General features: G+C 40.8%; 1 protein-coding gene across 1 annotated transcript; it reads left to right on the forward strand.

Annotated features, from left to right (window-relative positions):
* The first annotated feature begins 16,984 nt into the window (after nucleotides 1-16,984).
* On the forward strand, nucleotides 16,985-41,180 carry g3bp1 (GTPase activating protein (SH3 domain) binding protein 1). Its single transcript, XM_052014822.1, is given in 12 exon segments — nucleotides 16,985-17,181; nucleotides 20,453-20,569; nucleotides 21,415-21,496; nucleotides 22,976-23,149; nucleotides 23,861-23,951; nucleotides 30,984-31,092; nucleotides 33,462-33,642; nucleotides 34,098-34,199; nucleotides 34,827-34,929; nucleotides 37,945-38,073; nucleotides 39,466-39,584; nucleotides 39,992-41,180. Coding segments are annotated over 11 exon segments (1,452 nt in total). The 5' UTR covers nucleotides 16,985-17,181; nucleotides 20,453-20,474; the 3' UTR covers nucleotides 40,259-41,180.
* Nucleotides 41,181-60,948: the final 19,768 nt, after the last annotated feature.

The following is a 60,948-nucleotide window of genomic DNA, read 5'->3' on the forward strand; positions in this document are numbered from 1 at the left end:
CCTGATTTGGCTATCTTGAAATGCTCTCTTTTCTACAAAGGAAACAGATAATTGAATCGGCATTAGAAAGAGAGAAAGAAAACTCAGTGCTAATTGTCACATGGACAATTATTCATTTCTAAGTTCTCTTGAGAAGTTGGAGGTGAGCTACCTTTTCAACTGCTGCAAGTCTTCCTGAAGAAGGTACTTCTACAGTGCTATTGGCTGAGGAGTTCCAGGATTTAGAAGCAGTGATGAAGAACCTGGAATGCATTTCCAAATCAAGATGGTGTGTGACTTGAAGGAAAACCCGCAACTGGAGTTCCATGTGTATATGCCCGACTTCCAGGTGGTGTAGGCCATAGGTTTGGGAGGTGCTGTAGGAATGGCCTAGGTGATTAATTGCTGTGCATTTTGTAGACAGTACACAGTGCAGCCAGTGTGCGCCAGTGATGGAGGGAATAAATGTTTAGGATGGTGAATGAGGTACCAATCAAGTCGGCTGTTTTGTCATGAACGCTGTTGAGTTTCTTGAGAGTTGTTGGAGCTGCACTCTGCTATGTTTGGCCCAAGGCTGTGATGAGCACTGGAGCAGTGAAATCCTAACAAAATCAAAGCCGGGCATCAGTGAGCAAATTATTGGTGAGTTAGGTGCTGCTTGACAGCACTGTGTATGTGTCCCTTCATCACTTCCTTGATGACTGCAAGTAGACTGATGGGGTGACAATTAGCTGGATTGGAAATGTGCTGCTTTTTGTGAATCTGGGCAATTTTCCACACTGTTGGATAGATGCCCATGTTGTAACTGTACTGGAACAGCTCGATTAGAGGCCCTTGGACCAGACAACATCTTATGGATTATCTGCATGTGATTTGCTGCAAAAATTAATCAGGACAATATTTCAGTAGTAATTCCTCCGTGTAAATTAAACTCGTAACATGGGATGCCCATTCCAATCAAAAATTTACTCTATCCCGTGCGGATTTTGTGTTAAAGTGCCTACACGTAGTTATTACTCATTGCGTCCCATTTTTTACCAATAAGAATTTGGGTTTAGCAACAGGAAATAAGAGAGTAAATGGTTATATTACCCACGAGGACCATTGCTTTCCTTGCAATACACTTAGGTGTACAGCACATTATTTCAACATTTGGGATGGTAGCAAACAATAGCAGGATAGTGATAGACGAGTTGGTACAATGGAAGAACAAGCAGCAAGTGAAGTTTAACTTAGAGGAAATTTAACAGAGGAATATGAAGCAATACTTTTTGGTAAGACCAATTAGGATTAGCAATATAAAGGATATAATTCTGAAGAGGGTTAAGAACAGAGAGATCTGGGTATAGATGTACATAGGGGCAGAACAGAGGAAGATCTCTGTATTTATAAATAGAAACATAGAGTATAAAAATAAGGAGTTTACGCTGAACCTCTAAGGTCACTGGGTTGGCTGCAATGAACATATTACATTCAGTTCTGGTTACTATCTTGAAGGTAGGATGTGAAAGCCCAAAAATAAATTACAGAAAGCATCCAGTGAGGATGAGAGACTTCAGTTACATGGATAGATGGGAGAAGGTGGGATTGCCTCTCCTACAGTGGAAAAGGTTGAGTTGCATTGAAAATAATCAAGTTTCCGGACAAAATTAATAAAGAAAAACTATTTAGATTGATGAAAAGATTGAAGAACTGGAGGATACATATTTAACTTAATTGGCAAAAGAACCAATGCGAAAAGAGGAAAACCTTGGCGTGCAAGGACTTGTAACAATCTGGTGTTTCACTGCCCTGAAAGGATGATGGAGACAGACCAAATCTTTGGACTCAAAGAGGTATTGGATGGATACTTGAGGGAAAAGATGCAGAACTACAAGAGCTGGGGAATGGGGATTAACTAGGTTGCTCAATGGGCTGAATAGCATCCGTCGCTGCTATAACAAGTCTATGATTTTGTTATATTTTCCTCAGGCATTAGTGACTGTGACTTGAACAGGATCACTGACCTGCTAACACTATCTGAAACAGAATGCAACATTTTCACGTACTTATATTAACTCGTTCACTTCCAGATTTTTTTAAAAGCTTATTCTAATTCTCCTATGCCCCAGTAATATTTGGACTTACGTGATCCAGATTAATAATTTTGTAAAATAAAGAAAGACTTGCATTTTAAGATATCTTTATTAGCTGCATGTACATCAAAACACACAGTGAAATGCACCTTCTGTGTTGAGTGTTCTGGGGGCAGCCCGCAAGTGTCGCCATGCTTCTGGCGCCAACATAGCATGCCCACAATTTCCTAACCCATACGTCTTTGGAATGTGGGAGGAAACCCATGCAGACATGGGGAGAACGTACAAACTCCTTACAAACAGCAGCCAGATTGAACCCGGGTCACTGGCACTGTTATAGCGTTACACTAACCATTTTATATAGGACCTTTCAAAATCTCAGGATCTCCTCAAATGGTTTACATCCATGGTAGCACTTTTCAGTACAGTCACTGTTGTAATACAGGAAACATGGCAGTCAATTTATCCACAGCGAGATCTCATAAACTGTTATGAAATAATGACCTGATTATCCATTTATATAATGCTACGTCAGGGATAAGTAATGACTGGATAATTGAGGAAAATTGGCCTGTTTTTCATTAAATAGTAACATGCCTCTATATCCACATAAGAAGACAATGAGGCTTTCATTTAATGTCTTTTTTAAAAAACAGAACCTCCAACAATGAAGTATAGAACAATACAGCACAGTACAGGCCCTTCGGCCCACGATGTTGCGCCGACCTATATAAAAACCTACTCCCTGATCAATCTAACCCTTCCCTCCTACACAGCCCATAACCCTCCATTTTTCATACATCCATGTACCTATCTAAGAGTCTTTTAAATGTCCCTATTGTATCACCCTCTACCACCAACCCTGGCAGTGCATTCCAGGCACCCACCACTCTCTGTGTAAACAAAACCTACCTCTAGTATCTCCCCTAAACTTTCCTCCTGTGACCTTAAACTGATATCCTCTGGTATTGGCCATTGCTGCCCTGCGAAAAAGGTGCTGGCTGTCCACTCTATCTATGCCCCTCATAATCTTATACACCTCTATCAAGTCACCTCTCATTCTGCGTCACTCCAAAGAGAAAAGCCCTAGCTCGCTCAACCTTTCTTCATAAGACATGTTCTCTAATCCAGACAGCATCTTGGTAAATCTCCTTTGCATCCTCTCTAAAGCTTCCACATCCTTGTATAATGAGGTGACCAGAACTGAGTAAAATACTCTAAGTGTGTCTAACCAGAGTTTCATAGAGTTGTAACATTACCTTGCAGCTCTTGAATTTGATCCCCTGACTAATGAAGGCCAGCACACCATATACCTTCTTAACCACCCTATCAACACGTGTCAACTTTGAGGGATCTGTGGACTTGGACCCCAAGATCCCTCTATTCCTCAAACTGCTAAGAATCCTACCATTAACCTTGTACTCCGCCTTCAAGTTCATTCTTCATAAGTGTATCACTTCATACTTTTCCAGATTGAACTCCATCTGCCACTCCTCCGCCCATCCTGTCCATATCCCACTGTAACCTAAAACAACCTTCTACACTATCCACAACACCTTCAACCTTCATGTCATCTGCAAACTTACTAACCCATCCCTCCACTTCCTCATCCAAGTCATTTATAAAAATCACAAAGAGCAGGAGTCCCAGAACAGACCCCTGCAGAACACCACTGGTCACTGACCTCCAGGCAGAGAAGAAGCAACTGGGTTCTCATCCTAGATCTCACTAGAGTCAAGTGTGTTGTGTGACAGGATCCCAAAATTTCAGACTCAGAGGTAAGAGAGCTATTACTGAACCGAAACATAAACACTGTAGTGCTATAATCCTTTGTTGAGACTGCAGCAATATTTACTGATTATCAAGGCACAGTTAGAGCAGTGTGTGCATTCATCAAGTTTACTTTGTACACTTGATTACAACTCCCAATTGTTTATGATCATTTTTTTGCAACTGTCATTTGCATATGTTTGAATGTTACATAAATGTGAGTTTTTTCTAATATTTTTCAAATAAAACTGCATTTATTAATATTTTTCACACATATAATGTAGTTATTTATCTAATTACAATAACAATCTGAATCACTTGCATTTATTTTAGATTTTTACCATCCAAGTTATTGGTTTTGCATTAACCTTTCCTTTATAACAAAACCAATCTGTTATGGTATGCCATGACAGTCACTGTTATGTAATTCATCTGCAAAATATCTTATCAATATTGTCAACAATCATGAACTTTGATGAACTAACATCACAGCTCCCTTACTGATGTAAAAGTTGACAATATATCCAATTTGGAATTATCAATCCCTTTTTTTTAAATTAACAGGCATGCAATTGTCACAGTTTATAGTTCTCAGTTATTCATATGTGTCTTGTCTCTAATATTCTAAGACTTTAGGTGAAAAGCTGACCTTACTTTTTCTTCTCCAAGTTCCTGTTTTGCAGTCTTCCTGTCCAGGACTCGTTGTTTCCTTAAAGCCTCCATGTGGAATGCTGCCATGCTCAGACAATGCGTCAAATAGATCTGGTCATGAACAGAGACGAACTGAAACTTTAACTTCATATTTATTAGTTATTAACTGGTTGCCATTAAAGGTATTGTAATCCAAGCTCTGTTACCCTTGCTTATTTTCTGATTTATGTTGTCTCATGGCAACATCAGAATTATTATCACTGACATATGACATGAAATCTGTTGTTTTGCAGCAGCAGTACAATGCAAAGACATAAAAATCTATAAATTACAGAAATAAATAGTGCGAAAAAAAAGAACAATGAGGTAGTGTTCATGGATCGTTCAGAAATCTGGTGGAAGAGGAAAAGAAGCTGTTCCTGAATCATTGAGTGTGGATCTTCAGGCTCCTGTACCTCCTCCCTGATAGTAGTAACAAGAAGAGGGCATGTCCCAGATGGTGAGGGTCCTTAATGATGGATGCTGCCTTCTTGAGGCACCGCATCTTGAAGATGTCCTCAATGGTGGGGAGGGTTGTGCCCGTGATGGAGCTGGCTGTGTCTATAACCTCTGTAGCCTCTTGCGATCCCTGTGCATTGGAGGGTCCATACCAGGCTGTGATGCAACCAGTCGGAATGCTCTCCACCTTACATCTATAAAAATTTGCAAGAATCTTTGGTGACATAACAAATCTCCTCAAACTCATAACGAAGTAGATCCGCTGGCATGCCTTCTTCATGATTGCATCAATGTGTTGGGCCCAGAATAGATCCTCTGAGATGATGACGCCCAGGAACTTGAAGCTGCTCACCCTTTCCACCGCTGACCCCTCAACGAGGACTAGAGTCCCCTTCCTGAAGTCCACAATCAGTTTCCTTGGTCTTGCTGACTTATCAGTTTAAACAGTTCTCCAATGTCTATTTATTAATTCTTAGGCAGCAAAGTTGCAGAGAGTAGAGGACTCTGCCCAATACATCACTGCACATCCCTTTCCACCACTGGTAGTACACATCTGGGCCATGCCATCTTTTCGCAGCTATCATCGGGCAGGAGGTACAGAAGCCTGAAGTCCCACACCACCAGGTCAAGAACAACTACTTACCTTCAACCTTTTGGTTCTTGAATCAACCAGCAAAACCCTAATCACTACAGTTTAGCAACACTATGACCACTTTGATCAATTTGCACTAAAATGGACTTGGTTGTTTTTTGTTTTAATTGTGTCTTTCTTATAAAAATTGTGTTTAATTACATAGACACAAGAAATTCTGCAGATGCTGGATATGGAGCAATACACAAAAAGTACTGGAGGAACACAGCAGGTCAGGCAGCATCTATGGAGGGGAATATAAATGGTCAACATTTCGGGCCAAGACCCTTCATCAGACTGGAAAGGAAGAGGGCAGAAGCCAGAATAGGAAGGTTAGGAGAGGAGGAGGAGCACACGCAGGCAGGGGATAGGTGAGTTCAGGTGATAGGCGAGACCAGGTGAGAGGGGGAAGGTAGGTGGGTGGGGGAGAAGATGTAATAAGCTGAGAGGTGATAGGCAGAAGGGGCAAAGGGCTGAGAAGAAGGAATCCAGTAGGAGAGGGCAGTGGACATGGAATAAAAGATGGGGGAGGGGAGGAGAGGAGAGGAGACGGGCAGGTCATCAAGGCGGGGGAAGGGAGCCACAGGAATAAGGGAAGACAAAGGACTGGTGGGGGGGGGGGGGGGGAGAAAAAGAAAGGGTGGGGTTACCAGAAGTTAGAGAAATCGATGTTGAGGCCATCTGGTTGGAGACCTCCCAAGGCAGAATGTGAGTTGTTGTTCCTCCTGTTTATGTTTTTCTTGGGAATGCTGCTTATATGATGCTCTGTGCCTGTGATGCTGCTGCAAGTACAGTAAGCTTTTCATTGCACCTGCGCATGCATGTACTTGTGCATATGACAATAAACTCAACTTTGACTTTGTTCCTGAATGCCTGCAAAGGTTCCTAGAAAATACTGCACTAAACCAAGCCATTTCTGACCATTCTGCAAATGCCAACTCTTTGAAAGAGCTATCCAATCAGTAACTCTCACTTTAGTTTACACAAAGTTCTGCATTTTGTGTCACCATCAAAAATTGTGCATATAATGTGCCTGATGGAACCAGAAATGGTATGTGAAAATCAAAAAAACCCACAGATCCTGGAAATCTGTAATACAAACAGAAAATTCTGGAAATACTCAGCAGGTCAGGCCACTCACCATGACTCCCTGGTCAGTTCATCCTTCCCCACCCACACCTCCCCGTCTCCTGGCACTTTTCCCTGAAACCATAGGAAATGTAACACTTGTCCCTACACCATCTCCTCACCGTCATCTAGGGACCTACACAGCCCTTCCAGGTAAGGCAGAGATTCACGTGCACTTCCATCAATCTCCTCTATTGCTCTCAATCTGGTCTCTAGATTGGCTTGACCAAGAGTAGACTAGGTGATCATTCTGCAGAGCGCCTGTGCTCCAGCCACAACAGCCGTCTGAAGCTTCCAATTGCATGTCATTTCCATTCCCCTTCTCATTATCACACAGACCTGTGTGACCTCGGCCTTCTCCACTGCCACGGTGAGGCCAATGCAAACTAGCTGAACAACACCTCATATTCCACTTGGGTATCCTACAGCTCAATGGTATGTACACAGATTTTTCCAATTTCAGGTAACCCACACCCCGTGTTCCTTTCCCACACCTGCCGATCCACCTGGATTCTCTCTCCCTTTGTTCACCTTTTCCATTGCTCTGTGTTACCTGGATTACTCATCCTCCCCTACCTGGTACTTTCTGCCCATCACCCACACACCTGGCTGTCTCCCTTGGCTGAACCTTCCTATCCCCTGCCCCATCTAGTTCCATCTGCGCATCATCTCTCCCTTATCTGGTTCCACATCATCTTCTTCCCTCTGTCTCTACCTTCCCCCTCCCACCCAGCTCCATCTGCCCATCATCCCCCTCTTCACCTGTTTTCCAATGATCACTTACCAGCTCCTGCTCACCCCTCCCTCTCATCTCTTTATACTGGCTATCTCCCTCTACATTCTCAGTCCTAATGCAGGGTCCCAACCCAAAAACATCCACCATTTTTTTGCCTCCACAAATGCTGTTTTGACCCACTGAGTTCCTCCAACAGTTGTTTTTTTTTGTATGGCAAGTAGACTCTGCATTCAACAGATCAAGAACCAGGAGACATACAGAATGAAGACAATTGTCAAAAGAGCTAGAAGGGACAGAAGGAAAAGCTTATCTTAGGCAACAAGTGGTTAGGGCCTGGGAAAGCAATGTCAGGGGTAGTATAGAGAGTTTCAACTGCAGTGTTTCAAGAGGGAGCTGATTTAGAAAGGAATGTACAGGATAGTGTGGGGCAAGGAAATGGGACCAGCTGGATTGCTCTTTTTGCAGTGGTACAGACTTTACGGATGAATGGCCTCCTTCCATACTATGGTCTATTCTGTGATTCTGTGAATACATATCTCTGCTCAAAACTGCAGTACGCAAATTGGCAGGCATATTTCTTTCATTATGATACTAACTACACTTTAAAAGTATCGCATTCACTGTAAAGTACTTTGGGATCTGAAAGGTTCTAGAGTGAGGGACCTTCAGGAAAGACTGACAAAGATTATGGCAGAGGAGGAGGAGCTGGTCTACATGACATGCATGTAAACAACAAGATAACGAAAATGTAAATCTTCCAGAAAGAGTTCAGGACACTAGCAAACGGATTCAAGAATGGTGATCTTCACAGTCTCGTGTTGGAACAGGTAAAATCGCAAGTTTAGGCAGCTGAGAACATGGTTAAAAAGAGTGATGTCAGGAAGAAGGTTTCTGTTTTACAAAGCATTTGGCATCACACCAGGAAAATATGAGCTTTTCTGCTGAGTTGGGTTACATCTGAACAGGAACAAGATCAATCTACCAGAGAAATTGATGAACAGAAAAGTGCAGTCATTTAAACTCAGATAGAAGGAAAGTGGAATATGAAACCAATCAGAGAAGGTAGAAATGGATGAGGTTATTATATAAGTAATATGAATATAGCACAAAGGATTGCATGTAGAAGAACCATGTGAGATAGAGGAATAATATCACTGATAAATTAAAGGCACAGGCATGGGAAGCGGCATCAGTGGGAGAGCAGAGAGTCACCTGACATGGTGAGTTTTTGTTTCTATCTCCATTTGCTGGAGTTTTTTAACCATAAAAGGGAGGCAGTGTCTCGCGGAGCAGCCATCATTAGAGCAGCTACCGTTGAAGTGGTCTAGAGTCAGAGTGGGAATTTAGAGGCTTGACTCAAGAGGCTTTGACAAGAAGAGGCTGAGGCAAAGAACAGGTAAGGAGGGTAATTTGTCCCTTTTATTGCTGCTGCTGTGGTCTTAGATTCCCTTAATACAGTGTTGGCAGGATGGCAGATTGGCAATGGAATGCTCCTCCTGTAGGATGTGGGAATTTAGGGCGATTGATGGTCTCCGTGATGACCACACCTGTGGGAAGTGCAGCCAACTTCAGCTCCTGGAAGACCAGATTGAGGAGCTGGAGCATCAGGGAGGCTGAGCGAATCATAGACAGGACTTTTGAGCAGGTGGTTACACCCAGAGGGCAGGATTCAGGTAGTGGATGGGTGAGCACTGAGAGAGGTAGGGGGAAAAAGTCAGTGCAGGGTCCTCCTGTGGCCATACCTCTCAGCAACCATATACCCCTTTGGATCTTGCTGAGGGGGATGACCTATCTGGGCAAGGCAGCAGCAGCCAGGCCAGTAGCAACATGGTCAGCTCTGAGTCTCACAAGGGAAGGGTGAAGTCAGGCAGAGCAATAGTCATAAGGGGTTCGATAGTTAGGGGGACAGACAGCAGATTCTGCAGCCGCTGAAGAGACGCCAGGATGGTGTGTTGCCTCCCAGGTGCTAGGGTCCTGGATGTCTCGGAATGGTTGCAGAATATTCTTAAGGGAGAGGCTGAGCAGCCAGAAGTCATGGTGCATATTGGTACCAATGACACAGGCAAGAGAGGGGTAGAGGTCCTGCGAAATGAGTATCGGGAGTTAGGAAAGAGGCTGAAGAGCAGGACCTCTAAGGTAGTTATCTCCAGATTACTTCTGGTGCCACGACCTAGTGAAGGAAAGAACAGGATGATAGCACAGACAAATGAGCGGCTGGGGAGATGGTGCAGGGGCAGGGTTTCAAGTTCTTGGATCATTGGAACCTTTTCTGGGGAAGGGGTGGCCTGTACAAGAGGGATGGGTTGCACCTGAACTGGAGGGGAACCAATATCCTGGCAGGGAGGTTTGTTAATGCTACTGGGGAAGATTTAAACTAGCTTTGCAGGGGGGTGGGAACTGGATGTGAGTAAATGAGGGAATGGGCAGGAGGGCTGATATCAGGGAATGTAGTATTAGGCAGATTTCTGATAACAGATGTGATGGGATGAATGGTTTGAAGTATTTGTACTTTAATGCTCAGAGTATTATGGGCAAGAGTGATGAACTTCGAGCATTGATCAGTACATGGAACTATGATGTTGTGGCTATTACAGAGACTTGGTTGAGGGAGGAACAGGAATGGGTGATCAATGTACCAGGGTTTTGAAGTTTTAGGAAGAATAGGTGGGGGGGGGGTAAAAGAGGGGGAGGAGTTGCAATACCAGTTATAGATAATATATTAGCTGCACTCCGGGGAGACGTAATGGGGCTCGGATGCAGAGTCTATATGGGTAGAACTCAGGAATAGCAAGGGTGCAATCACTCTCTTGGGGGTGTACTATAGACCTCCCAATAGCCACTGGGACATTGAAGAACCGATATGCAAACAGATTAGGGAAATATGTAAAAATTACAGGGTTGTGTCATGGGAGAGTTCCCCTGATATAAACTGGGACCTTTTTAGTGCAAGGGGGTTAGATGGGGCAGAATTTGTTAAGTGTATCCAGGAGGGGATCCTAAACCAATATGTTGACAGTTCAACAAGGGGAGAGGCTATTCCGGACCTGGTGTTGGGTAATGAGCCTGGCCAGATGACTCCCCTATCAGTAGGTGAGCAATTGGGGAACAGTAACCACAGCTCATTAACTTTCAGGATGGCTATAGATAAGGACAGGTATTGGGCAAGTGGGAGCGTTTTAGTTGGAGCAAGGCTAATTATGAAGGCATAAGGCAGGAACTAGGTAAACTGGCAGGTCCACGTCGAGCATGTGGGAAGTGTTTAAGGATCAAATACACAGAGTACAGGATAGGTATGTCCCGATTAGAAGGAAGGACACGAATGGGAAAATAAGGGCACCTTGGATGTCCAGAGAAGTAATGAACTTAGTCAAGAAGAAAAGGACAAGTACGTAGAGCTTCGGAAGTTAGGATCAGACAGAGCATGCGAGGACTATAGAGAAGCTAGAAATGAACTCAAAAGGAACTAGGAAAGCCAGGAGGGGCCAGGAAAAGTGCTTAGCAAGTAGGATTAAGGAGAATCCAAAGGCATTCTATAACTACGTCAGGAATAAGAGGATAACAAGGGAAAGGGTAGGACCACTTAAGGATAAAGAAGGAAATCTATGTTTGGATGCAGAGGATGTGGGTGAGATTCTGAGAGTTTTTCTCTTCAGTATTTACCCAGGAAAGGGACATGCAGGACGCAGAAATTGGAACTGAAGGTGGAAACATGTTAGGGCATTTAGAGGTCAAGAAGGAGGTATTGTTAGGTCTCCTAAACAGTATTAAGGTGGATAAGTCCCCAGGGCCCGATGGGATATACCGCAGGTTACTGAGGGAGGCAAGAAAGGAAATTGCTGGGGCCTTGACCAGTATCTTTTTGTCCTCTTTGACCACGGATGAGGTCCCAGATGACTGGCGAGTGGCTAATGTTGTTCCTCTATTAAAGAAAGGAACAAGAGAAAATTCGGGGAACTATAGACCGGTGAGTCTCACATCAGTTGCAGGGAAATTGCTGGAGAAAATTCTTAGAGATTGAATATACGAGCATGTGGAATCCAATGGCTTGATTAGGGAAACCCAGCATGGCTTTGTGCGGGGCAAGTCATGTCTTACTAACCTGGTTGAGTTTTTGACAGGGTGACGAGAGAGATTGATGAAGATTGAGCTGTGGATGTCATCTGTATGGACTTGACAAAGTCCCACATAATCGGTTAATCAAGAAAGTTCGGATGCATGGGGTCAGTGGAGAATTGGCTGTGTGGATCCAGAACTGGCTTGCCTGTAGAAGACAAAGGGTGGTGGTTGAAGGGACTTATTCGGGCTGGAGGCCTGTGAGTAGTGGTGTTCTGCAGGGATCTGTGCTGGGATCTCTGCTGTTTGTGATGTACATAAATGACCTGGATGAGTATGTTGATGGATGGGTTAGTAAGTTTGAAGACGATACCAAGATTGGTGGAGTTGTGAATACTGTAGAAGACTGGCGATGGATGCAGCGTGATATAGATCAGTTGCAGATGTGGGCAGAGAAATGGCAAATGGAGTTTAACCCAGATAAATCTGAGGTGTTGCACCTTGGTAGGACTAATGTCAAGAGGCAGTACACTCTTAAGGGCAAGACCCTTAACAGTGTTGAAGAGCAGGGAGACCTTGGGGTGCAAATCCATGACTCTTTGAAAGTGGCTACACAGGTAGACAGGGTGGTTAAGAAGGCTTATGGAATGCTTGCATTTACTAATCGAGGTATTTAGTATAGGAGTCAAGAAGTTATGATGCATCTCTATAGAACTTTGGTTAGGCCGCATTTAGAGTATTGCGTGCAATTCTGGTCACCTCACTATAGGAAGGATGTCGAGGCTTTAGAGAGGGTGCAGAGGAGGTTTACTAGGATGCTGCCTGTATTAGAGGGCATGTGCTATTAGGAGAGGCTGGACAAATTTGGGCTCTTCTCTCTGGAGTGGCAGAGGCTGTGGGGTGATCCGTTGGAAGTGTATAAAATTATCAGGGGCATAGATAGGGTAGAGAAGCAATATCTTTTCCCCATTACTGAGCGGTCCAATACCAGAGGGCATGCATTTAAGGTGAGAGTGGGTAGATTCAGAACAGATGTGAGGGGTGCGTTTTTTGAGAGAGTAGTGGATGCCTGGAATGCGTTGCCTGATAGGGTGGTGGAGGCAAATTCATTGGAGGCTTTTAAGAGGGGCTTGGATGGGCACATGAATGAGTGGAAAATGGAGGGATATGGGCAGTTATGTCGGCACAAAATTGTGGGCTGAAGGGCCTGTTCTATGCTGTACTGCTCTATGTTCTATGACTAAGGTAGAGGAGCAAGCTATTCCTTTGGACAAAACAAAACAATAAAATTCAATGAAAAAGGTGCAGCAATGTTGATCAAATAAAGATAAAAACACATGTATTGCAATCCTCATCATGGAAAAATCAATCACAGGAATTAGAAACAATTATATCACAGGAAGGTAAAGATTTCCTTCCTTTGAAGAAACTTGGCCACAAGTTGGATAAATGTATTTTTTTTTAGGAGGGTCTAAATAAGTAAGAATAATGAAACTGGAAATGTTTGCTGTAGGAAGGGCTGTATTAATATGGCGTTCAAACTCCTGGCCTGCTTGTACATCACATTCTCAAATACAACTGCCTTTGTAGCCTGCTCCTGCCTGAACAAACTAATTTCTTTTCATCTCAATTCTAAGCAGTATCCTCTTTCCATCTACACCGTTAACCATTTATCATTTCCAAGTCCTCACTGGCTCCACTTCACCAAGAATGTTAAGTCCCTGCATACATTTCTCCTCAACCAGGACAACCTGTGGATTTCCTATTTCTCCTTTAAGACACTCAACTCCACCCATCTAAATGATCTGACAATGAAGATCTCCTTTCAAAGTATTTACTGTTTCCAAACGAAAGGCGCCATGGAAACCTATCTAAGTCTGAGCAATGACACATGGTCTTCACATAGTCCAGTTTCAATGCTTTTCTTTAACTTCTGCAGCTCTTTTTTCTGGGGGTTGGATATTGACCATTATCTACTATGAGCTCATCAACAACCACAGCTACTTTGATCATATTTTCTCTGACCTTGATTCTTGTAGGAATTCTATTCCATTCTCTCAGTTTCTCTTTCTTCATTGATGATACTATCACCCAAATCAGTTTCATTTTCCTTCGTGGTTGATGGGGCCCCTAATTCTGCTTGTCAATTCACGCACCTCATGCCTCTCCCCCATAATTATGACAGTTCTTCTTGTCCTCAACTACTGATTGGTATTGGTATTGGTTTATTATTGTCACTTGTACCAAGGTACAGTGAAAAACTTGTCTTGCAAACCAATCGTACAGGTCAATTCATTACACAGTGCAGTTACATTGAATTAGTACAGAGTCCATTGATGTAGTACAGGTAAAAACAATAACAGTAGAGTGAAGTGTCACAGCTATAGAGAAAGTGTAGTGTAATAAGGTGCAAGGTCACAACAAGGTAGATCGTGAGGTGAGAGTCCATCTTATCGTATAAGGGAACCGTTCAATAGTCTTATCACAGTGGGGTAGAAGCTGTCCTTAAGTCTGGTGGTACGTGCCCTCAGGCTCCTGTATCTTCTACCCGATGGAAGAGGAGAGAAGAGAGAATGACCTGGGCGGGTGGGGTCTTTGATTATGCTGGTTGCTTCACCAAGACAACGAGAGGTAAAGACAGAGTCCAAGGAGGGGAGGCTGGTGTCCGTGATGCGCTAGGCTGTGTCCACAACTCTCTGCAGTTTCCTCCAGGTGATCCATCACCCTCAACATTTAACGGATTACCTTCTGGCATTTCTGTCACTTCCAGGATAATGTCACCATCAAAATATCCACGCAATAATCCAAAGAGATTATTTTCTTCCCATCAAAAAGCACTCCCCTTCTCTCTGTACTTATAATACAGGTGCAGGTGATGTGAGATATGCCCTTTTATCTCCACTCTTGCAAGGATGCAAAAATGCCTTTCCATGTTAGGCCAGCATTTATTTCCTATTCCTTTAATTAATTATACTTTATTCACTACTCATATTACAGTTTTCTGATTGGTAAGATCAAGTGCAGATCAGCAGATTGCTTTGCTGAGCACCGCTCTCCAGTCCTCAAGTGTGAGCTTCAGGTAGCTTGATGTTTCCCTATTGCCATCCCAATTAGCTGAATAGAAGACTGGGGAACAGCACTTTGCCTCTCCATTAGGCACTTCCTGATTACACAGATCTTCCAAGTAATACCGGCAGCTCTGTGTGGATCTAACTGTACTTCCCTCTGTCACTATCATTAAGATCATTGGCGGGCATGTGCAAATGCAGAAGTCCTAAACTTCCTGAGAGGAGCAAATGTGGGAGTCCCATACTTCCTGAGAAGTATTTGCTGGTGATTTCCTGACTGGGCTCTTATGTTGGATACGTCGAGAAATACAGTGGTTAGACCTGGCACAGGTTCAGCAACTCCATTCATTTCGACGGAGACAAGCTGTTGATGGCTCACCACATGGCAACCTAGTCAAGTTGTCAGAGAAATGGTACCTGCAACTCAACAACTAGTTTACTGAGCACAAGACATAGATTGTATAATGTATGGTACAGGAATGGGTAAAGGTAACATATGAATATAATGGTATAATCAGTGAGAGGACATCATGGTGGACATTATAAGTAATTAGAGGAAGCACTTCCAAACACCAGATCCAAAATCTAAAACCATCATTAATTTGTACAGCAAGGTCTAACTGGAAAATATGGAATGATTTAACATATTTTGAAAAAAACTGCAGATGCTTGAAAGCTGAAGTAAAAACAGAATGTGCTGGATATACATGCAAGTCAGGCAGAACCTGTGGAGAGAAAACATTGTTAACTTTTCAATTCAATGTCCTTTCTTCAGAAATGGTGTTTGCAATCTTTGATGTAAAAAAAATGTTTTGTTGAAACACCAAATGAGGTGAAGGATAAAGTGGAACTATGGATCAGGACAGGTTTGAGATGGAGTGAGTCAGCTCATTTGCAGGTAGAGGTCAAGATCATGTGTTGACAAATGGGATTAAGCATTGATCTCAGGATGCAATAAGAATCCTGATTATGTGTGGATCTGAACTGTGAGGGTTGGAAATTAAATTGGTGTCCATGTGGACCCGGGCACATTTACTAAGGAAAAAGAGGAGGCTGCGAAAGTGAGTTTTGATCAACACCTTAGCAAAGAAAGAAAAGCAACAAAAGCCATTGAGGGTGAGCAGAGAAAAATAGATAGAAATCCCAATGTAGAGAGGAGTAAAGCTTCTTTAGGATGGTTACTCCTGGAAAAGAAGAGGCAGTGAACTGAACTGTAATTGAAAATCAAAAACTGCAGGTGCTGGAAATCCAAAATGAAAACAGAAAGTGATGAAAATACTCGGCAAGTCGGACAAGATCTGTGGAGAGGAAAACACAGTTAACATTTCAGATCAATGATCTTTCTTTAGAAGATGGAATATGTCTATCTACACTTCCTGCTGCCTTGGGAAAACAGCTAATATAATCAAGGAGCCCTCCCACCCTGCTCATTCTCTCTTTTCCTCTCTCCTGTTGGGCAGAGGATACAACAGCCTGAGAGTATGTGCCACCAGACTCAAGGACAGCTTCTACCCACTGTTATCAGACTCTTGAATGACCTCTCATGCGCTAAAAGATGAACTTTTGATCTCCTAATCTACCACATTGTGGCCCTTGCACTTTATTTGTCTACCTGCATTGTAACTGCAACAAAATTCTGCATTGTTTTTTCTTTTACTATCTCAATGTAATTGTGTATGGTATGATCTGTCTGGATGGCAGGCAATACAAAAGCTTTTCACTGTATCGTGGTACATGTAACAATAATAAACCAATACATCAAATAACATACAGATCTTTATGAACCATTACCTGTTGAATTGATCTTCCTGTCTCCAGATAGAAATAGCTATTACTTTAACCCAGCCACAGCAATAGAGTTGATGCCTTACGTTGCTGAACATTGAGGGGATGTTTAAAATAATTTAGCAGTGACGCTGGGCAGCATTTGTGACACAACTAATCCCCCTCCCACTCATCACTTTGAAATGAGTAAAAAACGTGGCAATATTCTCTTGCTGCTGCACAGCTGCTTCATTTCTACTTTAGGCATATTTGTTATCATAAGTTGCATGACACTTAAGAAGTTTTAAAACATCATATTTACTCATGCCATGACTTTCCAACCACACACAATCCTAATTTGGAGACAGCACAAGTAGAGCCCGCCCTCCGCCTGTCCATCAAGGCAGAGTGCAAATCTAATTGGCTGTTGCTGGGTGTCGACTTTCCCTGCGTCCCCTCCCCGCCTCTACGGGGTCTCCCGCCTCGCCAGCAGCTCTTGGAGCTTTGCCGGTCCACCTAACTTGCTAGCGGCAGCGCCCGCCTTCTTTCTCCGTTCCTATTGGTTTACCTCTGCGAGACCTCGGGTCGCCGCGGCCGCGGATTAACTACCGGCGCTGTCAATCAAGCTGCCTTTCGCTAGCAGGATAGCGTGTTAACCCCGCCGGCTCTCTCCTCCACGGTGCGGGTTTTTTTTAAATCTGTGAAATAAAACTCTTTCCCGGCGCCGACTGAGGTCCTCAGGGTCACGTCGCCCTCCCTAGCCCCCGGGTCAGTGCTCGCTCGAACCGTCGGAGGCCTTCCCCAAACCCCCTCTCCCGGATTCCTGCGGTGAGTGAGTGTCGGGGGCGGGGAGTGAGGGCCGGTCCGGGCGCGGGGAGGAGGCCGAGGGCCGGGGTGGAGGGGCCCTGGAGCAGGCCCGGGCTCGGGCCGGCGTTTTATCACAACCTCCGCTTCCACACCCGCCCGTGGGGTTCCACCATCCCCCCGGGATTGGGAGCGGGAGGAGGTTGAGGGTTGAAGGGTTGGGGGAGGAGGGTTGAGAGTTGAAGGGTTGGGGAGGAGAGTTGGGTTGGGGGTGAGGGGGGAGGGGGGAGGGATTGGGGGGGATTGAGGGGTTGGAGGGATTGAGGAGGGGATGTTGAGGGGTTGAGGGATTGAGGGGGAGGAGGGATTGAGGGGGAGGAGGGGTAGGGGGATTGAGGGGGTAGGGGTTGAGGGGGAGGAGGGGTGGGGGGGTTGGGGAGGAGGGATTGAGGGGTTTGGGGAGGAGGGATTGAGGGGTTTGGGGGGAGGGGTCGGGGAGGGGGGAGTGGTTGGGGGTGGGGAGAGGAGGAGGAGGAGGGGGTTGGTGGGAGGAGGGGGGTTGAGGGATGCGGGAGGGGTTGGGGAGGAGAGGGTTGAGGGGAAGGAGGTTGTACGGCGGGCCTCCTCCGTGACTGCGCGCCCGGCTGTGGGTGGCGGGCCGGCTGCCGGGCCTTTTGTTCCTGCCGAGCCTCGGCTGTCGGGTTTGGAACCGCTTGCGAGGAAGGGTGAAGAGGACGGAAGAGAGAAGGGGAGGACGAGCTGGGTCTGTCTTTTCCCTCTCCCGTCCCGCCCGCCCATGGACGGCCGCTTCCCCTCCCCCGCCCCCGCCCCCCCCCCCAATCCCCGGGGTTGAAGGCGGTTCCCTGGGGTTGTGATCCCCAGCCTAGCGATGGATCGGCGGCCGGGGTTCGGGAGCGATAGCCGTGATATGTGTGTGTGTGTGTCGGAGCCCTGAGCTCTCTTTCCTCTCACCTCCCCGGGTCTCCATGTTGCGGCCTTGCTTCCACTCCACGTGTTCGCCTCGGCTGTGGATGTTGCTCTCCGCCCGCCCTACTGACGCCCGCGGCGGATCCCTTGGTTGGAACCCCCGAGCCGTGAACCCCCTTCACGTGTGGCAGGGCGTAAGGGGGAGGGAGTGGGAAGAGGGAGCGGGAAAGCCGTCCAAGAACCAGACATTGCCAATCTTTCTGCACCCTTCTCAACCCCTTTCTGTGAGTTGATCCCCAGTCAGTGGGAAGCATTTCAGCTCTGCTGGGAAGGTGCTTTCGATGTAAACGTGCCTTATTGAACATAATGATCCAGCACAATGCATCAGTTAAATTAGCAAGTGAGAACAATGCCTGGCCCTCTGTCATTTTGCAATTAGATATGAAATCGAAAGCCCCATTGTTTGACGGCACCGCTTTGATAAGATGGTCAAACAGCCCTTTTAGTCTTCCATTTCTTTGCAGATTTTTTTGTAAATGAATTATTTGGTTGAAAATGTTTGATTCTCACAGCTTTGTGAGACATCGTAAACAAAAATTTGGAAACTGACTCTCTCAATCCTGCACCGTTTGCCGAATTATCCAGAATGAAATCAGAAACTCGAAAGACCTGTTCCTATCTGTCATGGTCATTTGGGGATTGGGGAAACAAAAGGGAACCAGCGTGCGGTCAGACTGTTTGTAGGACTGTTGGATTTAGTTAGTGTGCTTTACATCTAACCATGTAACTACATGTCTGGCTATTGAATGGCAACAGTAAAAGAAAAGGTAAACATTTTTTTGATAATCTGGTATAGTCGATTTGATATTGCATTCTTTTTACTTTTTTGAGTATTGGGTCTCCAAGCATTTTATTCACAAGTGATATGGGTAGCTATTTTTAAGAGTGTAAAGCATAAATATCCATTTCTACTGAGCTATTTTGGTACAACTTTTTTAACAATTAAAGTAAACTTATGAAGAATCAGTGAAAAACAAGGTAATCTTGAAATGACAATTTTAAGTATACACAAAAAGCATATTGTAGAGATTACGCATGATGCTACCACAAACAAGATAGGAATGGGGAAAAAAGTGTTGATGCCTTAAATTATAACACTCTCATTACCTTATCAGCACTTCCTTTCTCAGAAGTGGGAAAGTTATGTGGCCTTTGGCTCTGCTTTGAGCCCAAATATTACCAGTCCCATCTTGCACAGTGTTTGTCATAATACAACTTCCAGATGTTATGGGTTCACCTTGGCATTAATCACTGGTTGAGATAGGTGGATCATTTCACCAATTAAGTTGCTCACAATGGAATCTGGCTGTGATACCAAAAACAAACTTCCAAAGTTTGTAATATTGTACATCAATTTGCTTAAAAGTTGGTATGGTGTTCGTAACATTGCTACATCTGTCTATTGAGTATCCAAATTATTTTGTAGATCATTTTCTGAAATCGCAAGGACGTGTACTTGAAATTCAATATTGTTTATATAGAAATTAGAGCACAGCAAAGAGCCATTTGACCACTGATCCAAGCAGTATTTATACTTGGGTCTACTTGACCCCTTATTTTATGTGACCATTGTAGCAGAACCATCCATTCTTTTGTCCACTTATTGAGCTTTCATTCAACTATTCATTGTGATATTCTGGGTAAAGAAGTTACTTCTAAATTCCCACTTGGATTTATTGGTTATTTGTCTCTGTCCTTTTGGTTTGGGCTCGTCAAATGCTAATAAAATGAAGCATTTTGAAAACAGTAATGGGTACTACATATGTCTGGTGAGTTGAATGATATTTTGCAGACTATTTTCAATAGTTTTTGCCCCAGTTTTAATTGAAAATTGTTTTTCCTGACCTCTTACTGGATAAAATGTACATTTAGAAGCAGGGTACCTGTAGACTTCAAATCTCAGATGTCCTTTTACTGTTGAATTAATGTGAGGTTTCTTTTATATTGCTTCATTCTGGGTTGAGTGCTAGCCTAGTAAGTTTCAAGTCATTGATCTGCATTGATTAGTATTTGGCTTGAGATTTCCTATCCTATTAACTGGGAGTTTTAATGCCCTCCTATCAGTATTGGTGAATTCAAGTTGGAAGAAGTGAGTGTTTAATAGTCATCTCAGAAAATTGATGACATTTTTAAACTTGAAATGAGAGGATACCAGAGCTGGAGTATGGAATATTTGGGTATCAGGCACTATCAGCATACTATTGCTGCAGTATGCTTTTGTGTCCAACCTCTGAACCAACTTTGGTTGAGCAGATTGGTGTTTATAACACTTTTAAAATACTATTATTTATTTTCTAAATTCTTACAGCAACTCTCAGTTGACCAAAGAGATGGTGATGGAGAAGCCAAGTCCCCTGCTTGTCGGGCGGGAATTTGTGAGACAGTATTACACACTGCTGAACCAGGCCCCTGACTATTTACATAGGTAAGCTGGATTTCTTTGGTGTAAGCAAGTGTTTTTTAATGTGAATGAAAGCAGGAATGTCTTTTCGGTTGAGTTAAATAAAGACTCAACTTTGATTTTTCAATCTGAATGAGAGATGCTTGTTTAATCTGTTATTGCCAGACTAGAGTTTGCTGGGTTGGTTCTTGCCATACCAGGGTATCAATTACCTGGCTGATGGCTAATGCAAAAAAAACACATTTATGTAGGCCATGACAACAGTATTCTGAAACTTAGATGTGAACTACAGTATCTTATAATGTCTGAAGCTTTGTTTAGTATTGACCTGTTGCTCTGGATTGGCTGCTACTAAATTAGAATATAACACAATAAACTAAAAATTTAACAAAAATAATTGCAATGGTTATAAAGTTATAATTTCCAAAGGCCCTGACATGTATTAAAATGCTTTTTAATAGATTAGCCTGCTACTATTTGTGTAATATGCACCTTTTTGCATTTCTACAAGGCTCAGAGAAAGGTTGCCCTGGCACCTATTCATGTTAAAATATTTAAATATCTTTTCTTCCACTGCAGAGAAGCTAATCCAAATATGTCATCTGCAGTCAGTAGTTCTTTTCTTGAACAGAAGTGTTCTTGTGTTATTATTGCTGTTGCACAGAATATACATTCATATTTTAAAAACATCAGAAAAAGTCTTAATTCATAAGTGATGCACATGCTTATGATTGGCTATTTTTCAGTATTGTGCTATATTTTAAATACTTTTGTGATCATTGCCAAAAAACTTCTGTTCACAGTGACATGTATTTTCTCCTTCACTTATATTGGTGAACCTGTTCTATTTAAAATATCTTGTGTTGTAGGTTTTATGGAAAGAATTCTTCATATGTCCACGGTGGTTTGACTTCAAATGGAGACCCAGCAGAAGCGGTGTATGGACAAGCGGTAATTAATCTTTGCTGATGCACATACAAATGTATAAAATTGCACATAGAAGCATTTGCTTATTCCAAGCATATATGAGATTTGCAGCTGCTTGGTGTAGTTCTGGATTAAAACCAGAACTACACCAAGCAGCTTTTGGTAGTGGTTGCAGTTCAGAGGGAGATTGCAATTCAAGCTCTGACATATGAAACAAGACTCTTGTTATTGTGACACTTAGGATTCAGTGCTAAAAAAGCCCTTGGCATTCTGCGATCTCTCTACCCTGTTACTGGATGACTTAAATGTTTTGCTGTCTGTAGTTAAGGTTTTAATATTCTATTACTTAATAACCCGTCTGCTAAAGTGAGCTTGTTTGAACTGTCTCTTGTTATTAATCTTCGTCTAGTTAGCAACTAGTGTCTTTAATTGTTCCTGTAACGCAAATTCTATTTAGAAGTTTAATAGTTGTTATGTTTTCTTCTTTGAATGTTGTACTGTTTATTTAGCAAGTGGGTTGGATTACAGAATGATTAAACCTCATTGAGCTGCTTAAGACTGACTGCAAAAGGAAGAGGCAGTGCTAAAGCTGCATATGAGTGATTCTTTTTCCATTCGGGTCCTATATTAAAATGTAAATTAAAATCATAACTCCGAATTATAGGTGTAGAAACTGAGTTGGTATCACCTATACTCCAGACAAATTTTAGGTGACTGCCCTTTGCAAGTCACATACTGGTAGAAAGTGTGTGTGTGTAATGAGGACGTAATTTGGCACTTATTACTTCCATTTGTCTCCTTTGGAAAAAAACTTCTTGTGATCACTATTTATGTTGCATGGTTGCTCGTACATTCCCCAGAGGATGCTATTGCTTCCTTCTATATCTTGTACATTGCTCAATGCTGAAGGTCCCCTTTTTTCCTAAATAATACAATATTCTGACATGAAGAATTGTTTTCATCAGACTGGTTTTTGTGTTTAAAGCAGTAGTGAAGTATGTTCTCTGACATGTCTTCCATCTTCCCAAATCATGGCTTCTCCTCTACCCTATTGGCATCTTATCCAATTCCCTCACCTCTGCTCTCATCCCCTCTCCTGGATAGAGCAAGAGCAGAGTTCCCTGTTCCTTGCCTTTCACCACAGCAGCCTCCATATTCAACAGATCTTTCTTTACAATTTCTGCCAGTTCCAATGTGATCCCATGACCAGACATGTATTCCCCTTCTCTCCCTTTCAGTATTTCGAAGGGATGAAGGGATTTCTCCCTTTGCGGCTCCCAGGTCTGTTGTTCTGTCCCCACCAACCACTCCATGTGGTACTTTGCTAGGTAACTACAGGAGACATGACATCTATCCCTTCACCTCTTCCCTACCCACCATCCTGGGACACAAAGCCTTTCTAGGTGAAGCAGCAATTCATTTACACTCTTTCAGAATTGTAGAATTTTTGACCAGAAGCTATCATCGTTTGATAATTTTATCCTGTTTATTTCTTTATTGTAGGAAATCCACAAAAAAGTTATGTCTCTTCAGTTCCGAGATTGCCACACAAAAATCAAACATGTGGACGCTCATGCTACGCTGAATGATGGGGTGGTGGTACAAGTTATGGGTGAGCTGTCAAACAATAGACAGCCCATGAGGCGCTTCATGCAGACTTTTGTCCTAGCACCTGAGGTAAACGGAATATTTGTGTTTATCTTTGTTTCTTATGGTTTGTGAGACTTCTGATGTTGAGAGGCAGTATGCTTTAAATAAGTCTTTCATATGTCAGCTTGCTATAAATGTTCTTGTTACTTAGCTGCATTTCTAATTATATTTATAAATTCACATAATACATGAAATAACTAAAACTCACTGGGAGTTAAAGATGTTAAATTTGGGGGACTACTTTGTAGGAAAGTCACGCCAGTGATTTTTATCAGGCTGATTGCGTTATTTTCCTGCAGTGGCATGTCCTATACTGTTTGGTTAGCATATTTTTGCCCTGCTGATGACTCACTTGAAACACCCAGATCCTTGTTTTCATTTGGTGAACTACTGAAAGTGTACCTGTCAGCGTAATGTATGAGAAGCTTGTTATAACCACTATGGTCCACTCTAAAAAGTGGACCGATGTTCGTGATGGTTTACATGTGAAAATTTGTCACTTGGATAATATAATTGATGAAAGTAATGGAATCCTATTTCAGTATGCTGTCCCTATATTTTAAAATTACATGGGGAAAATTATCACCATCAACCTGATTTTTATTTTTCTTTCCAGACCCAATTCAGTGTCTAGTGAAACATAAACTGCTCAGATGCAAAGCAAAGCTCATAGTATAATACTTTGTAAGAAGGAGAAAATGATTTTTCTATTTTTCCCCCTTTTTTTTGTCTTGTCAGGGTTCAGTTGCAAACAAGTTTTATGTCCACAATGATATTTTCCGCTATCAAGATGAAGTCTTTGGGGATTCAGATACTGAGCCTCCTGAAGGTGAGCAAACATAATTTTGGTTGTTTCTCTAGTTAGCAATGACAAAATCCACTCACACTATCTCTCGCCAATTATACAAGTTGTACCTTCACAATACTTTTGCATTTACATTTAATTTGTAACTTGTTGATTTTCTGAAATGTAGTTGAATATCTGTAAACATAGATAGTCATGCATTTACTTATATTTACAGTAATTGTAATGACCAACTAAAGATTTTATTTTGAGAGGCTTTACATTAAGATCCTTAGGTAGGAGAGCTTTATGTTGCAGTGCGTGGTTTTAAAAAGCCAGATTTTGATTTTCTTTTAGTATGTTGAAACATTCCAACCAGTACTAACATGTTGGAAGATTGGCTTTTGGTTTTTCTTGCAGTTCTATCTGTGAAGTTTATTATTTGCATTCTTATGTCTGGATCGTTTTGTTTAATACTCAGTGATAGGGTCACTGCAAAGCTGTCCTTGCTGACCTACATTGGCAGCTGATCCCTGGCTCAAATTTTAAATTTGCATCTTGTTTTTGTTGTCCTCTGATCTCGCTCCTCTCTGCGACCTCCTTCATCTCCTATTAACCTTTTATTTCTCACTTTTTTTCCTCCTTTGTATTCAACAAGTGCCCTCCATTTCTCGAATGTGGCTTATCAAAGATTTAATACTAGGCCAAGATTGTCCTTAACCTGTCCTTGCCTTACCCCTCATGGAAACCATGCTGCTGTAAAAGGCACACTTCACTGATGATCATTTTGGATATTCAGAGGAATTTAAAAATGATTTAAATAATTTGCATTTATTCAAGTCAAAATAAAATTTGATTAAAATACAGTTATATTCATTTGTTTGGATACCCTGTTGTTTCAGCATTTGACTTGCTTGTTTTTGTCTCCTGCGCTCCTTTTAAACTCAACGGGGTCCCGTTTCCCACGCTCCCTTTAAACTCACTGGGCCACTGGAAAATTCATTATACTGTGTAACAGCTAAAAAAATTTGAATTAAAAGTACGCTAGTGGTATTAATAAGAGTAATGTCCAAGAGTCCAGAAATTCTGCCAGTCCAGCCCTACAAAAGTCCCAGGGATGTCAGATTATTTGGAGTTTTCCCTGTACATTAATTTACTGTAAATTAATAACATCTATATAAAATGAAGCAAAAAATATAAAGATAAGCTAACATACCCTTTTTAATGAAAGTCACCAAACTATTGAAAAGACTGGCTAGCTTAAGGCTCAAGGACCAGAAACAATGATCTGTATATGAAAAATTTGAATGATGTGGAACCACCATTGGCAAATCGGGTGGCATTTGGGGAGGTTAGATATACCATTATCTGATCTCTAGCTAGGTTCTGACTAGTGTTGCTGTCTGCAGAGAAAATAAGAGCAGGAGTAGGCCATCCAGCCTTTCAAGCTTGCTCCGCCATTCAATATGATCATGACTGATCCTCCCTCAAATACCATACTTCTGTTCTCTTCTCATATCTTTTGTGTTGAGAAGTCTGCCTCCTCAAATATATTCAGCAATTTGGCTTCTATAGCTTTCTCTGGTAGAGAAGTCCACAGGTGCACCACCATCATCTGAGTGATGAAATTTTTCCTCCTCTCAGCCCCAGATATCTTATTCTGTGTCCTGAGGCCATGAGCCCTCATCCAAAATTTGTACAGAACTTTCAATTTCTCAGTGAGACCCAGGCTCATTCTTTTAAACACGAGTGAATACAGGAAGAATCAACCCATTTTTTTTTCATTATTCATTCAAGGGATGTGGCGTTTATAAACTGAGCCAGCATTAATTGGCCATCCCTAGTTGCCCCTGAGTAGGAGGTGTGAGCTGCGACCTTGAACTGCTGCAGTCCTTGAGGTGTGGGTATGCTCAACAATGCTGTTAGGGAAAATGTTCCAGGATTTTGACCTAGTGACTGAAGGAATGGCGATATGTTTTCCAAGTCAAGATGGTGTGTGGCTTGGTTGGCAACTTTCAGGTGGCGGTTTTCCCATACTTCTGCTGCCCTGGTCCCTCTAGCAGGTAGAGGTTGTGGGTTAGGAAGGTGCTCAGAGGAGTCTTGGTGAGTTGCTACACTGCCTTCTGGAGGTGGTACAAACCGCTGTTCTTGTGCATCAGTGGTGGAGTGAATGAATGATTGTGGATGGCGTGCCTATCAAGTGGGCTGCTACGTTCTGCGTGGTGTCAAGCCTCCTGAGTGTTGTTGAATCTACACTCATCCAGGCAAGTGGTGTACGTTCTCCCCTTGTCTGCGTGGGTTTCCTCCGGGTGCACCGGTTTCCTCCCACATTCCAAAGACGTACAGGTTAGGAAGTTGTGGGCATGCTATGTTGACGCCGGAAGCATGGCGACACTTGCGGGCTGCCCCCAGAACACTGTACGCAAAGATGCATTTCACTGTGTGTTTCGATGTACGTGTGACTAATAAAGATATCTCTTTTTTAAAAAAAAAGTATTCCATCATCCTCCCGACTTGAGCCTTGTAGATGGTGGACAGGTTCGGGGAGTTAGGAGGTGAGTTACTCGCTGCAGGATTCTGAGCCCCTGACCTGCTCTTGTAGCCATATTGTGTATATGGCTACTCCAGTTCAGTTTCTGGTTGGTGGTAATATTGATGTGGTGGATTCAGTGATGGTGATGCCATTGAATGTCAGGTGGTGATGGTTGGATTTTCTATTGTTGGATATTGTCATTGCCCAGCACTTCTGTGGTGCAAATATTACTGTCCACCCATCAGCCCAGGCCTGGATATTGTCCAGGTCTTACTGCATTTGGATGTGGACTACATTATCTGAGGAGAGATGAATGATGCTGGACGTTGTACAATCATCAGTGAACATCCCTATTTCTGACCTTAAGATTGAAGGAAGGTCATTGATGAAACAGCTGAAGATGGTTGGGCCAAGGACAGTACTTTGAGGAAATCCTACGGAGATGTCTTGTGGCTGAGATGATTGACCTCCAACCACCACAAACATCATGGTTGTATAAGACATTGGTGAGGCCAGATTTGGAGTATTGTGTGAGGTTCTTGTCACCTAGCTATAGGAAGGATGTCAGTAAGATTGAAAGTGCAGAGAAGATTTACTAGAATGTTGCTGGGTCTTCAGGAGTTGAGTTACAGGGAAAGATTGAACAGGTTAGGACATTTTTCTATAGCATAGAAGAATGAGGGGAGATATGATAGAGGTTTACAAAATTATGAGTGGTATAGACATAGTAAATGCGAGTAGGCTCTTTCTGCCTAGATTGGGAGAGGTAAGTATGAGAGGACATGGCTTTAGGGTGAAAGGGGAAAGTTTAGCGGGAATATTAGGGGGAACTTCTTCACTCAGAGAGTGGTGGGAGTGTGGAACAAGCTGCCATCTGACATGGTAAATGCGGGCTCACTCTTAAGTTTTAAGAATAAATTGGATAGATACATGGATGGGAGAGGTCTGGAGGGTTATGGACTGGGTGCAGGTCAATGGAACTAGCGGAATAAAGTTTTGGCACAGATTAGAAGGCCTGAATGGCCTGTTTTCTGTGCTGTAGTGTTCTATGGTTCTACCTTCCTTTGCTAGGTATGATTCCAACCAGTGGAGGTTTTCCCCCAGTTCCCTTGACTCCATTTAGCCAGGGCTCCTGATGCGACCTTGATTTATCTTCATATGGACAGTACTGCCATTCCCAGGAATCATTCTGGTGAACCTTTACTGCACTCCTTCTATGGTAGATATATAATTCTTGGTTTAAAGATAACAAACTGCATTCATACTCCAAATGTGCTCTCTCCGTGACCCTGTATAATTATATCAAGACATCCTTGGTTCTGTATTCAAAATTTCTTGCAATAAGATTGACATACCATTTTCCTTGTTAAGTGCTTGCTGCAGCTGCATGTTTGCTTTCATTGACTGCTACTTACATCAGTACTTTCCACTTCATCACTATTTAAATAAGTCTGTCGTTGTTTTTCCTACCAAAGTGGATAACTTCACATTATCCATGTTGTACTGCAATTGGCATATGTTTGCCATTACTCAACCTGTCTAAGTCACCTGGAAGCTTCTGTGTCCACTTCACAACTGTCTTGCCTAGCTTTGTGTCATCAGCAAACTTAGAAATATTACTTTCAAATAATGAAGTGTATTGTGAATAGCTGTGGCCCACTAGTCCTCAACTGCCACCCTGAGTGTCTTCATTTCCTGTCTGTCAACCATGAATCCATGTCATTATATTACTCTATGCTACGAGTTATATCCTCAAAAAAAAATCCAATAGTTTTGACAAACACTAATTCCCTTGTAAAATCTGTATTGACATTGTTTAATCCCGCTGATGTTTTCTAAGTGTCCGTTTTATCACATTCTTTAAAATAGAACCTTGCATTTTTCCTACAACTGATGTTTGTCCACCCAGTCTGTGGTTCCTTGTTTTCTCTCCCTCCTTTTTAAAATTTAAGGTTGCATTGCCACCTTCCAATCTGCAGGAGCCATTGCATACTTTTTGGGTATTTTGGAAGATGGCATTCGATGCATCCACTCCATTGAAGTGGAACTTGAAGGCATGCTGATCACTACCCATGGTCCAGTCCATAAAAGATCATTAATTCTGGTTCTGATGCTGCAGTGGGTGTGGAAGATTAAGCAGAATTAAATATATTTGACGTAAATGCAGAAAAAGTTAAAAGCACTCGACTTGTAAGGTTGTATTTCAGGTTGTCTTATTAGAATTTTAGGATAAGTTCACATATTATTTTCTCAGATACACACAGATATTCAATTTTTATAGTGTGTCTTGGAGAGGGCATCCTCTCAAGAACCAGATACAAGGTGATTAATATCGTCAAAATTTCAAAGTGGTCACTAATTTTTACCTTTCAGTTGATCTTGCATTTAGTTTCATTGTGCAAAAAAACTCTTCAAGGGGCTTAACGGGGGTAGATATGGAGTCGATGTTTCCCTGGCTGTTGGGGATCACAGGCTTAATGGGTCAGGTATTCAGGACAGATGCAATGTAATTTCCTCACCAAAGGCTGTGGAATAATTCAATTTCTCCATCCAAGAGAGCCGTGGTGAAACCATTTGCTGAGTATGTGCAGAAGGGAGATGGATGCTTTTTTTTAATATTAGTGGAATTGAGGGATATGACATTAGTACAGGAAGGTGGACTGTTGTAAAAGATCAGCCACAGTGTTGAGTAGAGGAGCAGACATGAAGGGCTGAATGGTCTGTTCCTGCTATTTTTATGTAATGTTAGCTATGTCCTTTCTAAACCAAAATGTAATTATTTCTTGAACCTTTGCGGATTGTCATCCAATTCCTGGAATATGTAGTTTACTACTTTACAGCAGTAGAATTCATCTTTAATAAAAGCACTCATCATATTGCTTTTCCAAGTTACACTTGCTAAAGTTCCAAAATGGCCTTCCTGACCCAACTTGTGAAATTGGCTTCGTTTTTATAATCTTTCATTCTTTTTTAAACAAAGAGCTGCCATTTACAGCACAGGTAGAACTTAAATTAGATTTCAGCCATTTTAATTATGATAAATTGCTACAGTCCACACTGCTTAAAGCAGGTGATATGGTTTTGATGTCTTTGACCTGCTGTTTCTGTTGGACGGTTAAACCAACATTTGTGCTGGAGAATGAATTTGCATACTGTTGCCTTTCCTGCAAGTTGCCCTTTTAGATGAACTGATGCTCTGATTCCGTCACCTGTTGTTGGAAGATTGGCTCAGAGAGAGTTTTTAAACCAATTTGAACTTGGCAGTTTTATATTGGTGCATAATGAGCTATGGTTTAAAGATATTTTAATCATGGCTCTGGGCTTTATTCTGATCTATTAAGAGATTTCCTAGCAAGCTAATTTTGTCACCCAAGTTAGTGTTTTAATTGCAGCTCCAGTTCAATGTTTGATGAAAGTGGCCTGCTTATTTTCAGAAAGCCACTTGTTTGAAGTTTGCATTTCTACTTTGGAATAGAGTTAATAGTTAAATCTAATTTACTAACATGAATTTACATGTACGTGCCCTTTCTACCATCATTCAGCTGGATAATTTGTAGGCAGCTCTGAGCTACTCACTTTTTTCTTGTGGTTTGTTCAAAATGTGTAAACAGTTTATTGTAATTGAACTCCTTCTACCACTAAAGTATCAAGGAGTCTTTAGGGGGGGTTTCAAATATTTCCAATAGCAAGGAAGATTTGAAGAGTTCAGTGAATTGCCATGAATATCTGGTCGATTTGATGCATAGTAATTTTGTGGTGAGGGAAATAGTTATGAGAAGATGCTCAGTATATACATTTACACCAACACATGAAATGTGCATTTTGTGTTGCTCCAGATTTCCAACATCTACAGTCTTTCTTGTGTCTCCACATACATTTGCACATTAAGTTTGGTTAGTCGAAATTCTACTCCCCAACCATTTAGTTACCTCTTGTTGCTCAGTTGAACATTGGAAACTACATTTCAGTTCTACTTAAAGCCGGAGCTGCTGCTGCTGCCACCAGTTTGATGATGACGTTCCTCGGAACTGAAGTGGATCTTGCTTTGAGGGGAAACAAAATCTCACTGGCTATTTGCAATCATTTCATTCTCTTGTCAGTGGGATAGCTACTACAGAAATGAATGACAATTTAATTGATTGTTAATAGTTGCTTTACAAACACCTTTGGAATAGGTGGTTTTTTGTATGTAGGTATTCACTCACAGGAAATGGCCCAAAACAGTTCACTGCATGCATGAGCTCCTCCTGATCTGAAAATGAAATACTGGCGAAGATGTTACAAAGATTGATTGTCAGTGCTTTGCCGTATTCTGTGCATAAATGGGTTTCCCATTAGAATTAAACATCAATAATGGGGCATCACCTTGATTTTTGATTTGGATTAAAGTTCTGACATTTTATCTAATCGAAAGGGTGTGGTTCAGGAAGAGGCCCTAGCTGGACATAAACATAACTGAACACAAAGTCGCTTTGGGGCATGTATAATCTTACGGAGCTTTGTACTGTGCTGCTAGAAGTTGCTGACTGTTTTATTTATTACAGAGTCTGAGGAAGAAGTAGAGGAACCTGAAGAACAGCAGCCATCACCAGAGGCTGTCCAGGATGATAGTGGAGTTTACTAATGACCCTGCTGTCAGGTAAGGAATAGCCAGTGTTTGGCTTTTTACTTTTAATTTCACTCTTTGGTCTGCTTATTTGGGTTTGTTACTTGAGTTTGGGTTTCTCCTTCCGTCAGAGATGCTTGTTTCCCATCGTCAAGTTCCATGTGTCGTTTAGACTACTTCGCTCTCGGGGAATAAATAAAATAACAGATTAACAAGTTTGTATTTACTCTTATAATTGAGGTTCACAAGTGTGACCATTTCTTGAAACTTGTATCTTTTAACTCATCACTATTCACTTGCATTACTCTTACTATACTGCCAACATTAGTTTGTGAAGGATGCAAAACATATTTTGGTATATGGTAAGAGAATGAAGCCACTTGCTTTATTACAGTTTGTAATAATCCTTTTATTGCAAAGGAACTGGAGTTTAAGAATGGGAGATTTTGTTACAGCTGTACAGGGTGTTGGTCAGGCCATATCTGAAATATTGTGCACAGTATTGGTCCCCTATATCTAAACAGGAGTACAGTATCATTGGATGCAGTCCAAAGGAGATTGAACAGGCTAATTCCTGGAATGAGAGCATCTTCTTATTAAGAGGTTGCATGGTTTGATTGTGTATTCCTTGGAGTTCAAAAGAATGAAAGAAGACTTCATTCAAACATACAAGATCCTAAGGGGAATTGACAGGGTAGATGTTGAGATGTTTGCACTAGTGGGAGAGCTAAGAATAAGAAGCCAGTCATTTTAAAACTGAGGGCGTAGAAATTTCTTCTGCAGGTAGTGAATTTCTGGAATGTTCTGTCCCTGGGGGTGGTGGTAAATATTTGAAATATTGAAGAATTGACTTTTGGGGAACTGGTGCTGGAGTTGAGGTCAGGGTCTCACTGGCTACCTTGTCTAAGGCCTCCTTGGACTCTGTCTTTACCTCTCGTTGTCTTGGTGTAGCAGCCAGCATAATCAAAGGCCCCACCCACCCAGGACATTCTCTCTTCTCTCCTCTTCCATCGGGTAGAAGCTAGAGGAGCCTGAGGGCACGTACCACCAGACTTAAGGACAGCTTCTACCCCACTGTGATAAGACTATTGAACAGTTCCCTTATATAATGAGATGGACTCTGACCTCATGACCTACCTTGTGAACTTGCACGTTATTGCACTGCACTTTCTTTGTAGCTGTGACACTTTGTACTGTTACTGACTCAAGGTAACTGCACTATGTAATGAATTGACCTATACCGATCGGTTTGTAAGACAAGCTTTTCACTGTACCTCGGTACAAGTGACAATAATAAACCAATACCAACTGGAAAGTGGTTAAGAGAATGGCAGGTGGAATTTAAGTGCAAAGTTATGCATTTTGGGAAGTGATCCAGGGTAGGATTACATAAGGAATGGTGGCATCCTGGGGAGTGTTGAACAGAGAGACCTTGAGATACAAGTACATAGTTCCCTGAAAATCGGATCACAACTAGGCAGGATGGTAAGGAATGTGTATGGAATGCTTGCTTTCATCAGCCGAGGCACTGAGTATAGGAGTTGGGATGCCATGTTGCAGTTGTACAAAGCAGTGGTTAGACTGCACTTGGAGTATTGTGTGCAGTTCTGGTCATCATACTATGGAAAGGATATGGTTTTAAACTAGAGGATGTGGAAAAGATTTATTAGGCTGTTATCTGAATTGGTGGGCTCGAGTTATCAGAAGAGATTGGGTTGTTTTCCCTGGAGCCAAGGAGGATGAGAGGTGACATGATAGAGGTATATAAAATTATGAGAGCATTGATAGTGTCTTTTGGAAGGGGTGTCTAAAACTAGAGGGCGTAGTTTTAAGTGAAACGTAGGAGGTTTAAAGGAGATCCAAGGGTAAATTTTTCAGACAAAGTATAGTTGGTATCTGGAATGAGCTGCCAGAGGCAGGACCAATTACACTTAAGAGGCATCTTGACAAGGACTTGAATGTGCAGGGCACAGAGGGATATGGAATTAATGCAAGCAAGTGGGATTAATATCGATGGGCATGATGGTAGAGGTGGGGTGGCTGAAGGGCCTGTTTTTATGCTGTACAGCTCTGACTCTACAACTGAAGCAGCCATGAACATCATGAATGGCAGGGCAGGCTTGAGGTGCCTGATGGACTATTCCTGTTCTTATTGTCTTGTGTTCTTCATTTTGCATGTTTTGACTACTTTGAAGTTTGCTAGATGCAATTGGGTGACAATTGTGGTTCTTAATTGAAAATGAAGGATTGTTTAACAGTGTAAAGAAAATTAAAATTTCAGTACTAAAAGGTAGAAAAGAAAGCTAATGTATGTTTCTATTAAACTGTCATTCTCGCATTGTTGGGCAGTTAATTAACATTTAATAGTATCCAGATGTACTAGTGTCTGTTGACTCCTTGTGCTGTCCTATTACAGTAATGGTTTGGAGGAACCCTTAGAAGAACACATTGTTGCATCAGAACCAGAACCAGAGCCAACTGTGGAGGAAGTAAAACCTGAGCCTATATTGGAGGAGGAGGTTGCTGAGGAGCCTGTGGTAAAATCTCCATCCCCTCCACCTGCTGACCCAGCACCTATTGTAACAGAGGATTCCAGGGTAGGAGTAGTTCACTTGTAATTTATTTGCTATGGGAAAAGTCTGTATCCAGTTGCATGATCCACTGAATTAATTGTTTCAGTTCTTTCACCTTTTAATTTTGTTATGTTTCTGAGAATCTGCAAAATAGTAGATTTGGTTAAGTTTGGTGCCCATTCTAATTGATAAAGAGGGTTTATTTGCCAAGTCCACTTTCCTGTAGAATTTGAGGAATCTTGGAATTCAGGATTGCTCATATTGTTGATTTGTGTTTTTTATCTTCGTAGTACCACTTTAATTGACAGATGAGAATTCTACCCAAGCATTGGGCTTTTTAGAATTTGGAACAGTTGGGCTGTTACAGTTATTAATGTTTATCTAATGTTTTAGCTGAATTAAGTTAGGACTGTGGGCTTGGAATTGTGATCTGATTCTTGAACAGCTTCTCATTGAATCATAATTATTCTCTCTAATAGACTTTTTCCTGGGCTTCAGTAACAAGTAAAAATCTGCCCCCTAGTGGCATTGTTCCCACCACTGGAATTCCACCTCATGTTGTCAAAGCCCCTACACCACAGGTAATGATTAATCGTTAATCCTGAATAAAGTTAATTTTAAAAGGAAATCTGTGCTTTGCTTACTCGCAATTCAATGTGCATCTTCTGTCAGTCCAGTTTTGACGTGAATAGATGTTCACTGTGTAATTTTGTTGTGGCTTTCTGGTCAGTGGTCAAGAACCCTGATGCATATTTTCCCCCTGACTTATTAGCTGCATAGGCTGATAGTTGTTGCAGCTCAAACACTTGAGTAATGATGGAGGATCTTAGCTGTATGATTTTGAAGCAGCTCAAGAGACTTGAGGTTTAATAACATATATGTTTAACATTCTTCCTTGAATTAAGGTAGCTTACATTGGAAAATTATGTTGAATTTGGCTCTGAAAACAGCAAAATATTGCATACTCTGGTAAGGTGAAATTACATAGAATGTATTGGAAACATGCAATAATGCTAGGCAGCATCTGTGGAAAGAGTTAATGTTTTGCATCAATTTTGTGAAAAATAGTACTTTCCTATAAATGAGTCTTGCATTGATTTGCTTCTGAGTAAATTAATGTTACAGAACAGCACTTGTTTAGATTTTGAATCATTGTTTCAAGACTTTATATCTGAGGAGCAGGTGGTTAATAAATTATTTATTTACAGCCACGGCCAGAGACAAAACCAGAAATACAGATTCCAGCTCCAAGGCCTCGTGATCAACGGATCAGGGAACGGCAAGGTATGCCACCACGAGGCCCCAGGCCAGGTAAAGTTCTGTTATACGTGATGTTTGTGTTAGCAATATATAAGGGAGTTACCTGCTCCACCGTGTTCTCGCTAATCTATCTGTTTGACCTATGTCTTTCCAAAACAGCTTTAGCTAGTGCAAGAACTGCATGGTCTGTATGGAGGCATTTTCACACTGTCATGTGGCACTATCATTATGTTTGGTAGATAAGAGCTGGTCTAGAGCTGAAGACTGAACAGAACCATGCAATGTATCAATTGTAGCTGAATTGTAATTGTAGTTATAATTTTAGTTAAAGAATTAACATGAAAAATAAACATTCATTTTATTAATTTCATTTGCATTCTGTAAGGTATGCTGCTTTTTGTTTATATTTTTTCTGTCATTAAAATAGACTTTCAAGTGCTGATCACAAATTATTGCAGGTTCATTAGTGTTTGCAGTTAATTTTTAATTATTTCTGAAATACTCATTATTTTGGCATCATGGTTTCTTTTGTGCCCTGCTGACCCCAAAATGCCAATGAGACTGTTGAAAGTCAGAATAGAAATTGACAGAGTGTAATCCATGTGAAAGTAATTAGCAAAATGTAAGCAAATGGATGGAGGTATGTTGCTGAATGAGGGTAAACAGATGCAAACAGTAACGTTGTATCTTATCTTTTCCTTGGCCAATGTGCATTGGATGTTGCTAATTTCCTTGGACAATTTCATGGTCTTTGAGTAAATTTTCCTTGATTCAACCCATAGTTAATCGACAAGCATTTGGCTAAATTGTTTCTTTGCCTGCAGACACAAAATGGGCAAAAGAATAGGTCATTTAGTCCCTCAAGTCTGCTGAGGAACGAGACCATGGCTGATCTGCAACCTACATTTTTATTAAGAAAAAACAAATCACTCTCTCTCTAGGGACCAAGGCTTCTGTGAATTGATAAATAAAGTTCACAGACCCCTTTGTGGATCCAAGGGCAGCTGTTGATGGTGAGAACTTGGGCCACTCAGGACTATTGGATCAGCTTGATAGTTAAGGGTATGGTGGGAATTCTCCCCTGAGGAAACCCTTGCATTATTACAACTTGTTTCAGGATATATCCCCCTCTCCATTCTCCCTCATTTGACTGTCAAGAACAAATATTAAAAGCTCTGTCCTACACCTTCTTGGTCAGCATGCAAATGGCATAGCAGGTGCCTATTTTGAAATGTGCAGATTGGGTTTAACATTTTCAAGAGAATTTCTTAGAGCAAAGATGTCTGACTTTTTTGCTAATGCCAAAGGGGAAAAAAAAACACAAAATGCACATTGAAATGCTGTGTCCAATTCCTGGACTATAATTTCCACTATCCTCCCTTAATTAACCCTTGGAGTCTGGATATCATTTTGTTAAACCCACCCTGCACACTGCCCAAGACATGGTGACCAGAACTATCCAAAGTACTCTGTATGTGTCCTCACCATGGCTTTGTGTAGCTATGGTGTAGTACTTCCCATTTGTATTTTAGTTCTTTAGATGGAAATACCTTTATTCTATTCGCCTTTGATTTTTTTGTGTTTCTCATCATACTTTCAGCATATAAAAACTTAAACATATGCAGGGAATCTGAAATTTAAAAAAATACTGGAAGTAATTAGTAGGCCAGGCAGCATCTGTGGAGAGAGGAAAGTCAACATTGAATAGAAAACCTGAAATGTTAACTTTTTCTTTCTGCATTGATGCAACCTGACCAACTGAGTATTTCCAGCGCTTCTGTGTTTTTTCCTTACCATATTTTCCCAGTATGCTACTTTGCATGTGATTCTCTGACACGCTGGAGGCTTAGGGGAGACCTGACAGAGGTTTATCAAGTTATGAGAGGGATATATAGGGTGGATAGACAGAATCCATTTCCCAGGGTAGAAACTTCACATACTAGAGGACATGGCTTTAAAGTGAGAGGGGGGAAAAGTTTAAAGGAGATGTGGGGTAATTTTCTTTTGCACAGTGGTAGGTAGCTGGGATGTGCTACAGGGGTGGTGGTGGGAGCAGACACCGCGGTGTTTAAAAGGGATTTAAATGGGCACATGAACATGCAGCGAATGGAGGGATATGGATTATGTGCAGGCAGATGGGATTAGTTTGGCATCATGGTCGTCACAGGCATTGTGGGTGATAGGGCCTGCTTCTAGGACGTAGAACAGTACAGCACTGGACAGGCCATTAGTCCCACATTATTGTGCTGATCTTGATGCCAATTTATACTAAATGTCCTCCTCCTGTGTATCATCCATATCCCTCCATTCCCTTCATATTCATGTGTCAATCTAAAAGCTGCTTAAACTCCTCCAAACTGCCTGACTGGTAACCTATTCCAGGCACTCATTGCATAACCGAAAGAAAATGCCCCTCATGTCACCTTTAAACTCCAACGCCCCCCCTCCCAAAACCTTAAAAGCATGTTCTCTAGTGCTTGATATTTCTACTCTGGAGAAAAGATTCTGTCTACCCTATCTATGCCCCTCATAATTTTAAAAACCTCTATCAGGTCTCCCCTCAGCCTCTGATGCTTTAGGGAGAACAACCTATTTTGTTCAACCTTATAGTTCCTACCCTCTAATCTGGGCAGCATCCTGATAAACGTCTTCTGCACTCTCTCCAGTCTCCACATCCCTCCCATATTGGGGTGACCAGAATTGCACACAATGCTCCAAGTATGGTCTGATGAAAGTTTTAGTTTCTGTGTTGTTCTGTTCCATGTTCTGCATTCTATATATGTGCCATGTTCACTTTTATTGAAGTTTTACTCCGCATTGAATTGAGTGCTATCAGTTCATTTGCCTAAATGCCTAGCATGTTGGTTTAGGTAACTTTTAGAGATGTTATGTTGACTGCATGGTGGAGGTGGAAGACAAATATAGCTAGTTGTTCAAGCATTATACTCAGTATTTGCAGAAGCTGTTAGAATGCCCTAAACACCCTTGTTTGTTTGTAATTTTATTGCTATAGCAGGTCCTCAACAAAGCAACGGAAGGTCTTGAAAGTAAGTTTTCTTGTTTCAGGTCGCAGTGAAAATGAGACGGGAGATACAGAAGCACGGCGCACAATCCGATACCCAGACAGTCATCAGTTATTTGTTGGAAACCTGCCCCACGATATTGACGAGACAGAGCTGAAAGAATTCTTCACAGGTTTGTAGAAGTTTAAATTGTTAGTTATTATGGTGTGTTAGCCACTAGGGTTTATTTAAAATTTCTTCATATTGGGTCATTCTCTTCCTTGGTCACCTATAGTTTAACATTCTACACAGAACAAAGATAGCTTGCAGTCTTGAATCACAGCTTTTTGTTGTATTTACTCTAATTTCCTACTCTCTTAAAAGTACTGACTGGAGCTAGAGTACATCTGAAATGAACTGAAAATTTCTGCAGCCTTGCACTAAGGAGCGTGAATGTCTTATCCCTCATTTAATTTTGTACTCTTGACACAAATTCCATCTCTCTTCCCTTTATATGTTATTGTGTTCAACCCTTTAAGAGTACCTTGCTAACTTTCTTGAGGTCTACTCTCTCCCTTGGCCTATATGGTCTCAATAACTTTCCCCACCACTTTACCCCACTATCAGTACTATTTTTAGCAACCCAAGCCTGGTGCTTTCAGGTTTTCTGTTGTATGTATTGATTGTTTTAATACTGTGTGTGTCTACCTGCTTGTTTACATGGGTTTTATAGAATGCTTCCTGTTTTCTAAGGTGGTTGACACAAGAATTCCATGTATGTCGATGCTTTAGTTTGACAAATGTTCTTGCATCTGCAATTATAAAGTGACGTAAAGATAGAAGCAGGAATAGGCTATTTGGTCCCTTGTGCTTCTGCCATTTGGTGAGACTGTGGCTGACTTTTAATTTAACTTCATTTCCCTGCACTAACCCCATAACCCCTAATAAATATCTATATCTAAGTCTCTTTAATGAATAGTATTATGACTGAATTGTCACAGCCTCCTTGGGTACTGAATTCTAAAAATTGACTCAGAGTGAAGAAGTTTCTTTATAGTTTCTGTCCTGAAAGGCTGAACCCAGCAAGGGAAATATCAGCTCCATATCTACTTGCAATCCAAGGAATCAATCTGGTGAACATTTGCTTCAAGTCTATCCTTCCTTGGATAGGGAGGCCAGAACTGTACATGGTATTTTAGATATGGTCTCACCATGCAGGCACTGCACAGCAATTGGTATTTAAACTAAATTGGTTTTGTTTATAAATGAATTAAATTGGGACTTAAGTACACTTCAAACTTAACTGAATGCAGTTGCCATGCATCTGTAAAATGTTTGTCCTTCCTGCTGAACTGTATACCATGTCAATAGCGTGCACCATGTTGGAATGTACTAAACAGCAAACTTGAACCAATTTGAAGGCATAAGTTGTGTTCTTAGGGTTATAAAAGCTGCCCAGGGAGAACTAGATGTGGATACACTCTGAAACGGTTAATCCACAAAGTACAGGAAATTAATTAGCCGGAATAAAACAGTGCCTTTTTGAATTTCTGACATGCATAATAAAATTAGAACTATATTACAGGTTATGGCAATGTGGTGGAACTCCGCATTAACACCAAGAGTAGTGGCGGGAAATTGCCCAACTTTGGTTTTGTTGTATTTGATGATCCTGAGCCCGTTCAGAAGATCCTGAGCAGCAAGGTAATATAATAATAGCACTTTGTTTTTCTTCACTCCATTATTTTTGAGTGTTAATTTTGCTTCTTTCCCTGGTCCCACCTATCTTCAAAATAAAGCTTAGGCTTTCCTGTTTGTGGGAAGCAATCCATTTGTGCTTAATTTCACAACTTTTGATCGCAGAATGAAAATGCAATAATCAACAGACGTTGATTTGCAACTTTCAAGGAAAAAGTGTAAAGTGGACTGATCCTGATTTATATATGTTAGCAATGGTTGGGATTGAACATTTTTTCAGCATTTCATACTTGCTCAAAAATTTGAGGCTGTGATTTCTGCTCATCAGAGTTCCCAGCAAAGTAAATGGCATTGTTCACTTGAATTAAATAGTCATTTGTAAAAATGCTTTCTATGTTTTCCTTTCCTTGCAGCCCATTAAATTCAGAGGAGAGCTTAGGCTAAATGTAGAGGAGAAAAAAACCCGACCTATTCGTGAAGGTGAACGTAGAGGCGATGATCGCCGGGAAAATAGACCGAGAGGACCTGGTGGGCCCCGTGGTGGACTTGGCGGTGGAATGATGCGTGATCGGGAGGGCCGGGGTGGCCTGTCCAGAGGAGGCCTAACACAGAAACCAGGACCAGGAGCTGGAAGAGGAGGTGGACAAGGAGAGTCTCGTTTCTCAGGGCCACGTCACTGAAAGTACCTTCACTGCCTACTGGTGTGAGCTGATGGTACTAATGTTCTCTCTCATGCTCTTGTGATTCAGCTTTGTTTTTGGAATGTGATTTCGACCTGTACAGATTTATTTTTTTCAGTACAGAAAATGGCCTTTGTTTTTTTTTGTTCTCGACTTGTGTAGTAGTCATCGTCCCACGAAACATCCTATCTGAATTTTTTATTTGTTCTTAAAAAAAAACTGATTTTAAAATCAGAATCTCCTGCTTGAAGACAGATTCTTACCGCAGTGGATTGGGGTGACTAACAGCTATGAACTGGATTTTAGTACCTGCTGCCTCCCAGCTGCTCCGAGAACGTGTTGGCCCTTATTGACTGAAATTTGGTGCAGAATTTTTAAATTGGAAACCTGGTTGCATTTTATTTCCACACAGACATTCATCTTCAGAAAACCTTGTTATGTAGCACCCAGCAATTTTTAAAACATTCTGTCTACGTGGCACAGTGTTCTCCTGTTCGATTATGGAGGACATGGTGCTATCTGTATTTGGACCGGAACAAATGTGATTACTAGATGGTTGGTAATAAGCTGCAATGCTGTAAACTGGAGAAAGCTGCCAGTTCCTGTTCAGAACTGCTGTGCTATTAAGATCAGACGTGGACTAATACAATAGATGTGAGTCATCAACATCTTTCCTTTCAATCTTTTAATTTTCATCATTGGAGGATCTCTTTCACAGTGGGACTTTTAAAACATTTAACTCTGGCATACTTGACATCAAGACACGTTTCCTCTGGAATTGTGAATTTTTTTTAAAACTGTAAATTGCAGAAAAACTTTTCTGGTTTAGTTTGTATTGTAAAGCGTATGGTTGTGCCTTCTATTTATCTCTCATTCCAATCTTGGCAAAGTTGTACAAATAAATGTAGATTGCTTTATTCAATATGTATGGCTTTGTGGTGTTTGTTCAGAGAAGCTGCTTTTATGGAGTGGGCATTTAAATGATTGACTGATTAAAATCTTAGAATATTAGAAATTGGTTGCACTGGTTCTTCAAGATAAATTATACAATGTAGATCCAAGTTTCTATTGAACTTTACCACTTCACAGGGTTGTTTATCAAACATAATGGTTCAAAATGTTCTTGTTTTTGTTTGGCACATTGAAACGGCAACTGTAGCTTAAGGTCATGGAACCCAAGTCATAAAGAGCATTTTGCTCCTGGCTGCATTTATAGTCCTGTGATTAATAGCAACATTTATTAATTGACTGGAAGTAGGGCAACTTGTAGGGGTAGTAATTGATCTTGCATTCATTTGGTAGAAACATGCTCTATGCATGCTCTGTTGGTTATTCTTTCAGATTCAGTTCAAAATATTTGCTCAGTTTGTTTAAAGTGGATTTTAGACCTTGAGCTCTAGCTTTATTTGCTATTAGAATGTATAAAATAGTTTTGTTAATTGGAAGAATTTGTTTTGCATAACAGATTATAATTTTTCAGGCAATAATTAATCTAGTGAACTTGCTTTGCAAATGTAACAATTATTATTAAAATGTATTGAGGCAGAACTGCAAATGTTGGAGATTCTATTTTCTGGTAGTTTTCCCTTTATTTCCTAAGCAAAGTAGAACAAAAGTTAACTTAATATGGATGTGAGCTATAGCTCATTGGTTTGTTTTGCGAGAAATTTTCTAGAGATGCATTTTAAACTGTAACTCATTGCAAGTTTGACATTTGGCTTGAGTGTGAAGTTGCTATTAATAATCCAAAATGAGGGGAAAATACTATGGAATTCAAAACTGAGGGTTTTAGTTAAACTGACTTGGATATGTGTAATATTTTCCATATTTAGTGAGTAAAGAGCCTTAATTCAAGATCATTACCAGAAAAATTAAGGGAAAGGTTGAATGTTTTTTGAGTCAGGACATGAAATGCTTGACCAAAGAGTAGGGAATAATTGGTTCCATGAGGGAGAAGGTTAAGCATCTGACAAAGAATTCTAGAAGCTAAATTGCATGAACACAGAATAGGAATGTCTGGAAAGCTCTAAAAGAATCAACATGGGAAAAGCAGACTATATGGAACATGTAAAGTTTTAGGATTCCATGTGGATGGGTGAAAATATGACCTTTACCTAAACAAAACAAATACTAATTTGGGTCTGTTGATGGCTTGGTGAACGACTATGCTGTGGGATGATACTGGAACACAAAGGCACAGAAATGGTAGAATGTGACCTCTCATCTGGTCAATGGAGAGTTAAACTATCAAACCTGGGCCAGTGAAAGAAAGAAAGCTTTGCCAAAAGGCTGTAATCAGTTTTATACATTGTCAAATTCCAAAAGTAGCCATGGGGTTCAAATCCATATTTCCCTGAATGTGGCAACAGATTTTTTTTAAAAAGAAAAGGCGTGGCATGCTTTCCTTCATGGGTCAAGACATAGAATATAAAAGTTGGGACGTTGTGTTCTAACTTTACAATGCTGGCTAGACTGCACTTGGACTATTGTGCAGTTCTGGTCTCCACACTACAGGAAGGATGTGGTTCAATTGGAGAGGGTGTAGAGGAGATTCACCAGAACATTGCTTGAATTGGCATACTTTAGTTATGGGGAGAGATTGGGATAAGCTGGGCTTGATTACTGTGAAGTTATAAGAGGCATAGACAAGGTAGATGGTCAGAATTTTTCTCATGGTAGGAATATTAAAAACGAGGGCATAGGTTTAATGTAACAGGAGTTTTAAAGTGTATTTGAGGGGAAAGTTTTTGCAGAGTGGTTTATATCTAAAACAGCGGAGGTGGTAGAATCAGTTAAATTTAAGAGACATTTAGACAGGCACTTAAATAAGCAAGGCATTGAAGGATACAGACATCATATAGGCGAATGGGATTAGTGTAGATGGGTGAAACAGTATGCATGTGGTGGGACAAAGTGCCTGTTTCTGTGCTGATTTAAAAGATTATCCATGATCTTACTGAACGCAAGAAGACGCACGGTGTCAAATGGCCGACTGCTATTTCCTATGACTGTGCAGTGTAATTTGGTAGGAATTTCCATTCACCATTCTAAGATGAATTCTGTTTAATTCAGAAAACTGGTACTTAGAAGATGCAGAGGCAGAATCTATGTATAGAAAGGAAATGATAGTTTTTTTTCTTGCATAATGTTGGTGTTGCTGGCAAGGCTAATTATAACCATTAATCAAAAGTGATTAGTTAGAACTTAACTACTACCAGTAAAGTGGATGATATTTCTATTTTTTTCAATGAAAGTAGAATTCATCATCTAAATGACTTGAATATGCCACTTTAAGTTTGCTGATGGCATAGATAGGCAGGATGGAAGCTTTAAGTTATGAAGATAATTGAGGTGGTGAAGTGGTTAGCATAATGCTTTACAGCGCCAGAGACCTGGGTTCAAATCCAGCCATTGTCTGTAAGGAGTTTGTACGTTCTCCCCGTGTCTGTGTGGGTTTCTTCCAGGTGCTCTGGTTTCCTCCCACATTCCAAAGATGTATAGGTTAGGAAGATATGGGCATACTATGTTGGCGCCGGAAGCGCGGCGACACTTGTGGGCTGCCCCCCAAAATCACTACGCAAAAGATGTATTTCACTGTTACGATGTACATGTGACTAATAAAGATCTTATCTTTCAGACCTTTAAGAGATTAAAAAGTTAGAGGCTTTATGAGGAGAGATTTCAGATAGCAAGGTTGTATTCCCTAACACTGAGGAGGGTGTAGGTAGCTCGTAGTTTCCAACATGGTTACTTATAGTGGCTGCGTGATTCCCTGCCAAAATAGAGCTGATCGGGTTAACTCTCATCGTTCAAGCCTGGTAACTGCACTACTGAAAGTGACCGAGATTGATTTTACGTAATTGTATGAAGCTCCAACACCTGTTGCATTTTCTGGAGAAATTAAACTAGGAGACATTGCTTCTGTTTTTGACATGTGTTCTGTTTCCTCCCCTCTCTAAGTGGACATTCTTCAGTAGTTTATTTGTTGTATATTAGATTGTTCTCGAACGCAGAAGAATGAGGTAATTTCATTGAAACATAAAATTCCAAGCGGTTGATGGGATGGATGTTGTCAGGATGCTTCCCACTGTTCAGGAAGTTTAGAAAGGGGGGCCTTAATCTCTGGATAAAGGATCAGCAATTTAAGATAAGGAGCAATTTCTTTTGAGCACTGTCAGCCTTTGGAATTGCCTGCTGTGTATGCAGAACTCTTGAATATATTTAAGACTGAGATGGGTCTTTGGACTATAGGCAAACCTAACATTATGGAGATTGGGCAGATAAATGGAGTTGAGGCCAAAGATAAGACGAGCTACAATTTTACTGAATGTCAGAGTAGGGAGCAAGGGGACAGAATGGCTTAATCCTCCTATTTTGTTCTTGTGTTACTGTGAGCCCATTCAGATGATTCCATTGCCTTCAGTTCATTGACTAATCCAGTCATCAATGGATGCTCCTATTTCAAGACATTAAAGGGATCTAATTGGATAGATAGAAACTACTCCAAATGGGGAGCACAAACTTGTAATAAAATTGAGCCAAGTCTTTCAGGACTGTAGTTAAACATTTCTACAAGTCAAAAGTTCTAGAAATTAATTCTAAAATGGCAAATATAATCAGTTTCTTAAACTAAGTATGAGCTTGATAGATTTTTAATAACTGCAGAATATGGGAAAATGTTCAGTAGCTAATTTGTAAGAATAATTATTGGAAAGTTATAAAAATCTGTATTTTTAAAAATTAAAATCTTGCATAATCATCGCTGTGAAATGGCCACTATATGCCAACCAGTGATAGATGGTTATTAGGAGATTTTCTGCAGTGTGATGGAATTATAAACCCATTTAAGGTTGCCTTTCTGATTTTGTTACATTAGGTTTGTCCATTCTCTAACCGCTGAATCTGAGCAAGAAGCCCAACTACTTTTTAAAAAAAAATGTTCCTTCTGGTTGTCCTTAATGTGCTCCAAACATACTGTACTCTTGCACCTGTTCTATGTATAAATACTGCTGGTTGATTGCTGGCACTGCAAGATTATAATTAATGTGAGCCATTGTTGGGATCATTGCCAGATGTATGGAGTACCAGTTCGGGGAAGTGATGTCTCAATATATTGGCATTTGTGTTTAACAATGTAAGATATGTTTAAGGCTCCTGAAATAGAAGATCCTCTAACCTATGAGGGCAAGGCAAATGAAGCTAGGTTAATCCTTTAATAAACGGAGCATGATTAAAATGGAAACTAATCAAATCTGGAAGATAAAGGCTGATGGATTATTTAGTAAGCTGCTGATAACTTTTACTATGTATAAAAGTACAGGAGAAATTTTCAATTTCATAGAATGATAATCTACATCTAATCAAAAACATACCTTAAGATGGAAAGTGGGAGTGATGTAAACTTTAGGTCCAGTGTCAGGACAGTTGATCTGGTACACAAGATGAAATAGTTTTCTAGCTCATTGCCTGCAGTCCAATCTTCAAATCCAGTTTTCTTGAAAACGTGAATGGTGTTTCTCAATTTTACCCTGACTGTCACAAATGCCCTCTAATAATGTGTTATTATATTTATCTCCAAAGATGCAATTGAGCTAAAGCGAAATCCTGCAATTGAGATTTTCTTTTGCAGTTACCACAATTAAAAACATGAAGAGACAGAAAAGTAGTGGTTTTCTAATTATAATCATGTTGATGATTGTTGCCTTTAATGAGACGTGTGTAGCACTTTCTTCCCTCTTTGTCCTACTCCCTCTCATCTCTGCTTTATCATGTACTCACATAGAAGGATTCTGTGCAGTTTACACTATTAACACTAACAGTAGAATGTTGGGTGATATACAATTAATTTTCATTTTTATTGGAATATATTACACTGCCTGGGATCTTATTTGTTTTATTTTGTTGGTGACAATAAGAATTAATAATAATTAAAAGATGCACTGGGGAAAACAGCAATCGTTTATACTTAACTGTTGTGAGATATTCTTCATGGCCTTTGCCACTACAACATGTTTGTTCTGTTTCTATTTAGATCATTAGACAAGCAGCATGGTCTGGTGTCACAGAGTACTACTCCTACAGAGCACAAAGTATGAAACTCGTGATTTTGGCGAGTGGGGGAATTTAGGGAGTTATCTCTATTATTTAGGTAAGTTTTGCATCTGGTATTTAGCATCTAAATTAAGCACAGAAGCTACAAGTTAGCCCTTCAAAGCATTAGCCCTTCAGCCCAGTTGGTCAATGCCAACCAAGATGCCCATCTAAGATGTCCCATTTGCCTGCATTTGGACTATATCCCTCTAAACCTTTCTAATCTTTGTACCTGTCCAAGTGCCTTTTAAAAGTCAATGCACCTGCATTAATCCAGCCATGTATGATAAGTAATTAATGGCCTTTTTAATAAAGGATCCTTTTGGAAAGAGTGATTGTAACATGACAGAACTTCATTTTCAGTCTTAGACATCAGTGTCTTCATCTTAAAGACAATCACAATGGTATAAAGGTAAATTTTGGATAAAATAGGCTAGAAAAATAGATTAAAAGGCAAGGTGGTAGATGGTAGCTTAGCTAGACATGTAAGATGTTTTATAATTTTCATTAAAAATATATATTCTATTGGTAAATAAGAGAAAGATAATGCATACATAGCTAACGAGGATGGTATTCAATTGAAAGGAATTTTACAGGTTGTTTTGAAGTTTGGTGGTAAGTCAGAAGATAAGGAAAAGTTCAGAAATCAGAAAAATGTGACTAAAATAAAAGGATGAAATAGATAATAAAAGCCAACAAGATACAAAAAGAAAATCAGTAAAGGTTGCTGCAATTACATAAAAAGGAAGTGAGTAGTTATGGTAAATTGGTCCCTTAGAAACTGGGCAATCAATAACGGGGAACTAAGTAAATGGTGGAGACTTTGAATTTAGTATCTCAGTTCACAATAGATATTAAAAGCATACCAATGAAAGTGGAAAGCTTGGGGGGGGGGGGGTGCAAAGGAAGGAGTAACTCAAAATGATCATTATCATTAAAGAAAAAGTACAATGTAAATCAATGGGACTAAAAGCTTTCAAAACCCTATGGTACAGACCAGCAGAGCCAAGTCCCCTAGTCTATAATCCCAGGATTTTAAAAGATGTGGAAGTAAAGAGAGTGCCTTTGACCTGATGGCCTGTATCCTAGAATTTTAAATGAGATGAGTGAATATGTAATGGATGCATGGTCATGATCTTCCAAATCTCCTTAATCCTGGAAAGGTCCCAACCAATTGCAAAGCCACAAATATAACCTTCAAAAAGAAGGAAACAATAGAAGGAAAATATTGGAATCCACTCTTAATGAAATAGGAGTAGGACCTTTAGAAAATCACAATACAATTGAGCAGAGTCAAGTAGTTTTTATGCAAGGGGAATCATGTTCCACAAATTTACTAGTTTATTGAGGATGGATTGAACAGGGTGAATAAAAGGAAACCTTTATGGAGATGGTGTGAATTTGAATTTCTGGAAGGTTCATGTTAAATTGCAAGTAAAAGGTGTGAGATGGTATTGCAGGTAAATATTAGCAATGACAGAGAACAGCTAACCAACAGTCATATTGCTCATATTTTGGTTGACAAGCTGTAACATGTAGGGTGTCACAGGCATTGGTGTTAGGACTTACGACTATTTTGATTCTGTGGGGAAATATGAGGCTATCCACTTTAGTAAGAAGAATGAGTAGAACCTTGTTTAAAGAGACTACAGAATGTCATAGTGCAGATGTACAGTGCCCTAGTAGGATCTGTTAGTATGGTATGAAGGTTACAGCAAGTAACTTAGCAAGGCAAGTGGAATGTTGGGCTTTATTGCTACAACTGTATAGAGCATTGGGGAGACCACACCTGGGTAATGCATGCAGTTCTGGTCGTCTTATTTTAAGAAGGATATGATTGCTTCGAAGGCAGTTCTGCCTAGCTTTAGCAGATTGATTGCTGGGATGAAGAGTTGAGTGGGTTGGGCCTATCCTATTGGAGCAGATAGTTTTTTCTTTGAGAGGTCTTTGCAGGGTTGATACTGAGAGAATGCTTCCCCTCTTGAAAATCTGGAACAAAAGGACATAGTTTCATAATGAAGTGATGCCCATCTGAGGCAGTGATGAGGAAGTTCTTCTTTTAGGCTGTAAATCCTTGGAATTCTTTCACCCAGAGCACCACGGAGAGTGAATCATTGAATATGTTCAAGGCAAAGATTGATAGATATTTGATTGTAAGGAACAAGCAGGAGAGTGGAACTGAGACCAAGATCAGATCAATCAGAATCTTATTGAATGGTGAATCAGTCTCAAGGGCAATTTGATTTATTCCTCCTATGTTAATCCATTAGTAAGTTAAATGGATTTATAAATAATTCTGATCTTAATGTAAATATAAATATTTCACCTCTATACTTATCAAATCTTTATTCAGTTGTACAGCACGGTAATGTAACGGTTAGCGTAACGCCTTACAGCGCCAGCGACCCGGGTTCAATTCTGGCCACTGTCTGTAAGGAGTTTGTACGTTCTCCCTGTGTCTGCGTGGGTTTCCTCCGGGTGCTCTGGTTTCCTGCCACATTCCAAAGATGTACAGGTTAGGTAGTTGTGGGCATGCTATGTTGGCACAGGAAGCGTGACGACACTTGCAGGCTGCCCCCAGAACACTGCGCAGAAGATTCATTTCACTGTGTGTTTTGATGTACATGTGACTAGTAAAAAGATATCTTAACAGGATCAATTAACTGTACTTTTATGAACACAAAATACCTACTTTTAGTACATGTTGCTTAATTTGTTGGATCATTTACATTTTTTAATTTAATGAAAGATAGCATTTTTATAAAATTCTTTACTAGAATCTCAATAAAAATTAATGCATCCCTGCAATACTTCTTTTTCCAATGCTTATACTCTGGGCTGATTTTTCTTAATCTTAATCACCAGAAGGAATTTGTTATATCAGATGTCAGTTTTATGAATATAATGGAAAATCCCAGCATTTTATTGAGAAGATGGTTTTTGCGTGAAATCATTCTTTTAACTGTCTTAAGGATCAAGGACTCTGGACTCGAGCTTTGTAGACCAAAACTAGTTTAATCACAAAGGTAAATGCGGGCCAGAATGGATGGGAACAGACACATGCTCACTCACGCACAGGATACCACGAACACGAGAGGGGAAGTGCAACTGGGGTAAAATACACTCACACACACATAATAATGTACACAGTAACAATATACAACTTCAGGATATAACACTTCAATGCCCGTCCCACACTAGCATTGGCCCTTAACGCTCCCTGACCATGTGGTGATGCACTCTTACCATGATCTCTGCAGCGTTGTCTCAGTACTCCTGGGGTCGTCGAAGAAGAAGGGCTCGTGGACACAGCCCTTTTTATGGTGCTAGGAGGCTGGGTGGAGCCTCACTGTTATGATTTGAACGAGCTAATGGTGTGGAAGTCAAAGACAAAGGTTCCTGCCACAGCCAATGGTCAGGCAGGTTCAGAGACAGGATACTGGTCAGGCAGGTTCAGATGTAAAAGGTACTCTCACACCTGAGGGGTGGGTGGAGCCGCACCTTGACTGACAGCAGTATCACTTCCGATCAGAGGAGCATGCTGTCCTCCGGTCAGCGGGGGGTCAGTGTCATTACTGTCACGTGACAGCCATGTGGATTTCTCACACAATGGTGCAACATCTTGTTTCTCTATTAGAAGAGTGTGCAGGTTTGTCTGAATTTTGCACTTCTTTGTGGCCTTATTGAAATGCAAAAGAGATTAAATGCAATGGTTAGAAGTACTGGTAAATTGGTTTATTATTGTTACTTGTGCCGATGTACAGTGAAAAACTTTTTTTGCATGCCATCCATATGGATCATTTCATCACATCAGTGTATTGAGGTCGTACAAGGGAAAAGCAATAACAGAATGCAGAATAAAGTGTTACAGAGAAAGTGCAATGCAGGCAGACAATAAGGTTCAAGGACATAACGAGGTAGATTGTGAGGTCGAGTTCATCTTATTGTATGGGGGGGGACTGTTCAGTAGCCTTATAAAAGCAGGATAGAAGCTGTCCTTGAACCTGGTGGTATGTGGTTTCAGGTTTTTGTATCTTCTGCCTGATGGGAGAAGAAAGAATGTCTGGGGTCGGTGGGGGTCTTTGATTATGCTGGCTGTTTTACCAAGGCAGTGAGAAGTGTAGACAGTATGTAGAGGGGAGGCTGGTTTCCATGATGTGCTGAGCTATGTCCACAACTCTCCTGCACCGTGTATTTTGCTCTTGCACAGTGCATTGTCACTTTGGAGTCAGGAAGAAACTAACCATTGCCATGGTAGACAAGATCAGTTTGTCTGCTTAAGACTGGACTGGAATGTGCTTGATCCAGCCCCACCACCCACACTTGCCCCACCTCGGGCACCTCGAACTTGAGGCCTGGCTGCTGCAACTGTCCCACAAAGAGGAGCTCCCACAAACAGTGACCACATCTCAGCAGATGGATCCTAAGGTCCCATATTCAGATGGGACAGAAAATGATTCACATGTAAAGCAGACACAGATTTCTTTCCCTGAATGATATCACTAAACCAGATGGTTTATAATGACAATCTGGTAGTTCCAGGATTACCGATACTGAGATAGATTTTTTTTAAATTTCCCTATTTTATTAATTAACTGAAATTAAATTCCATCGCTGCCATGGTGGGATTTAAACTCTTGTCTCCGCATCAATGGTCCTGCACTCTGGTTGTGAGTCCATGTATTTAATCATCACACAGACACCGGCCTGAATGTTATTGGATAACATTTGTAGCCAATGAAATCCACAATCATTCAGACATGGGTAATTAGTTTTTTTTTGTCACATGTACCGAGATACAGCGAAAAACTTTGTTTTGTATGCCGGTTTTGTTTTGCATGTCATTTCAAAACATAAATACATCAAGGTAGCACTAAGGGAAAAGCAAAATGCAGAATATAGTGTTACATTTATAGATCCCTCAAGAGACTCCATTTAGGTTCATTTTAAGCCATTGCATCAGTTGACCTTTCAAGGTACAGGTCCAACTTACGGACACCCCCGACATATGAACGAGCGACGGGGCAGATGGTGATGGATTTGCCAGCTGCTGCGGTGCTGCAAGCATCTTCCACCAGGTGGGAACGGGCCATTTCCATGTACCGTCTCTCTCCACTGTCTGGTGCCCCACCCCTCAGCCGCAACAATAGGGGCCTGGGTCGAACCGAGCAGACTCGGTCTCTCACTCGCGAGTCAGAGAGGCCAGTTGGCAGCCGCTCTTCCCGTGCCTGCTCGGTCTCCCATCACAGCTGTTTCTGTCGTCCTTTCGCTCACACTGTTTTTGCTCCTTTCCGACCTGCAAACAATTCAGGTTGCGAGCAGTTCTCAAGAACAGAAGCCTGTTGTAACTTGGGGACTGCCTGTTGGGGGGAGGCATTGCACAACTCCTGAAGTACCGGCAACAACAACGCAATACTTGCGTCAGCCTGCAAAATTTAGATATTGCATTGTCAGACTTTTCTGCACATTCTTTCACTGTTCTCTAAAGCTTTCTCACCAATTTCTGCTGTTTTCAATCCTGTCCATAAAGGGGGAATCCTAGAGAAGAGGCAGCGTTTCATCTCACCGTGCTACTTTTTGGAGCGTAGAGGTGATCATATTAAAACATAGGATTCTGTGGTGGATTGCTAGGGAGGAGGCTGAGAGGATGTTTCCCTGAATGGGGTTATCCAGAACCAGAAGGCACAAAGGGAAAAGCAATAGCATAATGCAGAATATAGTGTTACATTTATCGATCCCTCAGGAGACTCCATTTAGGTTCATTTTAAGTCATTGCATCAGTTGACCTTTCAAAGTACAGGTCCTCCTCAGTTAGCAAACACCCGACTTACGGACAGCCCCTACACATGAGCGAACGTCTGGGAGACCAATGGGGCAGATGGTGTTGGCCGTTCAGAGACAGGTTAGAATAAGTGTTGCCCATTTATGAGGTGTGGAATGTCTTCTCTGAGGGTTGTGAATCTTTGGAACTCTCTACCTCAGAGGGCTGCCCTTGTCTCCTGGTGCTTTTAAAACTGATCCACTGTCAGTGAAAATATAATAAAGCAGATGTTACTAGAAGGAATGCTGAATTCTGTCTTTTTACACTGTTTATTTCTGGTTTTCTGATGCCGTCAATAGGGTCTGATCTTTATTGCTTAGCCTTAAGCTTTCGTTCAAAGAAAAAGGAATGAAATACAGTACAAATAAAAGCAAAACGTAGCTTTGAAGTTTCACCAAACTGTTTGTTGTATTGTTCTTCCTGTAGTGATAAACAACTGTAAAAAAAAGGATTTATAAAATGGAAGAAAGGTTTATTTTATTGACGAAAGAAAACGATTGTGTTACTATATTGTGAGTATTATAATTTATTCTTAAAAGATGCATTGGCATCTTACAGCTAAATCAATGAGCTATCTATTAACTAGGTTAGTAATTTTGGTTTAGATACACCCAAGGATAACACTTTCACATGTGATGCTCCAGGAAATCAATGCTTAGTACCATTTTTCCCCCCAAGCCAATAATTTGTTTTTGGATAACACCTTAATTTTGTAGAACATTCCAGAGCTTAAGACTTAATAGCTAATTGAAAAGATGAATAAATTTTTACATCACTGTTAAAAGCACACAACATAATTTCAATGGGTAAGGACGTAGAACATGTATTAAATTATTCTCTTCTAAATTTCACTTCATAGAAGTAAATGATTTACTACAACTTATTTATGTAATACTTGAGGAGTATTTACACTGACTCGAGGAGTATTTACAAATAGAAATCATGATTTGGCAAATTTAAAGAATTGATACCTTAATGCATTCAAGTTCAGAATAGCTAACGCTATGAAGTGCAAATAAAAGAAACACTTTAGTGTCTGATAACTAGAATTTGGTTCAATTTCCACTTTGCATGGGAGAAGCAAATACTTTATTCAGAGTTTGCTTGAGACCTTGTATTTGTATTTTATGTGAATATGTCACATCAAATTTGCAAATCTGAGCAACTAATGAAAGATTCAAATTCTTCCCACTGCACATTTATTTATCATATAATGAATCATTGTTTTTATATTGGGCAAAATAGTTATTTTTTCCAAACTTTATTGTTAAACATTCACCCAGTTTACGAAGAGCTAATAGGTATACTGTTTGCGTTTACTTCCTCAACAGTAGTGACTACACTTTAAATGTAATTTTCGATCTCCACGTAAGTGCATATTTGCCCTTTATTTCCATTTGGATATCCACCAGGTGCAATCCACTCGATCTCCTAAAAGATTACTTAATTTGAAGAGGTAATTAATTGATAGAAATATTAAAAACAGTACAGACCGTCATGAAGGATTTGATCCAAGACATTACTCTGTCTTCCAGTGTGAAATAAGTCCTAACAAATATCTAACACCTTCTATTTTTGTTTTAATTTAATACCACAGGGAAACAATGTGGAGAATATATTCCATTGTGGATGTTAGTAATCTGAAATAGAAATGGAAAATGCTGGAAATACTCAGCAGGTCAAGCATCATCCTTGGAGAGCGAAGCAGAGTTAATGGGGCAGATCTTCCACTCCTATGCCAATACTATTGAGTCTTGCCTGTGCATCCCCATGTAAGTCCTGCTTTGCAGCGCTGGCATCAGCCTACACTGACAGTAGCACTTTCCATCCATACACCAATGCTGCAGGGTGCCCTGTGCTACTCTGATGGACTCAGAGTAGTAGTGTGATGCTCTGCAGGCATCCCAGTTCTCTGCTTCTCAGCACTGAGCTCTCATTCATATAACTGAGAGACATTAGCTCCTGGGAGACAGGTAAATGTTGTGATTTTTTTTTTCTCTACTTAAGTTAGTTTTAGTGATTTTAATATGGCTGGTATGATTGTCATATTGTGAGAAAGACTTAAATTTATGAAGTACCTTTTGTGGCTTCAGGCTTTCTGTATACTTTACAGGCAGTGAAGTACTGCTGAAGCACAGTCACTGTTCTATCGTCGGAAATGCTGCAGCCAAATTATGCCCAGCAAGATCCCACAGTGATTATATAAACAATCAACCCATCTAGTTTGAATGAAGACACAAGAGACTGCAGATGCTGGAATCCGGAGCAAAAACCAAACTGCTGGTGGAACTCAGCCGGTCAGGCAGCACCTGTGGAGGCAGAGGGATGGTCGACATTTCAGGTCGAGATGCTGCGTCAGGACTGAGGCTGGTGGGTGGTAGGTAGAGATAGATAAGGAGAGAGTGGTGGAGAAAAGGGGATCGATGGAAGCAGGTGGGGGAGGGGAGGAGGGTAAAGAGAAAGAGGCTGGAAGCTGATGTGGGCTGGGAGGACCTGGATGGATAAGGAGAGAGAAAGGAACATGGGTGCAGGACACCTGAAATTAGAAAATGCAACGTTAACACCAGCTGCAGTCTCGCAACAACACTCCTCCCACTCCTCCCTCCCCCTCCCCCTCCTCCTGATTCCATCTTTCAATCATCCCCCTCTTCAGCTGGTTCCACCTGACGTCTGCCAGCTCCTTCCTCACCCCTCCCTCTCACCACTTTATACTGGCTATCTCCCCTCTACACCCTCAATCCTGATGCAGGGTCTCAGCCCGAAATGTTGACTGTCCCTTTGCCTCCACAGATGCTGCCTGACCTCTGGAGTTCCTCCAGTGGTTGTTTTATTTTTGCACCTGGTTTGAATGCTTGTTAAGGTGACAAGCATATCAGCAGAATATCCCCAGCCCTTTTTCTATTAATTGAATGGGATCTTTAACCTCACTGGGAGGGCAGATGTCACTTCATTCAGACTCCTTCATTGAGATGGCACCCTAGATTCATGACTTTGGAGTGAGGCTTGGTTCTGTGGCCTCCTGATTCAGAGTCATTATAGGGGCACTGAATATGGACTGGTCCCTTATTCTTTACCCAGCCGTTTTTCATATATTCCTGCTGCTTCTGGCCTTTCCCCTGCTGCAGAATTGGTGAGTGATATACCTGAAGCATTATCTTATTCCTTTTTTAGATAGTGATGGAGATATTGAATGTTGCCAGCATTTTGTATTTGCGTTACACAGGAGTTTCCACCTTCGATAAAAACTTGCCCATTAGTTCTAATTTGGGGCGGGCTCTGTTGGTTTTCACAAGAAAAGCTGTAATTGTACAATGTATATTGTGTCCTCCTTGAAATAGTGGCTAATTCTGAAATTGAAAGGAGTTTTACTGCTGCAGAATGGATGATTACAGCCTCAAAACAAGCATATCAGCTGCTAGCCAATAATAATCAATTGTGAAACCATCTGGCACTCTATTCTACCTTTTTTTAAAATTCAAATAACCTACATTTGGGAAAGTTCTTCTTATGAGAAGATACAGGTTAGGATGAGAAATAATGATTTAAAAAAAACAATGGCCTGCCCCTGAAGCCTGCAAACTAAATTGACTTATTATTTAAAAGATACAATCAATAACTTAGGGGCAATCCATTTTTTAATAAATTGAAAGCCATGTAATGTAAAACATTATATTCCAAAATGCAACTGTGTAAATTGCCATGAGTACAATTATTTGGCAGCTTGTTATTAGCTTTGGCATAGTTCATTAAACTGCAATGATTCATGAAGAATTGCTTCGGTAATTTTCATTTGTAGTCACCCTCTAGTGTTGAGGTTGCACAACACCACAGCTAATCCTATGGACCACTTCAGAAAGTCTCTGCATCCAGCAATCTGTGCAAACGTCCTTAAACTTTGTGTAGAGAGAAGTCTGAAGTTGTGAATCTGCACTGTTAACATTGAGTTTCTCATTCACTTCTGACGAGTTACATTACTAAGTCCTTTTGACAATAGTCCTCGATTTATCCAGTTTACTGGCATCATGATGCTTTGGATGATTAGAATATACAAGCAAAAGCTAACTGTTTAACAACTCTAGAATATTGTTAAACAGTTAGCTTTTGCTTGTATATTTGTTTTAATGGTTTAATGAGATATAAATAAGGCCCTCTATCCATATTTAATTATATGGGAACAATTCTGTAATACTATGGTGCAAAATAACAGGTCTAACATAGCTGCAAAGAGGAAGTTAAACTGAGTAAAGAAAGGGTGCTGACAGGTTCCTCTCCACTGTTAATCCACCAAATGGAAAAACATCTCAGTAAAAGTTGTCTGAGTGATTGAATGAAAGGACCTAATATTTCAGGGGCACTGAACAATTCTCCAGTGCAGCAGGCTGGAAGCCCACATTCATTACAATCCGATGTATAACAAGAGTGATTAGCTTTGAGGCAGCTGCATGCACTCAGGAAAAGCAAGTCTAGATGAAGCCTAAGTTCCTAAAGGGACTGCCTGTTAATGCTGTAAGTTTGTAAAATGTCCTTACCTTAATGTGTAACCCCCTGATTGTCAATGCTCTCCTCCCAAGTGTCACATCTTCCAGCCTGCCCATCCACCATTCATAATGGGACTGTTTGCTGACTCAACCGACCCCTTCTCAACCTCCACCTTTTCCCTGCAATGACAACCAACAGGTTGTTGTTCTCTACAACTTACCCGATCAATGGAAATGAGACCCAAGGCCCGATACTGGGTCTCAATGAGTTTTGGGCTGTGGGAGTGATCCATTCTCCAACTAATATCACTCCTGTATATCTAGTCCCTTGCAATAAACACTTCCAATAGAAGACCATGTCAGAATATTCACTGCTGAAGAACTTTCTCACCATTCAATAAGTTTATTTATTGAGGAGCTAATCATAATGCTTAAGATTATAATGCTTAATGTAGCAGGCACGGTAGTGTAGTGGTTAGCATAACAGTATTACAGTGCCAGCGACCCGGGTTCAATTCTGGCCGCAGTCTATAAGGAGTTTGTACATTCTCCCTGTGTCTGCATGGGTTTCCTCCGGGTGCTCCGGTTTCCTCCCACATTCCAAAGATGTACGGGTTAGGAGTTGTGGGCATGCTATGTTGGCACTGGAAGCATGGCGACATTTGCGGGCTGCCCCCAGAACATTCTACACAAAGATGCATTTTACTGTGTGTTTTGATGTACATGTGACTAATAAAGATCTTATCTGTAATGCTTAAGAAGATTGTGAGAGAATTGTGCATGGAAGTTCATCTCTGGTCACAAGCAACAAGTGAGTGTGTGATTTTCAAATAGCATCTAATTTGTTGGTGGTGGATATTCCACGTACCTGCTATCCTGGTGCTAATGACCAAAGGTGAGAGAGGTACTAGCAAAGGAGCCTCGATGATTGTTGCTACAAAAAATGACTAGACGGTAAATTTATAGATAGAAGACTATTTAGTTTCCCAAAATTTAACACATTTGCTAAAGCTAACTGGAGGACAAAGTCAGCGGAAAGGAATGTTGTAAGAAGGACGGCTGATTGATATTATCCATCTTTTATTCAACATTAATGTCAAAGGCAGGCCTTGGGTGGGGTTAGAAGGATAGGAGAAAGTCTGATCAAATCCTGGTTAAGGTCCTCTGCCCCAAAACATTAATTCTGCTTCTCTTTCCACAGAAGCTGCCTGACCTGCTGAGTGTTTACAGCATTTTCTGCTTTTATTTCATGAAAGGAGAGAAGAATGGTGATTTTTAAAAAAATAGAAATGTTTTATCTTGCAATAGCATGAACCAGGGACATGAAACAGATGGAGCTCAATAAATCTATGGTAGACGAACTTCCACAATCAATCAGTCTAATCACTAACAGCCAGCTTCACTGCCACTGCAGTGAGAGATTCTGCTTGTGTGCATTGGCTTGGAAGAGGTATAGTCACAAGGCTATTTATCCTCATGTCAGTATTTTCCTCAATTATTAAGAGCCAAACATCGAGGCTCCATGTGTTACTATTATAAACACCAGAAGTTGAATGAAATGGTGCCATTAATCATTTTGACCTTTATTACCAAGGCAAAACACTTAGCCCTTTCTTATGGTCTGCTGCATTCCATTCTCTCCATCACTCTTTCCATAATATGCTCCAGTAATCTACATCTCTCTCTTGTTCTGCCATTGCCTCCTTCAAGCTTCAGTGCACTCCGTCTTTTGCTATCATTCTTTCTCTTCTTTTTAATCATTTAATGTTTGTCACTCAGTCTCCCTTTTATTGCTCCCGGACTCTCTTTGCTCCAGTGCTGCTCCATTCAGTGGTCACCTTCTTACCCCAGTGGTTTCTCTGATTCAGCTGCTCACTTATTGTTCTCAGGATGCTTTTCCCCTCTTATTGTCATTTCTTCTCGATTATCTTGTCATTCTCTCTTTCTGCCCTTCTTCCATCTTTTCTCTAAATGTCAAAGACTCTCCCTCTCATGTCTTTACCCAGAATCACTACTTTTTTTTTGTCTGCCTTTGTTAGTCCAGCATCCGTTTTATTCCGAATATTCTTTCCCTCCAGCTTTCCATTTCAGGCACTTTATTGCCATCCTCTGTGATTAGTGATCCAGCCATTTATGATGAATCTGAATCTTCTGCCTGATATATAGGAATCTGTATCAAAGAGTTTGTTGACCTGTGACACTGTGTTTTCCTATTAGAAGTATTGTGGAATGTCTAAAAGGAACCTAGTTATTGTCTTGATTTTTTATAACCATTTCAATCTTGTAGTGCCTTATTGAATCTTCAAAGAAATCTCAAAGTATTTCACAGTGAATATTTTAAAGACCAGTTATTGTTGTGTTGGCAAATTGAGTAGGCATCATACATTAGTAACTTCTCACATTTATTACCAGCAAGTGCATTTTGTAGCTATATTAAACACATTGTGGATACTACTATAGATCCTATTAAAGTCTAAAGACGAGTTTTGTTGTCATGTGCACACGTACGTGTATGCACAGGTGCAATGAAAAGCTTACTGGCAGCAGCATCACAGGCACTTAGCATCATATAAGCAGCATTCACAAAAAAAGACATAAATTACGCACATTTTTTAGAAGAAGATGTATGAAAATCCAAGAATCGCTTACAAGTTTCAACACTTGGAGATATCTGAAACCTTTTCTGATACAAATGTAAGTTACTTGCAATGGAAGAGGAGAAGATTATTCAGTCCCTTGATCCTGTTCATCCATCTAATTAGATTCAAGAAGGGTTAGTTTCTGACTTGGGGTTAACCTGCTAGTGGAGATGTTCCCATGCATCTGCTGCTACCCTTGCCCTTCCAGATGGTGATTTGGGGGCTGTTGTCAAAGAAACTTTGGCAAATTGCAAGGATTAATGAGGTAAACCTAAGGGTAGAAGATTATTCCATTTCCCAAAAGCACTGGAAATCAATGGAAATAATAACCAGGAGAAATGTACAGTATAACAGATAACTTATTTGATATCACCCATTTGATATGACCCTCAGTGTGGCTTTGGATGGGAAAGGGAGGAAAAGGGATGAAAGTTGGTGGAAATGGGTTTGATTATACATGACCAACTTCGTCACATCACCAGCAGCATTTGGAAACGGTTCAAAAAAATATTAATATCTTTGAAATAATAATTCCAGTGCAGCCTCAATATTATGTGCCTCATTTTATCACTGTTTCGGAAACAGTATACTGCAGATTTTAGCATGCCTCCCAAGGCAAAAATTGGGTAAATATTACTTTCACTTATAATGTGGATAACCAATAAAGTAGATGCCAAAGTTGTCCTCCAACAGTCTTCAAGCTTTCACTGTACAGTTAAAGCACATTAAGCTGCTGTTAATTAACTTAAAATATATATGATGAAATAAAAAAATGCTCAAAAGATTACTTAGAAGTAAAGCATATCCGTTACACCAAATTTAAAGCAAATCCCAAATCCAAAAACATACTTGAAACACCATGGCTTAGAAAGCTAAAGGCCAAGTGCTGGAAAACAGGATTAATATAGTTGAGTACTCGACGGCCAGTACGGATGTAGTGGACCAAAGGGTCTGTTTCCACATTGCTGTAACTCTATGAAACCATTTCCAAGTGCAAATTGAACTGAATTCAGAACTATTTTCAGGTTAGTTGCGTTCAAATACTTTGAGTGGTCAAATGAAAATATTTTGGTAATCCGGTATAAGAATTGAACCCTGGGTTTGGAGAGCAAGATAAGGGTTGCAAAGCCTAATTTTCATTTATATTAAAGGATCTATAATTTCTTGTCCAATGTTCTGTTATGTGCTGCGCTGCACATGAGGCATAACTCTCTGGAGTCAGAACAATAAAAACCTGGAGAAAAGGTAGAACAGTGGAAGATTTTTCTACCAACGATGGAAGGTTTTTATTCATAAGAAAAGACGAAATAAAAACTGAGGCACTTCATCAGAACAGAAAAAAAGTGATGATATTATCTAAAAAAATTATGGATTTTCATAAGGTAAATATGTCAACTACTATTAGTTGGTGAACTGGTATATTGAAGACCATTACCAAAAGGATGATTGTTCTTGCCAGGATTGTTAGAACCTAGAACATAAAACAGTACAGTACAGGAACAGGCCCTCAGCCCACAACGTCTGTACTGACCATGATGCCAAATTAAATTAATCCCATCTGCCTGCACACGATCCATATCCCTCCATCCTCTGTACGTTCATGTACCTGTCTAAATGCTTCTTAAATGTCACTATTGCATCTGCTTCCACCATACCCAACAG

This window comes from Pristis pectinata, chromosome 4 (assembly GCF_009764475.1).
Source record: "Pristis pectinata isolate sPriPec2 chromosome 4, sPriPec2.1.pri, whole genome shotgun sequence".
Classification (NCBI taxonomy): domain Eukaryota; kingdom Metazoa; phylum Chordata; class Chondrichthyes; order Rhinopristiformes; family Pristidae; genus Pristis; species Pristis pectinata.